General features: G+C 46.9%; 2 protein-coding genes across 2 annotated transcripts in view; both read right to left on the reverse strand.

Annotated features, from left to right (window-relative positions):
• Hhatl (hedgehog acyltransferase like) overlaps positions 1 to 918 on the reverse strand; it is a 7,102-nt gene extending 6,184 nt beyond the window's left edge. Inside the window, exons 1-2 of the mRNA XM_027932529.2 lie at positions 813 to 918; positions 380 to 447 (exon numbers count right to left, since the gene is read on the reverse strand). Coding sequence (XP_027788330.1) covers positions 380 to 447; positions 813 to 918 — 174 coding nt within the window. The remainder of the gene's footprint in view (positions 1 to 379; positions 448 to 812) is intronic.
• An 8,229-nt stretch (positions 919 to 9,147) lies between these two features.
• On the reverse strand, positions 9,148 to 60,713 carry Ccdc13 (coiled-coil domain containing 13). Its single transcript, XM_027932036.2, has 16 exons — positions 60,637 to 60,713; positions 46,355 to 46,580; positions 44,390 to 44,538; positions 39,814 to 39,956; positions 38,075 to 38,164; positions 33,997 to 34,113; positions 32,643 to 32,747; positions 30,299 to 30,460; positions 27,398 to 27,574; positions 25,729 to 25,935; positions 23,386 to 23,525; positions 22,779 to 22,862; positions 20,527 to 20,649; positions 10,778 to 10,932; positions 9,865 to 9,979; positions 9,148 to 9,307 (listed from the first exon to the last, which is right to left on the reverse strand). The coding sequence occupies exons 2-16, from the start codon at positions 46,573 to 46,575 to the stop codon at positions 9,148 to 9,150; spliced, it is 2,148 nt and encodes a 715-aa protein (XP_027787837.2). The 5' UTR covers positions 46,576 to 46,580; positions 60,637 to 60,713.
• Between the last annotated feature and the right edge of the window lie 235 nt (positions 60,714 to 60,948).

Genomic DNA, 60,948 nt, shown 5'->3' on the forward strand with positions numbered 1-60,948 from the left:
CTGAAGTCCCCTCTGAAGGAAGTACCCAGATAGAAATGAAGGGAGGAATGAGGGCACCACGTGGACAGCACTGTCCCTCAAATCCCTCTCCCCCTCTGCTCAGCACAGTGCCTGACACTCTACCACTGCTGCCCTGTTCCTGGGAAGGGTGGTGCTGGAGGCCCCGCTGAAGCTCATCCTGCTTATGGACCTGTTTTCTAAGTGAGTCGGGCTGGGGAGGGGCCATGGAGAAGCTGAGGTGCTGAGGCTCAAGCTAGAGACCCCCTTTGTGAGACGCCAGAAAATCTGGGATAGCGGAGAGTGGGGAAGAGTTAGGGATGGAGACATGTGCCAGGGGTCGGGGACCCTTAGCAGGGACCCTGGGATGTGGGAGACCTACCATCTTCCGGCCAATGTACTCCCAGCCGGGTCGCACAGACTCCCGGAAGGCCTTCCTGTGGGCCCCATCTGAGAACAGAGCGTGGCCTCAGTGGAAGGGGTCTTTCACATGCCCTCCCAGGCCTACCCCCAAGGACGAGGCTGCCCCCACCTGGGGAGAGGGGAACAGGTCTGCCAGGTGTATAGCTCTGGGAACAGGGCAGAAGTTAGGGGAATGTGGGTCTCTTGTTCTGCCCCTGCCTCACCCTGGGTCTTGGTGTGTATCTATCTGGGTCCAGGTCCCTGTGTCTCTGAGTGTCTATGTATGTGGGGGGACAGGCTCTGTGTCCATGTCTCTAGGTCTGGGACCTATATATTTCTTGCCTTACTGATTAGAACCCTGAGGCCCCCAGGGGAAGATAGATCCCACCCCTGCCCCAGGGCCCAGCTGTTACCTTGGGATGCTTCAAGGAGGCCCCGGCCAGCATAGGCCAGGGACCCACTCAGCACCAGGAAGTAGAGACCCAGCTCAGCTGCAGGCAGTGCTGTCTTGATGCCCATAGCCTGGACAGGGCTGGGGAGATAGGCAGGTGAGGGCCCAGCCTCCAGCCCCACCTCATGGACCCCTACGGGGGTGCTAGGCCTCCATTCTGAACAGAGACCACTCCATCCACCCCTTGGGGTCTGGGGAAGTATAGCATCACTCTCCCCACCCCTGTGTGCCCTTCACTCCTCCCCTCCCGACTACTGCTCCAGTTCCAACCCCTCTCACTGAAGGTTCTTGAAAGTCTAGTCTCCACTCAGTCTACCTTTGTCACCTTCCTTTACTCCTTCACACCTTTCGGATGGATTGGTCTCCACCCTCTGCCAAGACTCCTGCCAAGGCCCTCTTGAACTTTCAGGAGAGGAAACCCTATCTCTAGCACCTCAATCAGGTTTCTGGCCTCCAGGGTCCCCCTACCTCAGTGAGACTCCTTCAGCTCCTTAGAAAGCCAAACTCTCTCCAAGACCCCTTCTCTGACTCCTACTCACACCCTGAGTGGCCTTTCCTTCTCTGAGACCCTGTAACCTCCCAGATCCTGTCCCCAGCACCAAGCGTCATTCAGCCTTTTATCTTTTGCAGACCCCACACCCAGCAAGCCCCCCGCGCTCTAGCCTGCCTCGTCCCTGGTCCCTGCCTGTGTCTGCATACTGTCCCACCCGCAGTGCTCTGTGTACTCTGGTCCTGGCCACTGTCTGGAGGCTGTGCTATTTGAGAAGGTGCCCTGGAGAAGTGGGTGTGGGGCCAGGCAGGGCCAGGAGGGCACAGGGAGCATGCTGGCTGCTGTCCAAGGTGCTGACCAGTTTAAGGGCCAGGGTGAGTCTAGCCACTCCCTCCTGCCAGCACCCAGCTTGTTCCCAGGAGTCCTGCTGGGCCAACCCTGGGAACTCAGCTAGCACCTATGCTCTTTCCATCTTCAGCCTGGCCCAGTGTCTTCCTAAGGGACCCATAGGTACGGACTCAGGGCCTAAATGAATGAGAGGAACATGTGTAGGTGCCCCTTGGGCTGAGTTGGGCCCTGTTTCCCACCTCAGATCCTCCCCTAAATCACAGGCCAGCCTTCCCCACCCTGTGGCCAGCTCCTCTGGACCCCCACAGCTGACATTCTCCCCATTTTACAGATGGAGGGGGTCACAGGCCAAAATGGGGAAGGGACCCATTAAAGCCACAGGACGATCCTGGGACAGGGTTTCGTCTCCCCTCAAGACCAGATATTCTCCGTGAGCCCCTCTGGAATCTCAGATGAGGCCATTGCTGCCCTGCCCGTGTCAGGGGGCTGCCAGGGGGCTGTCATCGGAGGCCGAGGGCCAGTATGCCTCCTCATCAGCAGGGTGGGGGGGAGGGAGGCCTCGGGGATCAGGTTAATGGAGCAGAAGCTTGAAACCGGAGCGCGGCGAAGAGCCCGCGGAATAGCTTTGTCAGCTGCCTCCCACTCGCCACTTTCCAATTTTAGCTCCCCATGGCCGGTGCAGAAGTGTCCCCAGTGAGGCCTCAGTGAGGAGCTGGACCCCAGCCCGGGGCCTTTCCTGTTAGACCCCCCCAACGTGGACCAGCCTGTGGAAGCAGGAGTGGTCCCTTCCCCCGGTCCTGTCTCAGGTGCACCTGGAGCAAAGCCCACCTTGGGGCCTGTGATCTGCAATCAGGAGCCTGGGGTGGGCCCCACAGGTCTCCAGGGCCCCAGAATGGCTGCATCCCCAGCTGGCACTGACCTTGAGGAGGCTGCGAGGGACCCTGGCACACTGCCCACCTCGTGGCTCCGGGGTCCTTGTATCCGACTGTGCGTCTGTCCGACCAGCTGAGCTCTGGGGCCACGGTGGGGTGTGTCCAGCCCTGGGGTCCCCACCCCCTCGAGGCTATGAGCGGTGAGTGGTGACAGCAGGCAGAGGAGGGGGAGGAGGAGGGTAGGGAGGAGGTGGCCTTCCTGGAGCGGAGCTGAGCAGAGTGCTGCAGAGCTGCTGGCCGCAGGGAGCCGCAAGGAGGCTGGGGGCGGGGAGGGGGTGGCCAGAGGCACAGACTCAGACAGGGACACCTGGGTCTCACTTTAGTCTGTGCCCTTGCCCCTAGAGATCCTGTGTCTCTCTCTCTTGCTACTAGCCAGGACACCCTTCTTTCAGGAAGCCTTCCAGGTGGCCCCACGAGCCTCTACAGACTTGTGAGCCCTGCCCCCGATGTAGTGTCACATTCACACACACGAAAATGCTTTCCCATCTCTGCTCTGTGGACTGTAGTTCCCACTTTACATGCCACCTCCCGAGGGCTGTCCAGGGAAAACCTCTCGTTCCTTTTTATCAAGCAAACTCCTGCCTGGACAGGCATTAGTACCTGGGGGAGGACCGACTTGCCTAGTGGGATTGGAACTGGCACGGGGTGTGTTTGAAAGTGGCTCCCACCCCCAAGCCCTGTCCTATAGGGAGTGGCCTGGATGGAGGGGTGCTAGAAGGGTCACTTGGCAAGCCTTGAAAGGGTACTTGCAATGGCTGGCATCAGCATTTTTTTTTTTTTGTACCAGAGTTTGAACTCAGGGGCACTCGGCCACTGAGCCACATCCTCAGCCTTATTTTGTATTTTTTTAGAGACAGGGTCTCACTGAGTTGCTTAACACCTAGCTTTCGCTGAGGCTGGCTTTGAACTCACAATCCTCTTGCCTCAGCTTCCTGAGCCATTGGGATTACAGGTGTGCGCCACTGCGCCTGGTAGCTGGCATCATCTTGATGGCAGAGTAGAGCAGATAGGAAGAAATGTCCCTAACCAACTGTGGCTCCTGGAGAGACACAGCCAATACCCCAACCCTGGCAACCTGATGGGAAGGGGTAAACTGATGGCCCCATTGAGAGGTCAGGATCTTCCAATAGTTCCCCTTTGGGATGAGGCCCCCATAGTCTGGGGAAACTGTATTTGTGTCATGTCTGTGCGGGCCTGTTCATGCGTATGCTCCAGAGCATGCTCCAGGGCCTGTTTGGGCCTGTGCAGGCCTGTTCATGCGTATGCTTCAGGGGTTAGGGAGGCCCCACTGGACCTGGTTCAGCTGATCTCCTGAACACCCCCCCTCCGATAAGGTTCAGGTGAAGATGGGCAGTAGAGCCCTGCAGGGGCCCGTGCAAGTCCTAGAAGGGAGAGAGAGGCTGCACTAGGCAATGGATCCTCCCAACCTGCAGACATGCTGGTCCAAAGGAAGCCACCATGAGAACCAACACACACTCTACAGAGAATGACACAGAGGTGCATGCCACTGATCCCTGACCCTGAGAATCATGAGTGACAGCCTTGACACAGTGTGGGGTCTGGGTTAGGGCTACAGCTGGGATCATGAGCACTAGAGGAGGCCAGTGTCAGGGAAGGAAGACTTCCAGTCTGGAGGAGGAGTCAACGGTGAGGTAATCGTAACAGCCAGGATTAACATACATGGATCAACTTTTTAATGTCACTGCAATCTGTAAGGAAAGAGTTACCATTATCTCCAGCTGGTAGAAGAGGAAACTGAGGCACAAGGTGGTTAAGTGGCTGGATCAACCCCATAAGCTTCTGGAACTGACTGTCCTTCAGGCTGAGAGCCAAGCTCACCCTCACCCGCTGTTGGGCAGGACCAGCCTGGGCCAGGTATCCACCTGGTGCCCTCCGGAGGCTCCAAGAGAATGGCTCAGGGAGGCAGACAGGGTGGTTTGTGCTGGGATGGAGAACACGGGTGCAGCCCACTGACAGGAGCCAGAGCTTCGGCCTGCTGCTGTGTGCTCTGGGCCTCGTGTCCTCATTTGTAAAATGGGCACACTGCTGGCCTGGCCTCCTGGGTTCTTGGGGGGATCCAGTGACTCACCCCATGACAGAGGCTTGATTCACTGCTTATGAAGAGAGGCTGTGAGGGAGCCACACCCACTAACTCCAGAGCCCCAGAGAGGCAGGGCCCACTCAGCAGAGATGTTCCCCAGTGACCCTGCACTGCAGGACCTGCAAGGAATTTGGCACATGCAGATGGCAAGAAGGGTGGAGGCTTAGGGAGGCCAGCTCCACCCTAAGTGTGGGATATAGGATGGGGGGCCCCTGGCTTGGTCAGCCCACAAAACAAGGGACAGGAAGCTGACTGGGCTGAGATCAGCACAAGGACCAGGATCAACTTCCCAAATGCTGATTCTTCCCAAGGTCCACTGGAAAAGATGTGGGGAGGGAGGCCAATTCTCTCAGATCAGAGTCCCTTTTCACCTCTCAATGTTTTTGTTCTTGCTCAAAATGAAAATGTGGGCAAGTTTCCTGTGTGTGTGTGCATGTGTGCACGTATGCACGTGTATGCAGTTGTCTTGTATTGGTTCTGCATAGGGTCTGGGGGTATACACTTTGTGGTATGTTGTTTATGACAGGTGCTTAGTGCTTAGTGTGTGTGTGTGTGTGTGTGTTGTGTGTAGTACATGCACTGTGTGGTGTCTGAGTGTGATGTGTGCTGTATGGGTGTATATGTGTGAGTATGCAAGGCTTGAGAACTGTAGGTGACACTACGTTTGAAGGTACACTTGAGGAGGGGGGGTGGGCAGGTGGAGACTTCCTTGTGCTAAGGGCTGCCTGAGGGTTCATTTGGGGCAGGGGAAAGAGGATAGTTCTGGCCACTGGATGTGGGGGTGCCCAGAGGAGCAGGGAAGGAGCCCAGTGGCAATGGAATGTGTTTGAGTCAGCCAGAGCCAGCCTGCAATGTTGCTCAGCTGAGCTGTGGTGCCCCAGAGGCCCCTGGCGGACAGTGGCCAAATCATATCCACATATCAACCAGGTCTCCCCGGTCAGCGCCGGAACCTGAGCACCCAGAATCACAGCACCTTCCTATGCCTAAGGTGTGGCCGGGGGATCATCATGTGAGGTCACTCCACCACCTGCCTTTAACTTGCCCTGTCCCTTGGCCCTCTAGGGCACCTGCCCTCTCCATGCCTGAGGCCCTGGGCAGGGGCCTCAGGAGTTCTCATTCAGCCCACCTGCTGCCCACCTACCTGAGAGATGGGGAAGCCTTCCTCAGAGTCTGAGGATAGTTGGTGCTGCCAGGAGGGGCTGTGGGCACCAACTTGTGCAGACCAAGCTCTACTACTCCCCACCACCAGCTGGGTTAGATCTCTCAGGATCCAGTCCTTGGCCCCCTGACAACTCCTCATTCCCTTAAAAATCCTTCCAGACTATCCCGTGACTCCCCTCTCCATCCCTGCACCCCTACATGGGAGCTGGGATTAGGGGTGTAGGGTAGGGGGCTCTGTGGTGCCACAGCCTGTCTCTGCATCCTTCCCCTTCCCCAGCCCCCATCATGGCCCCATTTCCCGCACCTCTCTAATGGGACAGGGAGCTCCCAGAAAGAAGGAAGTAAGTCACTTTTATCCCCACCCCCATCCCTACCCAGGCCTGGTGAGGATGGCATGCAGTTGGCACTCACTGTCTGGTGACTGGCCAGCAGAATGGATGGTGACCTGAAAGGAGTCTGTCTCCCCAGGGGCCTGAGAGTTCCTGGAGTTTGGGGGCCATGTCTCAGCACCTTCATACCTGGGCAAAGGAGCTGCTCAATAAATATTTGCTGACCTAACACAGGGTTATTAAGAGCTAACATTTATGGTATGCTTACTGTATGTCAGCAGCTGCTCTAAGCATTTATCATTTTTTAACTCCATGAATCCTAAAGAGGGTTGCGATGATAGAATGGAGTGGATCTGGTCTAACTAAGCTGAAGGTGCCTGGTGCAGGTGCCAGTGGGTGTGATGAAGCCCTGGCATACAGCCCCATGGTAAAACTCTCAAGGTTGAGCCAGAAGCAGTGGCGCACACCTGTAATCTCAGTGATTCAGGAAGTTGAGGCAGGAGGATCACAAGTTCAAGTCTAGCCTCAGCAACTTAGCAAGACTCTCAAAATAAAAAAAAATAAAAGGGCTGGGGATGTAGCTCAGTGGTAGAGCACTCCTGGGGTCAATCCTCGTCCAAAAACAACAACAAAATGCTCAAGGTTGCTTGAAGATTGTATAAACTAGATTTTATATCCATAGGTGACCTAAGTAAGGACTGAACTATGTGCAGACTGACACGGAAGGATGCCAACTCATCAGTTTATCTACAAATGTGTAAACAAGATCACTGTGTCTGGCTAGTAGTAGCTTTTCTCCCCACTCTTTTATTATAAATCCTATTTTTATTGCAGTGGAATGAAATCAATCTATAGATACATGTATGTTCCTTGTATCACAGTAAACAGCAAGGCAATAATTAGCCTTTTGGGGTATTCTTTGACACCTATTAACAGCCCTTAAGGGAGGTTTTTAATTATTGTCCCCATTTTATAGATGACATGGAGTCTCAGGGAGGTTGCATGATTTGCCCAAGGCCACACAGCTGGCAAGTGGAGAGAGAGATTCACACCCTTTGATGGGATGCTCCTTTCTCTCTCAGCCCAGCCCCAATCCAAGAAGGACAGCAGAGGTGGGTGTGGATCACAACTTGCCTGCTCTTCTCCAATGAGATCCTAAGGGAGGATGGTTGGTTCTATGCCTCCTTCTGTCCCAGGGACTCGCTGAGGACTGGAGCCTGGGTCCCCACATGCTCAGATCACCCTCAGGAGGCTCCCCACGGCCTGAAGAAAGTGCCAGTTACTTGACCTGGTGTCCACACTCTGCATTTGGCCCACTCCTCACTGTCCTTCACTGTCCCCTCCCAGCACAGGCCCTCTTGCTCTTCTCTGGCTCTCCGCTTGGCCATTGCCCTTCACAAGGAACCAGGAAGAAAGTCTGCCTTCCCAGAAGCCCTTAGAGCCCATCAGAATTGCCACTTCATTCCAATGGGCTCTGTGCCACCTTACTGTGGGAGCTCTAGACTGTGCTGCCCTTGGAAGGCAAAGGCTCCCTCAGGGGGGTGAGGGCAGTGGGGCCAGCTCTGATCCCCTCCATTCCCATCTCTGAGGGATGGCCTGAGCAGATGTAGTCTCAGGACCTCCAGGTGGAGGAAGGAGACGAATTGTCATAGTATGTGCTCCTGCATTTGTGTCACTGTACAAGCTACACACATAACTGTGTCTCACGTGGGGACTGTCTGCATCCACATACACATGTGCTCACTTGTGCTTGCATGCGTGTCTACCTGTGTGTACACAGCTACATGCTCCTGCACCTAGGTGTCTCTGTGTGTGTCTGCCTCTGTGTGTGTGCCTGTGCACCTGTGTGGCCAGTGGTGTGTGTAGCTATAGGCTATTCACCCTCCCTGGAGCCAGCCTTCCCTGTGGCTATAATTACAGCCAAGAGGATGATGCTGTGACAGTCACACAGAAGATGGGGGCTCCCAGGGTCACCTCCCCAGCAACCTTCCCAGCTCACCATGGGGAGGGAGGTGCACCACACCCATGTCTTCACACACTTCCTCAAAACCCTCTGCCCAAAGCTCCAGCCCAGCCCCACTTCTGCTCTCTGCCACCAGCGCCCACCCGCGCAGCTTTTGGGAGCAGCAGGAGGTGCCCTCTGGAGCAACCAGTGAGATGCAGAGCTGTTCAGAAGTGAGAGGGGCATCCCTGCCCTGGGGAGCTGCTCAACTGGGGACTCTTCAGTCCTGAGAGCCCCATTTTCCCCATCTGTGAAATAGGGCGGCAATCCCCTGTATTATTAGAGGACGGGTGGGGTCAGGTTTCTATGGGAGATGACTACTCACTGGGAGATGCAGCAATTATGAAAATAACAATTATTATTACAAGTCCAAGCTTGGCATTTGAGCAGCAGCCTGACAAAGAGGCCGGGAGCGTGCTGCCCTACTCTGTGGATGGGGAGGGCCACAGATGGAGCCAGGGCAGGGCAGTGAGGAGGGCCAGGTAGTGAGGAGGGCCTAGTGAGGAGGGCCAGGTAGGTGGGGGAGGCTGGGCAATGTGCCCAACCCAGGGCACCAGGGGTTCTGCTGTGCGTATGGAGCCTGTGGGCATGCAGGGGTTCCCCAGGCAGGTTCTAAGACAGGGGCCATGAGCACCTGCTCGGGGGACTGCATCTGTCCATTCACAGCTGGCTGGTCCCAGAGCTCTGGCTGAGGCTGGTGGGCTGCTGGGCCTCCTCCCGTCACAGCCACATCTGCCCAGTGTTCCTGCATGGTTCTGCCATGGCTTCTCCTCTGGCTTGAAGTGTGGGCTGTGGTTACTCTGAAGGAGCTGCTTTCGAGGGCAGAGCTGAGCTGGGGCCCGGATGGCTTCCTGAGTCGGACGCAGTCCTCAGAGAGCCTCATCCTCTCAAGGCCTGAGCTGCCCCACTGGCCTGGCTGACACAGGGCTGCATCCTAGTGCCTGTCCGCTTTCTGCTGCCGCAGGGCCTGCAGGAAGACCCCTTTCACCTGGCTAAGGGTCTCATGGTACAGGCGGAAGTCCTCCTCCTTTCCCCGCAGGGCATTGCCCAGGGCGGCTTTCAGCATTTCGTTCTCCTCCACCTGGATGGCCAGCCTGGACCACAGGGAGACAGGGTTGAGTGTGGCCTGAGTAGCACATGGGTGGTGGTGTCCAGGGGGCCCTGGATTGTAGCTCCAGCATGACTGCTGTTCAGCTCAGGGCTTTCTCTGACCCACCCCCTCCCCTGCCCTACCCCTCCCCAGGAGGAATACCATGCTGGAGTCCTCTCTGGGCCCGCCCACAGCTTTGGGTCTGGTGCCCAGTAGCCCCAGCATTATCAGCCATCCCAAGCAGGAGCCTCATTTGTAGAGGTGCTTTCTCCCCTTTCCCTTTGCATTGTCTTATAAGGCCCAACTGAGAGAGAAAGTGGGTCCAGCAAACCCCGCTTAATGAAACTTCTCTTGGGACTCTAGGGTCATCAGGGAGTGCCTGGGCCCCTTGGCCACTGCAGGGAGATCTCTGAATTGGAAGCCTAGAATCTAGGACCCAGCAGAACCAGCCCTCTGGGCAAACAGAAGTCAAAAGTGCGAACAGGGAGGGACAGTCCCTCTGCCCTTCGTAGCACCTCTACCTAGACTACTACCCTTTTAGGAAGATGGGGCAGGAAGCACCTGGTGGTCAGCTCCTCCATCTGCAATTCCACAGGTACACTGGAGAGTTGGGCAGAGGATGGGTCCTTTTTCTCACTTCCTGTTGGGTTGGGCCTGGTGTTAGAGGCTGGCAGACCTGCAGGGCAGTCTTCTGGCTCTGCCATGCTGACCCCTAGCTCACCCCAGCCCACACCATGCTGACATGGCTGGTCTGGGACTACCCTTGAGAAGCAGCGTTACAGCGATTGGCCTTTCACTTAAAGACAACTTCCCCCACTTCAGCACAAGCCTGGAGTGTGTTCTTCTGTCTAGGGTCTGGGTGTGACCACAGCACAAGTGACGCAGGCCACCTTACAAGGTGAGAGGCAGGTTGTCCCCTTCCTTCCTCCCCTTCCTGCTGCTGGCAGGGAAGCTCCAGTGGCCACCTTGGACCAGGAGTTGGAGCTGTGCGTTGAGGATGGTGGAGCCACAAGACAGAAGAGCTTGGGTCTCCCAGCCTGTGGAGAGGCCACGAGAGCCCTCATACACCTATGTGGAGGCAAAAAGGGTCTCCTCTGCTGTTTCAGCATGACTACTTTTGGCTGGCCCAGCAGAGCAACTGTGAACAAGGTTCACTGGGGACAGAAGGTAGAGGGCTGCTGGGGAGGCAGGAGGTAGTGGCTGAGGACATTCAGCAGAGGTACTGCCCCCTCATGCTAAAGGCTAACACGAGGCTAGGCCAGGTCCAAGTGGGCCCGTGGGTCACTGGGGCTCCTGCTTCTGGCTGGGAGCTGGGAGAGGCTGCACAGTAACAGAGGCAGGCAGAGCTCTGCCCTCATACAAACTCCACTTCCCACACTCCCTGATGAAGGCCAAAGAGCAGAGTTAACTGCCTCCTCCCTCAGCAGCGAGGCTGCCCCTACTCCCCACATCAGGACCCTTCCTTGGTCCCTACCTGGTTTATTTTTGGGGGCTGCTTTCTGTGAGGCGGATGCCTTGCCAGGCTCCAAGCGCATCTTCTCCAGATGTTGCTCCAGCACCACAGTGTGGTGCCGCTCCCCCTGCAGCCTCCTTTCCGCCTCCAGGAGCTTGCTGTTGCTCTCCTCCAACCTGGTCATTATAGAGGGGCTGCACACACCCTGGCAGGCAGGGGCAGCCCCTGGCCCACCTACTGAGGCTCCGAGAGAGGTGGGCATATCTTACACTGGGTGGTGGAAATTGTTCTGGATTTTCATTGCAGTAACACAGAAATGTGCACTGAAAAACCACATAGTTCTCTTCAAGGCTTAAAATGAAAAAAATTGGCAGCCCATCCCTACGCCCTTCACTCTGGATTCTTGTTTCCCAGAAGCAACCACTTTTAGCATTTTAAGCTGCTTCTTTGAGTGTTTACTGCCACATTTCTACAGATGCTTGTGCTGCTTTTTTTTTTAAAGGTTTAAATATAATCTTTTGACTTCCTGTCATGCGGAATCAGAATTTGGTTTTATTTTAGCACTCTCCCCCTACCCAACAGAACCTACTTTCCTCTTTTTGACTGAATTGATATTAGGTGGTGTGTTAGTTTTCTGTTGCTACTATAACAAATTACCACAAAATAGGCAGCTTGAAATCACACAAACGCATTGTCTCACAGTTCTGTATATCAGAGAAAGGGAGCCGGTTCTTTTGGGTTCTCTGCTCCAGGTATCACAAGCCAAAAACAAGGTGTCAGCTAACCTGGGCTGTTATCTGGAGGTTCTAGGGGAGAATCTGTTTCTAAATCCATTCAGGGTGTTGGAAGAATCCAGTTGTAGGTAGCTGAAGGACTGTTATGGATTTCAGTAACAGTTTCCTTTTGTTTAACTTTGTATCCCATCTGCGGTTGGCTAGGGGTCATTTTTAGCTTCTAAAGGGCACTTTGCCCCCTCTGCTTCATAATCAGCTCTGAATCTTTCATGTGTGATGCCTTCTGCAGCATAACTCTTGAATGACCCTAGATGGAAAAATGTCTCTGCTTTTATGGGCTCAAGTGATTAGATTTGGCCCACCTGATAATCCAGGATAATCTTCCTATCGTAGAGGCCATCATGATCATTACATCCACAAAACCCTTCGCAGGCATAACAGCAAAGGACACAGGCATCAAAATCCTGTCTACCACAGGGGATATATTGGACAATTATTCAGAGCTGACATGTAGTTCACTAAAGATTACATTTCCTGGAGTTAATGTTTGTCTTATGTTTATTATTTTGTTTTCTATATGCCTGTCATAAATCCATGGGCCTTGAAGACCTTGTTGTGTGGTTATTTCACCTGTGAAAATTTTGTTTAATCTTTTTTTAATATTGTTTTTAGTTGTAGTTGGACACAATACCTTCATTTTATTTATTTTTATGTGGCGCTGAGGATCGAACCCAGCACCTCGCACATGCTAGGCGAGTGCTCCATCACCAAGCTTCAGCCCCAGCCCCAAGATTTGTTTAATCTTTAAGTCCCACTAACAGGGAAAAGATAAATGGTGACATATTCATACTATGAAACATGATAGAATATGACAGAACCATTATACTATTCAACACAGTGGCCTTTCATCCACATGAAGCTGTTAAAATTAAAGTTATGATAATTAAATAAAATTTAAAATTCAGTTCTTCAGTCATACTAGGCACATTTCAAGTTCTTAAAAACCACGTGTGGCTAATGGCTACTGCATTGGTCAGTGCAGATCTAGAACAAATCCATCATCTCAGAAACTTCTATTGGACAGCACTGGTCTAGCAACGACAAAGAACAAGGTAGAGCTATACATACAAACGTGGCTAATCTCCAAGTCATAGAAAAAGAGCAATTGCCACAAGAATACATATTATACCATTTATATAAAAAAGCTCACTAAATAATGACATGTGCAAGCCTACATATTCAGGTCTGTAACTTCAAGAACAAGGGTCAGGAGATAACAGGGTGGAGTGGGATGACATAAGGAGCAAGACTTGGAAGTGACATACACATGAACCTGACCTGTTGTCTACAGTGGTAACAAGGAGACTCTGGGACTGAGGTGCTTTCCCCTGTGAGTGGTCAACTGGAGACCCACCAGTGGCAAGAGGTGGGTCTGCTTCTCCCACCTGCCTGGGCTTCTTGAAGAAAAATGCTGCAGTCATTGAAGGTGACTGAGCAGTGATGGCCCTTGGGTCTGATATCCTGGGCTGCAGAGGTCAGCCTGAAATCAAGGTGTCAGAAGGGCTGCTACGCTAGCTCATCTTGGGGTCTTCTTCCAAGCTCATTCCATTTGTTAGCATAATTGAGTTCTCTTGTGGCTGTAGAACCTCATTTTCTTGCTGGATATCGACTAGGGGTGGTTGCTAGCTCCTAGAGTGCACCCACCATTCCTGCCACGTGATCTCCACAGCAGGGCAGTCTGCAGGAGAATGTCTTCAAGGTCAGCAGGAGACTAACTCTGCTGCTTCAACTCTCTGGCTTCCTCTGTCTCTGACCTCTAGACTCCTGCAATGAAGTCTGCCCTCTCTCTCACTTTGATCAACTCAGTCACCTGACTAGTAAACTTAATTATGTCTGCAAACTCCCCTTTGCCATGTAAGTTAACATAATCATGGCAACAATATCCCACCATATTCATGGGTTCTGACCACACTGATGGGGATGGAAGTATAAAAGGCCTGTATACAAGGGGGCAGGAATTTGGGGGATAATATTAGATAATGTTCTGCCTTCCACAGTGAAAACACAAATTTTCTTTTTTAAGAAAGAAACTAAAGCCCAGTGGTATTGTTAGAGAATAATACAACATTGTTCCAGGCACACTAGAGTCAACATCAGAATTAGGGTTAAAGGAGAAAAATCACATGGTCCTTCAACAGATGCTGAAGAAACATTGGTAAATCATTCCTTATTTCTGATTTTAAAAACTCAAAGTGACTGGAAATATAGCCAAGTGGTAGCCTGCTTGTCTAGCATGTATAAGGCCATGGGTTTGATTCCCACCACTCCAAAAACAAACCAAATCAAACAAAATGCTTCAAGTAAAAAGGAGAACAGAAGGAAACATCTTAACACAATAAAATATTTTAAATTTAGAAACCAATAACTCGTGAATAGAGGAATGGTAAATCAATCAGTGGATTTACATGATAAAATACTCTGTAACCATAAAAAGAATATGTACTGACATGAAGAGAAGTTCTGCAATATGTTACTAAATGAAATAAGTAGCTGAAGATTATGCATAATATATGATCCAATTTAAACATTTATAACAAATTAAAAATTTAAAAACAAATAAATATAAGGCTAATATAATTCAGTGGATGAACTGAAAACAAAGAGGAACAAGAAGAAGCTACTGAAGACTGTCTGTGGGGTGGGGCTTTCATTTTTCTGTTATGGATTTCAGTAACAGTTTCCTTTTGTTTAACTTTGTATTCCATTCATACTAGGCAAAACAAACAGCAGCAAACGCCATATTAAAATGGTAAAAGCATGTTATCAGGTTCCTCAAAAACTCAGGAGCAATCAAACTCTGGATTTCTTCCCCAAATTGTGCCTTCACCATCTTGATACACATCACCATCACTCATGTAATTGCTCAGCCCCCAAAGCTGAGAGTCATGCTTGCTTTCTTCCTCACCTTCGGCTTCCACTCTTTCAATAAGTGCTACAGCTTTCACACAAAGACACACCAGAGCCAGCTCCCTCGCACTCCTCCACCTGTGGCCTGGTCTGAGGCTGCTCCTCAGGCCTGGATCCATAGTCTTTGCTCTCAAGACTCTCAGATCCTTCGGATCTCCTATTATTCTCTTGGGCCAGTCTTTGTCCTCACCACTGTTCTCTTCCTCACTTGTTAACTGGTCTAAGTCAGTCAGATCCTCATTTGTCAATGGCTTGGAGTATGATTCTAACAGTCCTCTGACATCAGGTGTGTCAACCTCATGAGATTCCAAATATTTTGAAAGACTTGTCTTGTTATTTCAAAATCGATTGTCATTGTATTTCAAGAGTCTGACCAGATTGGCCCAATGCCAGTGTAAAATGAAGAATATTAAGTGGTCAAATTATTAGTAAATATTTTGACATTAAAATTTTTGCTTTCGGGGCTAAGGTTGTGGCTCAGTGGTAGAGCATTTGCCTAGCATGTGTGAGGCGCTGGATTTGATTCTCAGCAATATATATATATATATATATATATATATATGAATAATAAAGTCTATTAACAACTAAAAAATATTTTAAAAATTTTACTTTCATGTATGCTGTAATTGTGAGGATTTGATAAACAATATTCAGGAGATTTCCCAACCCAACAATTAATTTAACATAAATAATACAAGATCTTTATGAAGGTAAACATGCATAACATTATATACATAATATTTATATGTGTAATATGTAAATTGATCTTCTATAAATTAAGAAAAAATATAAACAATTTCAAAAAATGTGCAATGGCACAAATAGGTAGTTAACAGAAAAGAACACATACTGGGTTGTGTGAAAAACATGCTCATCTTCAATGTTTTTGTTTTTTTAAGTTTTTTTTTTTGTGGTACTGAGGATTGAACCCAGAGATGCTTAATCACTGAGCCATGTCCTCAGCCCTTTCTGTTTGAGAAAGAATCCCACTAACTTGCTTAGGGACTCACTAAGTTGCTAAGGGTGGCTTTGAACTTGCAATCCTACTGCCTCAGCCTCCTGAGCTACTGGGATTACAGGCGTGCACCACTGTACCCAGCTCCTCGTTTTTGGTCACAGCAAAACAGATGAAGATAATAATGAGATAATAGTGTTCCTTTATGAGTTTGAAAAAAATGTTAATGACTGATAAAACTTACTATAGGAGAGGCTATGGGGAAAGGATCAAGAGTTCACATGATTGGTAGGAATGCAAATTTGACTCATTTTAGAAGGGCAATTTGCCATTATTTGTAGATATGTTTAGTGTGAAGCTACTTTTTGATAATATACGTAATACATGTGTTGTCCATATGGCTAAATACACACATATACATATACACATGTATGTACATATGCATGTATATATTATTGGGTGTGGAAAGAAAAAATTTAGTAGTTTTAATTGTTCTTATTTATGAAGAATGTGGAATTGGGTGTTGGAGAAACAGAGACTTTTTGCAATAAGTAAATATACATTTCTAGTAGAAAACCTAGCAAAACTTCCAATAGTGTAAGGCAGGGGTTTTAATGCCAACATGAGGGCAGCTGATATAAACTTGTACATCTATAAGGCAGCAAGTTACTTACAAGTGAGTTAATATAATTCTAGACACTTCAACAGAATACCTTGGTTGTGATAATCAGAGTTAAGATAATCTCCATCAACAAGTGCAGGGAAGTGGTGAGGAAGCTGTAGTCCACTGGGGCCTGGGGCAGGGCAGGGTGGAGGCTCATCAGTCATGAGAAACTGAACACAGGCAGCACTCCTGTGTTCCGGAAACCCTAAGCCAATAAATTAGCATAAAGTACTGATCAGAAACCACTGAAACCCCAAGGGCTCCATAGAAACAACCGTAGACCCACGCTCTAGGAGCACTTTCATAGCCTAAGAACTGCCACAAGAAAATCCCCACTGAAGAGGAGCTCACACCACCAGAAATACAAGCCACATGGGGAGAACATTCATCCCAAGTGAAGAGTCAATCAACAGACGCTATTTACATCCCTAGGTAATAAAGGTGATATAACTATTTGAAAGGACTAAGTTAAGTTTAAAATTATTGAAAAGAGAAAGAAAATAAATCTTTGTTTGTTTGGTTGGTTATCATGCTGGGGATCAAACACAGGGCCTTGCACATGATAGTCAAGCTTTCTGCCACTAAGCTACACCCCCACTCTGGAAAGAGGCAAGAAATCTTAATGAAAGGACAAATGCTATAAGCAAGAGAACAGGAGGTTTTACACACAACAGTTATTAAAATAGGTTTCAGGGTAGACGAAGTGCAACTCAGGAGATTTAGTGAACTGGAAGATAGATTTGGAGAAATCACTTGGAATTCAGCCTAAAATATTAAGTAGAGTTAAAAATTATGTAAGAAAGCAAGGAATTCTAATGTATGTGGCTGAACATTTTAGTAAAAAGAACAGGGAGAATCAAGAAGCAACAAATAAAGAAAAGTCCTTGGCAAAACATAGATTGAAGTCCTTGAATTAAAAAAGTACACTAATTCCTGAACATAAAAATAGAATAATAATAATAATAATAATAATAATAATAATAATATAGGAAAATAATATATATAGGAAAAATGTATAGAAAATACATACAGGAAAATATCATAGAAAATATATATATAGGAAAATATATATGTATCTATAATTGGGAAAATAAATTTGTCGGAAAATATATATAGGAATATATGTGTATATATATGTGTGTGTATGTGTGTGTATGTATCATATATTTAGACACATCACAGTGAAACCTTACAATATCAAAGACAAAGAGAATAAATGAAAAAGTATCCAGAGAGAAAGGATATCTACACAGAGATGACAAACTGCTAGCAGATTCCTTTTTAGTAACAGTGGATGCTAAAAGATGAAATAATGGCCACAAAGTACTGAGAAAAAATACCCATCTACTCAGAATTCTATGCCAAAGTTTCTCCTAAATTCTCATTTAAGAGAATGGCACAATAGAAACACTTAAAAATAAATTATTCATGGAGTTGACCATTTTTATGGCCCCAATGAACTAACACATGTACCTCAGTAGGGAAACTGAACCCAGAAGGAAGACTGAGGTACAAGAAGCACCAAGAGGAAAGACATCTGTAAGCATGCTGCCAAAGAGAAAGGAATACCAATCAGCCGCAGTGGTGCACCCTCTTATCCCAGCAATCTGGGAGGCTGAGGTAGGAGGACCTCAGGTTTGAGACTAGCCTGGGCAACATAGTGAAACTCTGTCTCAAAAATTTAAAAACATGAAAAAAGGTCTGGGGATATTGGTGAGTGGTAGAAAGCTGTCGGGTTTAACCCCAAGTATCACAACAAAGGAAAGAAATACAATTTACTTAATATTTTCATGGTGTTTAAAGAAAGAATGTGGACAAGACTGTTAAAAAACAGTCACATGGGGGCTGGGGTTGTGGCTCAGTGGTACAGCGCTCGCCTAGCATGCTCGAGGCCCTGGTTCAATCCGCAGCACCACATAAAAATAAATAAATAAAATAAAGGTATTGTGTGTAACCAAAAAAAAGAAAAAGAAAAAGAAAACAGTTACATGAAAGACACAAGTGGAAAAATTAAAGCATTCACACACACACACACACACTTGGGATTGAACTGAGGGGTGCTTAACCACTGAGCCACATCCCCAGCCCTTTTTAATTTTTTATTTTGAGGCAGGTCTTGCTAAATTGCTGAGGCAGGCTTTGAACTTGCAATTCTCCTGCCTCAACCTCCTGAGTTCCTGGGATTTATAGGCATGTGCCACTGCACCTAGCTAAAACATTCTTAATTTATTCTATTGCTCACAGTGATGTAAAGAAACCTATTGATTTTTAAATCTCCTGAGCTGTGTTTTATGTTAAAAGTTAAGGATCACACTCAAAGAATACAGATAAAATGTATAACTTCCAAACTTGTATAGAAGAAAGGGAAATAAAACCTGGGCAGTCTAGTATCAGGGAAAAGAAAGGAGAAAAAGGAACAAAAATCATTGCAAGTAGAAAATCTTACTTAAGATGATTAAATACTATAAAAATGAAAATAGGTTAGACTCTTCTATTTAAAACACAGAAATTTTCACGTTGAATTTAAAAACAAAGCCAACTGCATGCTTTTTTTTTTTTAAAGAGACGTATTTAGTAACTTTTGCTGTGGTAAACTAACCATACCAGCCCTCCTATTGTAGACAATTAGAGAAATGAACGCAATCTAAGAAATAACTTGTTTTCAGACAATAGGTAACAGGACAACAGGCACGGAACTCAATACTTAAAGAGAAAGGAAACAATGACTTGAGTTCTACTGTCCTGGATTTTGCCTGAGGTCGTTTCTCAGCATGAGGGAGAGGGAATCCCAGCAGAGCCCAGTAGTCTTACTGGGATAAGGACGGAGACTGGTCAACAGGACAGAGGAGGGAGACTAAGGCCCCTGGAATTTGTAGGGCAGAGTACAGGAGGGGGAAGCTACATAAAGACCACTCCTGTGTAAGCTTGTGACACACTCTAAGGATCAAGAAAGGAATGAACATTGAGGATCTCTGAGAAAGGAAGTCCAGTGCTTTGGGATCAGAAGTCCAAACAGATTAGGAAGTTTGGAGTGTGGAATGAGCTCCATTTTCTTGCTAAAAGCCCAGGGAGAGGGCAAGGCTCTAGAGTAAGGAAAGTGATGTGTCTTGGTTGATGGGCCTGGGCCAGCCTCACAGAGTTTCCTGGCACCTTCCAATGACACAGGGGAGCAGAATGACTCTGAGGACTCCAGAAGGTGTGAGCTGACAGTGTTGTATGTGCATGACTCTTAGAGTGACAGCCTCCTTAGATCTGTGTCATGGGTGCCTTGGTTGTGGATTCTCTAATCCCAGCACTGCATGGAGAGGCCCCAGAAGATGAGCTCTCTTAGGGAGAGATTGCATGTAGAAGAACCAAGGTGGCCCTGCTGGGCTTCCAGCTGAACGAGGCCATCTAAGTGACCCAGCAAATTCCCAGTGAACCCACAGAATCAAGAAAAAGAACCACTAAATTGTTTTATGCCACTAAATTGTGGGCAGCTTGTTAAGCAGCAACAGATGACTGAGTCACCTCCCAATTGCAGGTGTAACTTAAGGGAAGTGGGAAAGAAAGCTGGTGTTGAGTATGTGTCTGCACCCGGAGGTGCTTTAGTCATCATGCCCCCTCATGAGGGGCAGACATGGGGGCTGTTCAGGCCAGCTAGACCTTGTTCCCCAGAAACCACTGGCACAAAAATTAAAAGTCATTCCCATGCCCCAGAAAAGACTGCCCAAAGATTCTTGCTACCAAGATCCCTGTATCTTCTTGGGCTCCCTGCTCTTCATCTTGGAGTTTTCCAGTACCTTCCAAAAATTTAATTCAGCCAGAATTGGTTTCTATTATCTGTCATCAAAGAAACTTGACTGATACATGATACAGCCTGTTAGGACAGAAACTCAATGGTGTCTTTTGTATTTTTCAGTGTGGAGGTCACATGGCTGGCCATGTGTTGGCCTGGGCATCTGCAGTTCTTGCCAAAATGGTCACTTGAGCAAGAAGCACTGATTTATTTGAGTGGAAATCTGTCAACAACCCTTTGGAGGCCACTGTACCTCCTGGTCCACTGCCTCCCCAGAGAAGTCTCAGCCCCTCATCTCTCTTGCTCTTGGTAATTCTAGACATCAGCCCAGCCTGCGTCTTCTCCCCTCCAACCTCCAACACGACCAGGTACAATGCTGGTCCTGCCACAGATTTTAATTTATTGCTGGATTGATTTGACCCTGAGTGTCCCTCTCCTGAGAATCCCACCTCGAGTCCACATGCCATGATGCGGTCCTACTGGGTGCACATAGGATAGGGTTGTGGGAAAACCACAGCGTGATGGCAGGGCCCCAAAGTCATGGGGCATTTGGGTGGGCACATGAGTGGCATAGCCTGGACAGACACCACAGGAGCCAAGCTCTCACATGAGGTAGATCCAGTTCCTACCACATGTGGGTCTAAGGGAGAATCCCTGGGTGACAAGTATTACCGTTTCTGCAGGACAGTAACAAACTCAGTGAGCCGGTCTCGCTCCACCTCGGTGGCCTGCCAGAGGGCCTTGATCTCTGTCACTTGTGCTTGCCAGCCTTTTTGTTCTGGGGAGTCCAAGCACCTGGGACTAGGGAGGAGGGCAGAGGGCAGAGGTCATCTGAAGCCTGAAGACACACACTTACCCCTGTGATGGTGGGAGGGAGTGGAAGGACAGTCAGAGGTTCTCAGAGACAGCCAGAGAAGGAACCCAACCCAACCCCTCCTGGTCCATCATTTCTAGCCTTATTTAGCTGCTAGAGTTATACTGGTACCTCTGTCCATCCCATTACTGTGGGGGGCTGAGATTAGTTGGGCTGCTATGAAAGCTGCCCAGGGTACCCATACCTGTGTGGTCTCTGGGGTTTGGCTGCTGTGCCCAATGTCAGGAGGCCCTAATCTGTGGTCCTGCCAGCTTGTCCCAGACCTTCTGCATCTCCTGGTTTGGCCCTGAATCCAGTCCACTCTCCTGGAGCCTGGACACTGGGCTTTGTGTCTTGGCCAATGTTCTCCAGTCCATCACTGCTTTGCTCCTTACCATTGGTCCTGCCTACTGGTTCCTTACCTGTTGGTTGGGGCCAGGTCAGAAGGTGGACTCTATGCTCCAAACCCCCAGAGCCCACGAGTAAGTTCCCTGTTGTTCTCTTGTGCCCTCACACTTCCTAGTGTGACATTGGATGACCCTGGACTCGCCCTTCAGCAATGTTGGATATAGGGAGGTTACAGAAATGGGCAGCATCTTGAAGCTGGTCTGGCATGTGAGCCTGAGGGCCAACTCTCTCTGGGGTGTTGGGAAGGTCTCTTACCCTCTCTTGGCCCCAGTTTTCCTCTGAATATTGAGGGGGTTGGTTGAGATGGGTTCTGAGGACTGCAGACCCCTCTGTGTTCTGAGTCCTAAAATGCTTTAGGGCATTGCTACTCAAATCAATGGCTAAAACTACTCTGGATCAGTGACTTTAGCATGGCCTAGAAGCTTGTTAGAAATGCAGAACCCTAGTCTCCATCCCAGACCTGCAGCCTCAGAACCTATATTCAACCTAGTAGATCCCTAGTGACCTATGTGCATGGCACAGCTTGGAAGGCCCTATCTGGTCATCTCCATGATTCTCGAATGGAGCAGAGGAGATGCAAGAAGATGTGGCTGACCCCCAGCTCTGTCCTATTCCCAGGCATCCCATTAGATTCACCTGAAGAGAGTGGGTCAAACCATGGCAGCTCTTTCAGATATACTCTCTGCCCCCATGAACTCCTATCCCATCACTGATGGGAAGGAACTGTAAGCTCCATGAAGGCAAAGCCTATCTGTGTATTATAGAAGAAACAGGCTTGAGAACCAGCAGTTTGGGCAGCCAATCCTGTGTCCCTGTGGAGTTCAGAGGTCATAGCCACATAAGTTTGGAATGGTCATTTTGCTCATATCCCTGCTTTCAGAACTGTGATTGAAACCTCACAGAAAGAGTCTGCCCATCCTCCTTTTGCTGTGATGAGGCCTCCCCACCCTCAGTAGTGGCATGTGCCCTGTGGCTCTGTGTCAGTCTACTTGCCTCTAGAGCCACTTGCCTCTAAGTGCTCTTGTGACCACAACCTGATGGGTGGGACAACTGCAGGTCTGACCTTGGTCCAGACATCAGGCCAGAAGTGTCTCAGGTACTTTAGGGGAGATGATAGACCAGAGAGAGGTCCAACTCGCCGAGAGCCACACAGTGAGTCAGAAGTAGGACGGAGCCCACTTGGGGACCTCGCCTGGAACCTGAGCTGACCTGCCTGAGGGGCGGGGGTGTACTGACAAGCAGGATCATGGCTCCAGTGGACAGTGGGCAGGGCTCGGGACAGGACTTAGAGGTAGGACAAAACCATCCTTTGTCTATGAGCTGGCAGTAAGAACAAAAGGCCCATTTAAGCCCTTAGGCTTGATTCTATCAACAAAGAGAGGCCAGAGAGCTGAGGGGATATCAGTGACTTAAAGTGGGAACCCATATGAGGTGAAATTCTCCCTCTAGAGACTGATTTTCCATGAGGAAGAGAAGGCCAGTGAAGGGACTGGGAGCCAGGCCCAGGAAGATAAGGAACACAGTCTGGCATCAAGAGGCCAAGGTTCCAGTTTCTACCAACTGGGACCTCAAATTCCTTGACCCTCCACATCCTTACTTAATTGAGGAAGAGTGCCTAGCTTTCGCCTGGCCTCAGTTTCCCCTCCTTTGAATGGGCTCATACCTGGGTGAGGTCCTGTGGGGGCTGGACAGGGAAGGCCTGGTGAGAGCAGATTCCACCAGCGTGTGACCCAGGCTGCTCACAGAGCTGTGCAAAGGCAGAAGGGACCCATCAGCAGGGAAAGGCAGACTGGGCATGGCTGGGCCTCACCTCTGTGTGTGAGGTAGAATGGGAGCCAGCAGGGCTCCAGGAAGCCTGTGGAGGTGACCATGTGGGCCTTACAGCAGCCCGGGCTGGGTGGCCCTGTAGATTTGCTGCTCTTCTTTGCAGAATTCTTGTTTGCTCAAAATGAAACAGAACCTGGTGATATCAGAACTTTGAGCAACCATCCCAAGTTTGTTTGGGGGTCCTAGAAGCAGATGCATTCTGAGGCCAGCTCAGAGAGGCCATTATAGGGAGCTGCAACCAGTAATAAACCTGGACTTAATTGGTTCGTTCCTGCAGATGCAGAGCAAAAATACTGGGAGAGGCCCACGTATTGGAAGAACAACAGCCCGGTCATATTAAACTTGTTCCTATGGTTTCCCATCAGGGGCAGCAGGAAGCAACTTTTCTTCTGAATAATTAATAATTCGCTCTCCAACCCCTCTCTTACATTTTTTTTTCTTACCGAGAAGATCCCAGCCTGCCGATGTGGTTGCTTGCTGAGGCTGGAGGCTTGGCCAGACCCTGGTCCTCCAGGAGTCTGGTGTGGGCTGGGTGGACCTCAGGCCCGCTGGACTCCTCACCCACTACTTTATTCTGAAGATACTGTAGGGGACAGATGTGGGTTCAATTCTCAGAGCTTTGGCACAGTGGCCTGGAAAAGGCAGGAGGGGGCCTTGGCTCCCTTTCGGGGCTTTCAGGGGAAGTGAAAGAGTCTTCTTTTCAGAAGTGAAAAGCCAGGCCTGTGTGGTGAAGGCACTACTTGCATGATAATGACATCTAATAATGCCTCTCTTCAGAAAGGGAGCTACATGGTATGAGCTTGGTAGCTGGGCCAGGAAGTTGTCCCAAAGGGAGGTGTGCAGCCTTATAATTGGGGCAGATTGGAGATTGATAGCTGTAAGCAGGCCCCCTTCTCAGGGCAGCTGCACATAAATGCCAGGTATGACTGGGGCCAGCCCCCTTTGGCAGTTGGAATACCTAGACCTTTCATATACACCTGGAGCCAGAGAGTTTGGCAGGGTCTCGGCAAGGACTAGAAGCCTTGGGTGAAGGCTGGGCTTCCAGGTCCCCTCCCCTCCCACCACCCCTTCCTCTCCTGGATACTTGGAGGGGCCAAGCTGAAGAAAGAACATTAGAGGACTCTCCACAGAAGGTCAGGCTGTCATTAAGGAGTGGACAGTTGGTGTGAGTTCCTAACAACTGGCAAGACCCCACTCCCAGCCATTCTGAGAAATCTTGCAATAGGTGCCATCTTGTCTATGGGTAATGCTTGGCCCCCTACTGGCTGGTGACATCTGATATAGGATCTGTCCTCTCTTGTATGCCTGGAGCAAGGACAGTGATGTGAAGATTCTGGAATGTTCCTACGTGCCCTTTCAGAAGTCCCTCCCTAGTGAGCTGGGGATGGAAAGCGGGGTGAGGGCTACAAAGCAATGTCACACTGATTCTGTTCCAGCTTTCCTCCTGCTCCAGGCTTTCCCTCAGCCCTAAGGGCTTCAGCATTCTTTACCACAGCCAGTCCTATGGTCCCAGGCTATTGTGGCCCTGGAGATGGACTGCTATGTAGGACAAATCAGGCTGGTCAGCTGGCAGCAGCCTAAGGCTGGACCAAGCTCTCACACCTCTGACTGGACCATGAATCCCTAGAAATAAAGGCAGGGCTGCTCTGTGACACACCTGTGGCTTTGCCAGTCAACCTCTCAGTGGACCAGAAGCTATAAGTCTTCTTTGTCATTGGGGGACCTTCATGCCTGTCACAGAATCTTTGTCCCCAGAAGCCAGTGATTCCTCTCCCCACACCTCAAGCTGGAGGTGCCTGACTCCTAGCAGCCTCAGCTGTGCCCTCAGGCACCTGCCATGGAGCATCCATGGTGTGCTCAATTCAGGGGCAGGCACCAAGGCATGATGGGCTATGCCCCCTTGTAAAGGTTTAGCTTGGGGCTGCAGAGGGAGTTGGAGAGTGCCTGGGAGGGCCACACAACACATTCTGGGGGTCTGGCACTTCCTGGAGGTGTTCAGGACTAAGTAAGACCTAACAGCTGGGGGGTAGCTGGCCAGACAGAGGCAGCTAGGGAGGAAGTAGAGGTGCGCTTCAGGCTTGGAACTGCCCTGGAGTGAGGAGAAAGCAGAGTCATGTGAGGAGCGAAGTGGCATCTGTGTGGCATAATGTAGGAGGAAGGGGAAAGGTGATGAGAGGATGCAGGAGGAATGGCAGCAAGAACAGGTCACTCAGCATCCTGGAATCTGGATGAAGTGGTGTGGTCTTCTGGGGTTGGGGTTGTAGCTCAGTGGTGGAGCACTTGCCTAGCTTGTGTGGGGTACTAGGTTTAATCCTCAGCACCATGTAATAATAAATAAATAAAATAAAAGTATCATATCCATCTACAACTAAAAAAAAATATTAAAAAAAAGAAGTGTGCTTTCTTTCTGCTGTCCTGCTGACTGCAACATGAACATAATGGCTGGAGCTAGAGTCGCCATATTGGATTAGGAGAATGAGAGCCAGAGCTGGGAATGGGCGACCTGGATCCTTGAGGACTGAATAAAGCTGAGGTGAAGGGAAGCCATGGGCAGATTTTAAATAGAGCGGGTACACAACCAGATTTCTTTAGAAAGGAAAGGTGTGTGTGGAATGAGACAGGGAGCCAGATGGAAGCAGGAGGCTGAAGTGGAGCCAGGAAGGATGTGGTGTGGCTTGGCTAAGGCAAGTGGAAAGAAATGGAAGGAGCTGAGATTTCTCTGGATGTGGGATGGATTTACCAGGGCTTGGAAATGGATGTTGGGGCAGTGCCAGCACGCTACTCACCTGCACACCAAGTTGCCCAATCTCTAATTCCAGCTGCCGCACCTTGGCCTCACGCTCGGCCACCATGGCCTGCAGCTGGGCCACAAGGCTGCTGCTCTGTTGGGCCTGGCTGTTGAGATTCTGGTCCATTTGATGCTGGGATGTGCGCCTCTTTTCCTCCTGCAGATTCAAGCTGCCCAGAATGTCCTGTAGCTGCTTCAGCTGGTCCTGGTGGGTGGGCAAGCAGGAGGACAGATGGGGTCAGTGGAGGGCTGCTCTGGGCAGGGAAGGATAAGAGGAGACTGCTTCCCCACCTGGAGCAACCCACCCCTCCCCCTAGCCACTGGGAACCTAGTGGTGGGATACTAACTGTTTTACTGAGAAGGAAGAACATATTCTTTGCCTGCCCTGGGTGGGGCTAAAAACAGACAAGTGGGAAATGTACCCTTCTTCTGTCCTTAAATTCCTTCTTCCTAAGATGAGGACTGAGAAATATATCAAAAGAGCTCTTGAGGACAAGAGATAGTTGCTCAGAAGGTGGCTCCTCAGCTGGTAGGACAAATATTTGGGTAAAAGAAAGCCTGATCCCACTGGGTTGGGAAAGTACCTTTGGAGGCAAGACCTAGACTCTCCCAGGGATTCTTTAGCATCTGGCTGAGGGCCCCATACCTGAAAAGGGAGACTGGGGTGGGAGCAGGAGCCTCCTGCCTGGGGGCCAACAGGAAGGACAATGTCAGTGATTAGGAACAGGTTGGGGGCTGTCGTCCTCACCTCCTAGTAAAGGAAACTGAGGCTCAGAGAACCCAAGGACACATTTCTGGTGAGTGGATGCAACTGATTTATAGCTCTTATTATGCCATCTTCAGTGACAAAGGATGGTGGCATGCATGGACTTCAGGGGACATCCGCTCTGTATCTTATTTTAAAAACGGGTTGCTGAGACTCAGAAAGGAGAGCACTGGGCCCCAGGATATCCAGCAAGGTACTAACGGAGGCAGGCCTATCTTACTGTTCTACAGCAAGCCAGGCATAACATGCCTGGGGTGTGTGGGCACAACTTAGAATTGAGACATCAAACTCTGGGGATACTTCAGGTCCCACAGAGAAAAGCCCAGGCTGTAGGAAAGCAGTATGGCCTTGCTCATCGAGGACAGTTTTGTAGTCAGGAAAACCTGGTTTGAGCTGAGCTGTGTATTTTGGATGAGTTATATGACCTTTTGGAATTTTGGTTTCCCCGTCTGTGGAAAGGGATTACACTACGTGGCTCTAGGATCAACCATTATCAAGTGCTCATGACATCACACAGGCAAGGGTCTGCACCGGCCCCTCAGTTGTCCCTTCATTCCTTGTTAAAAAATAACCCATGGTGTGATCTGTCTCTTCCTTCTTCCCCCCATCCTTTTCTTTATCCTTTGAGGTCCATACAGCCAAGGCCTGAGCTGGGTACTGCTGTCCCAGCCCTCTTCATGCCTCAGGCAACCCCTCTAAGCTGCTTCCTGTCCCAGGGGTAAGGCCCTGGTGGTGCGGCCCATCTGAAGTCAACGCCATCTGGGTTAAGCAGGTGGCCTTTTGTGGGAGTGAGGGCTCACTCAGGCTGCTGGGGCTGGGTCTCAGGGGTCTGGGAGGCTGGTGGCCCATCCTTTGGGAATCAGGCCCTGGCTCTTGCCCTGCCCGAGTGGCTGGGCCATACCATGAGGGCATCAATGAGCTCGTCATCATGTCTGCCCTTCTCCACCAGGGTCCCCATCTGGCTCCTGAGGGTCTTCACTTCGTTCGATAGCACCTTGTTTCGAGACTTCACTCCCTCAGACTTCTTTCTCAGCTCTTCTAGCTCTTTTTGGAGGGTATCCCGCTCCCCAGCAAGTTTCTGCAATTAGAAATTGAGAACAGGGCAGTAGGGCTGGGTGGGGCCTTGGCACATCTGGTCCCTGGCTCCCACTCACTGGGAAGGCAGGGGCTGAGGCTAGGGGCACTGTTGAAGGCTGTAGAGCAAATCAGTGGAGCCGGCTCTGACTCCCACCCTCACTCCTCAGGAGTGTCAGGCGGGACTGTGCCTCCCAGCTTGCCCTAGCACTTGACAGACAGCACTCATGGATGACAGTGCTCCTGCCCTCAGCCTGAGAACTCCACCTTCCAGGCACATGGGAGAAAACCCACAGGCAAATCTTGGTGTGACCTCCAGAAAGCTGTCCCACCTCTCAACCCCCTTTCCAGCTAGAGAAAAGAGAAAAACCACACTTTAGGGAAGAGCACTAAGTCTAGGGTTCAAATGGAAGTTCTTAGCCCCTCAGAGCTTGAATGAGAAGTTGCCCTGCCTCCCCATCCTCTCACTTCCTCCACCAGCACCCAGCACAGCACCCCAGACTGTGCCTTGCTTGGTCAGTGATAAACTGGAGACTCGCATGCTACACACATCTCTGAGGCTCTCATTCCTTCATTCTCAAGTGTTTTCTGAGGACCCACTATATGCTTGGCATTGCAATAGGTGCTGACAAATGCCAACTGAAGAGTGAGGGAAAGGGGTGGGAAGATGGAATATGGTTAAGCAAGGGCTTCCTCGAAAGGTTATAGCTGCGGAGAGACTGAAGACCAAAGCAAAGATCTGGGGTGGAGCATGTGTGGGTGGAGCACCATGAGTGAGGGGGCAGCTCAGGGGCAAGGGCAGAGGGGCAGAGGCCAGAGGAGGTATTACCTCCCAGCCTTTTGAAGTTAGCTCTGAGACACTGAGGGAGAGTTTGGGATAGTGGGTGACATAATCTGACCTGGTGCTGAGGCTCACTTAATGCTGGAAACATGTCTTCAGATCCTCAATGGGGTAAATTATGGAAACGCAAAACGAGTAAAACAATATAAACCCACAGGACCATGAGCCCTGTGTGGGGAGGCAGTCATTGTTTACTTGTGCTCTGATGTCACGCTCTGGGCTCTAAGGGACAGCTGGCCATTTCCTCCCACTAGTATTGTAGCTTATTGCTGGTCAGCCATTCAAGATGCTCTCTGGATTGTGAATGTGCAAGCCCAAGCTGTGTGCATTTCAAATCTAACATTTCCAATCCTCACCTCCCCTTTGTCCCTTGAACCTACTTCTATTTCCCCTAACCACATGTGACACTCTCTGAAAGTCCTTTATGATTCTACCTACTCCTTTTCCTTCCATGTTCAGTCACTCACAGAGTCCTGGAGTCCACTGTTAATGTCCAGATATCCAGCCCTTCCACTACAGTCCTATTATCTTGTTGTAGGTCCTTGGTCATGTCTTGAGCAGATTATGCTCTGCTTCCAATATCTCCTCCACCTCCCAACTATGTGGCATTTTCAAAAAGCACAGTTAGCCATGTTCATTCACAGCTTGAAACCCTTTGGAGATGCTCCACCGTCTTCAGGATAAAAGCCCGCCCTCCTGGCTGCCATTCAAGGTCCAGCAGGTCCTGGCCCTACCTACATCTCCAATCTCACTGTTCCCCTCATCAAAACTGATGGTCTAGAATGCTGGGAGGAACATGTGATGATGGTCACCAGGTTCCCAGCACAGGGTCCAGCCTGGAGTTGACACAAATGGAAGCCTCCCAGTGAAAAGTTTAAGGCTTCACTATTAGGAAGGACATTGTCTCAGGGTCACTGAAGTGGGCCAATTGTTTGGCCTTCTAGCACCTCCTCCTGCTTCCTCAGCTACTTTCTTTGAAGTAGACCCTACTTGCTACTCTCAGTCCAAATCTGGGGAAACTGACTCAATACCCAAACTTGGTGAGAGAGAGAGAGAGAGAGAGAGAGAGAGAGAGAGAGAGAGAGAGAGAGAGAGAGAGAGAATTTTATTATTTATTTCTTAGTTTTCGGTGGACACAACATCTTTATTTGTATGTGGTGCTGAGGATCGAACCCGGGCCGCACGCATGCCAGGCGAGCACCCTACCACTTGAGCCACATCTCCAGCCCCCAACCCCTTGCATTCTTGGCCACAAGGATTGGCTCAGGGATGGGCACCTGACCCAAGCTAGGCCAAACTTTGTTGGAACTACTGGGATAGGCCCTTTGTCTGTGGGGGCTGGGTTAGAATAGAGAACTCAGGACTACCAGGGATTCCCACGGGAGCAAGTGAAGTCAATCCAGGAGAGAGTGTACTAAGACAAGATCTAAAAGTCCCTGGATCCATCCATACCTGAAGCTAGGGCACTTCTAGACTAGTCATTTACACGGGCTAACAATTTCTCTTTGTTGTTTAAACCTGGTAGAGTTAAGATTTTCAACACCCTCAAGCTGCAGACTCTGCTGCTGATTCCAACTTGCCCATCTCTTTTATTAGCCTGGAACTCTCTATCCTCCTTTAAGATCCATCTAATCTTATTCCACTTTTGGAGCTATGACTCTCCTCCTTGCTCCCTTTCACAATCAGGGTTACTCAAAATTCATTGAATGGTCCCAGAGTGAAGCCCCATCAGGCAGCTAGAGCTGGGTTGATACAAAGCAAGGAACATGCACAGAGGTGACCCAAGGCCCCAGGCATCTCCTGCCTGTGGGGAAAGCCTCAGACCCTCATGGGAACTCTGATGATCTTCCCCTTGTCCACCTCACCTCCTTACTGGGCATGCATTACCTCCCAGCCTTCCTGTTTTTCCCTTTCCAGGCTGCGGATCCTCAGTAGGTTTTTCTCCTGTGCCGACAGCTTCTTTGGGTCTGGGTAGATAGGGAGCTCATCATTGGCTGTTCCTGCAGACCTACTCCAGGTCTGTCCCAGCTGCTTCTCAAGCTCTCGAACCTGAGGGTGGGAAAACTTGTTCTACCATGTGTCTGCAGTCAGACCAGCACTCTGAGGTGCCATGGATCCTGAAGACGGAACCACTGTTCCAGATGGCTGTGGGAGCCCCAGACAAGGGGGCCTGGAGTGGAAAGATCTGAGTTGGTATTTTGAGCAAAGCAGGAAGACACTCAAGAGGTTTAGCTTAGAAAAGACACACTTCAAGGTGAGAAAATCACCCCACTTCTGAGGGGCTGTTTGAGGGCAAGAAGCAGATGTATGGCCCCAGCAACCTGGAGGGATAGGAAGGCAAGCCTCAGTACCAGGAAGAACTCTAACAGACAGTGTGGAGGGGGAACGTTCTTGGGAGATGGTGGGCCATAGGCAGGAGAAACAGCAGAAGGAGGGCGGGGTTTGGAAGTGAAGAACCTGGCTCAAATCCTCACTGGCTGTGTGATTTATGCACACCTTAACTTCTCTACATCAGATTTCCAGGGCAAGGGTATGGGAATCTGCATCTTAAACCAAGGCTATGGGTGACTTTTAAGATTAGGCAATGTAGAGAAACCCCAAGATGGCCCCGGTGAAGCACTCAGCACAGAGCTCAGCACACATGGGCTCTCACAGGTTGCAGGTAGATGTCATCCCACAGAACAACACCTTTATCACACTGGAATTTAATCAGAGAATTCCCAGGGTCCTTCTTATACTGGTTTCCATGTCAACGCAACCAAATGATGGAAGGAAGTTGGTGAACTCGAGCCAGGAGAGGAGGCAAGATTCAATAGGATCACTGGTAAAGGGCAGGAGCATTGCTTTGAAAGCACAAATTAGTGCCCTCCTGTGGCACTGTATGGTAGCTCCAGTTAAACCTTAAAGAGCACAGTGTTAGCTGAAATTATTTAATATACTACTTGAGTGCTGACTGTGGCAGGCACTACACCCAATGCTTTACAAATATTATTTTTATTATCATTATTGGTACTGAGAATTGAACCCAGGGGTGCTTAACCACTGAGCCACATTCCCAGCCCTTTTAAAATATTTTATTTAGAGACAGGGTCTGGCTGAGTTGCTAAGTGCCTTGATAAATTACTGAGACTGGCTTTGAACTCATGATCCTCCTGCCTCAGCCTCCTGAGCCGCTGGGATTATAGGCATGCAATACCACGCCCAGCCAAATATTATTTCATTTAACCGTATGACACCCTACAAGGGCAGTATTATGATCTCTACTTTGCAGATGGGAAAATAAGACCCAGAAAAGAAGAGATTTGCCTGAGGTTACAGACTAATAGAACAGTGAGAGGCTAGATTCAAACTCAGATCTCTTGGATCCCAAGGCCTTGCACTGATCAGCAACTAGAGGTTTTGTTTTTTTCTTTTCTTTCTTTCTTTTCTTTTCTTTCTTTTTTTTTCTTCACCTTCATGTTGGCTTCAAGTAGACCCTGAGAATAAAAGCCACTAGTCACGACCCTGATGTTGCTGGGAATGAAAGTGATGTGCTCATGTGTTTTTCAGTTTAAGGGTAAAAAGAAAAAAATCAGTGCTGCTAATCTTTGTCCAGGCCTTTCTCTGGGCCAGGGACTATGCCTAGCACTCTGTACACAATGACTCATTCATTCCTCCTGGCAACCCTGGGGGTAGGTGCAGTTATCCCCATTACACAGATGAGGAACTGAGGCACACAAAGGAAGGAATTTGCTTGAGGTCACCCAGCCAGTGAGTGGAGAATCAGGGCTGGAATCCAAGCAGCTGGACTCCGGAGCCCCTGTTTTCAGCCTCCTTTGGTCTGCTCCAAAATATTTAGAAAACAAAGAGGGAGACAAGGCAAAGTTTTTATTGGGTAATGAAAACTTTCAAAAGACAACAAGCATCTGGATGAAACTGGAAAAAGCCTACAATTACAACAGTCACGCAATCTTATGTGAACCAGGAAAAAATATGCCTGGAGAAAAAGAAGTCAAACCAAAGGCATTGGCATTCATTAAGTGCCAGTGCCTGGCATGTGGTGTTATGTAAGTGCTTGTTCATTAAATAACAAATTAAAATCAGGCTGGGTGGAGAACATAAACACCGGCCTGAGAGTACGCTCTGTAGGACGTAGGCCTTTGGAGCTCTGAGTGCTCATGTCTCTAGCACAGGTCTCTGGGCCTTTTAAACCCTCTGTTCTGGGCCAGGAGCAGAGTGATGACACACTCACCTTGCTCTGAAGAACGAGAATTTGTTGAGCCCTTCCCCTCCAGGTCCCTGGAGAGGACAGGAGCTGCTGAATGTTCACGTCTTCCCCAACCTCACTGGACAAAACCTGCAATGAGGTAGCGTGTTCAGAGCGGCAGGAGACAGGGCTCCAGCAGGCCCTGACACAACTGTGTCTTCGGAAGCGGTGCTGGTGTGTGGGACTCCTGGGGGCAGCCTGCACGACACGCCCCCCTCCCACCTCAGGGCGTAGCCCTAAAGGCTGGTTTGCCACTTTCCTGGCTCAGCTCTCCAGGGAAAGTAGCAGATCCATCATTGCCAGAGTTTCTTCATGATGCTTAGAGGAGCCATTGCCAGGAACTGCTAGCAATGGCCAGGTAGGTCCCCTTGCTCATGGCACATTGTGTAATGAGTGGACCACAGAGCTGACCAACACCTGCTTCCTTAACCCATTCACTTATCAACTAGACCTGAGAGAAGTCTGGATGGATACGGGAAGTACACGGCCTCAGGGTCTTGACCTTTGCGAAAAGCCACAGACCAGTGGCCATCTGAGTGTAGCAAGGAGGAGTGCTGGAGTGGCGCTTGAGGATGCTGTGCTTCAAGAAGGGCACAACTCTGTGGCTACTGAAGTGCCGTGGTTCAGCTCCACCTCAGGGTCTGAGGCGGAAGCAGGACACTCCAGCTTGTGACCTGAGCTCTCTGAAGCCCAACAGGAAATCCCTTTCGGTGCACCAAGTTACCAAGTCCTTGGTGCTTGTTTCCACAATAGAATGTTGTTTTGGAAATCTTGGCTGGTCTGAGAGGTTCCAGCAGGGAAGACAAATGCCAGAGAATTCACTACATAAATAAAAATAAACAACGAACCAGCTGGGCCTCCAGGGCCTGTGCCCCATGTCTGAGTGCTTTCCTTTGAAAGGGCCCTTTAATGCACAAACCTCCTGTTCATTTTCTGATACTACAGATAGCAGGGGGCAGGGGGAAGATCTTGGCAGAATTTTGAGTCAATGGTGGCTTATTAAGTGGAGACCCAGGATCTATTAGGGCACAGGGAATGTAGGGAAGGCTTAAAGGAATCCCCCTGGGTGGAAGGGGTATCCTCCCTTAGTCCAGAGCTAGGCAGGCACCACAAAGGAATAACCCTAAGGCAGCTGGTGACCTTGCCCATCAGATGGGACTATACCAAGGAGCCCTGAAAGGAAGTTACTGGATGTGGAACCTGACCCAGAGCAAGCAGGATGCTCACTGGCAGGGCACTCCCTGCTCCTGGACGATGGAAGCTGTGTGCCAGCTGTGCTCTTCCCAAGGCCAGCCCCAGCCCTCAACAAGTCCCAAGCTGAACCCAAGTTCTGAAAGACCTTCTGGGTCATCCGGAGCTCCTGCTTCATGGACTGAACCTGGTTGCGCAGATCACTCATCTTCAGGTTCATGGTTGTCAGCCTGTCCTTCAGGGCCTTCACCTCTGGGGTCTCCGGCTGGTTGGCAAGAACAGGGAGAAAGCAGTCACTTGTTGCCTGAATTGTAATAGCAATCAGCCCCTATTTATCCAAGTCTGCACCGGGCACTGTGCTGGGTGCTAGGTGCTTGGTGCTTCCTAGCATGGACTCTCTCTACTGTGCTCAGAGATGGCATCACAGCTAGTTTATCTGCCCTTAGAAGAGGGAGGGAACTTGTTCATTCACAGAAGGCCACTCCAACTTTGCAGGAGGGCCATGACCTTCCTAATTCAGGGTCTCCCTCTCCCAGAATCACACTGATCAATCTGGGCCTTGTCTCTGACAGATGAGGGGCTTTGGGCTCCCTTGAGGGCAGTGTGCTCACTGAACAGAGAAAAGGACCAGTTTCCCCCCTAAACACTCCATCTCTGAGACTTAAAAAGCTGCAGCAACCATGGAAACTAAACTGACTGTTGGACCTCTTAATGATGTCTTTTTCCTTTTTTAAAAAAATAATGCTTGGGGCTGGGGTTATTGCTCAGTGGTAGAGCACTCGCCTAGCACATGCAAGGCCCTGGGTTCGATTCTCAGCACCACATAAAAATAAATAAATAAAATAAAGGTATTTTGTCCAACTATAACTAAAAAATCAAATATTAAAAAAATAATGCTTGATGCAATGTTTGGCTACAGCTTTTTCTCCAATGAGCTGACTACCTCTCTGTCTTCTATATACACTAAGGAAGCCTCCAAGATCAGCCCATTCAAACTCCTTCCATCAATGATGAAAATAAAATCCAGAGAAGGGAAGTAACTTGCCCTCGGGCACACAGCTGGTTGGGGGTGACATAAGTAGGAATAGAACCCTGGAATGGACCCTGTCCTGGTTGATCTTCCCAATTTACGCAGTTGCTGCTGTCGCTGTTGCTGGCAGCAGTAATGTTTGTTAGTGGACTGAGCATCACCAAGCAATGATGCTGGGTCCCTCTGCTCCTGCTCCAACAGACTCAGAGTGCTGGACTTCTGGGAAGCAGGGTGAGGGTACAGCGACATTCTAAATCTTCTTCAGTAGGCACAAACAAAATCTCCTGTGGGTGCCATTATGAAAGACAGTATGGGAAGTTCCATGGACCCCAGAGGCTCTGAATAGTTCAACTGAAAACCAGCAGTCAAAGAAATTATTTGGACACATGGTCTAGAAACCCTGATGGTATTTTTTCCTCATCTATGGAATGGGTGTCCTGCTTCCTCCCAGCACCATCATGGGGCTAAAACGAATAACCAGTGTGGACAAAATTTATGAACTGGAAACTTATGTGAAATACAAGTATATCCTTTTGTAAAAAAAGACATTTTTTTCATATCCTCCTGCATGTCTGGCTGCCTGCCATCCCCTCATTGCTATTGGGTGCCTATCTTCTTGCCTGTTAAATGTGTGGCTTTGAATCTGTCCTGAGCTGGAAAGCAACACCTACTTCTCCCTGTCAGATCTTCATGCCATGAGTCCCAGTGGTCCTGGCAGCCCTGATGCTGAGAGCTGAGGGAGTACATGGGCTTCTCCTGGGGCTGTTATGACCCTGCAGCATCTCTCTGGTCAGAGCATGAAACTAGCATCCAGGTTGAATCTGGCTCTAGATCCTGGTTAATGGTGCCCTCTCAGCCTCCTGTCCTCACCTGTAAAGTACCTGCAACAGTTGATGGGATAACTCTAGTAAAGGGCACTATCTAGGCCAGGTTCTGACAGAGGGCAATGCCAGGGGCCCTTTATCAGCTCTGGCAGCCAGTTGGCAAAGTGGACTGAGGCCAAATGATACTCTGGAAAGGGCTGGGCCAGGGCCTAGTCCTTTTGGGCAGCTGGGTCCGGCCTACCTTGCAGCCATTTTGGACCTCTTTCTACCCAGAGTGAAATTCTACAGGCTTTAGGGGGGACCTGGTATAGGCACATCTGCAGCCATCCTGGGCTGTTTCCTTTGAGGGAATAACTGGAATGCAGTCCAGGAGAGCAATGCCAACAGTGCTCATGCCTCAGCCTCACGCAGCCCCATGCAGAGCACCGGGCCTCAGCTCCACTCTGGAATGTACTTTAGAGGCGAGGCCAGAATGTGGCAGCCTGGGCCACCCCACAGAGTGATGAGGGGGAGCATTGCTCTTATTCTCACTCCGATCATAAGATGCCAGGGAAAACATGTGGTATGGATGAACTGAAGCTTGCAGCCCCGCACATGCTCTTCTGTCAGAAGCTCCCCAGGCTGCCCAAGGCCACAGAACTGAGTAGAAACTCCTGCTCCACTACTTTCTGAGGACCCCCTCCATGGGTGATCCCACCCCAGCTCTTTTTGGCTCACATTCCTTTTCCCTGCTGTGGGCTCTGGGCTGTAGCCCAAATGCTATCCAGCTGGCATCCAGGTAAGCAAATTGAATGGGAAGGCTGAGTGCTTCCTAGCCTTGGCCCTGGCTTGCACTGTGCTCCTGGAAGGCCCTTCCTGTTCACCAGAAAAGCCAAGTTCAAGGATGCCCCCATCTCTCTTCTAGCTGATTTTCCTGAAGGGTATACTCCCTTTGTGAACATAGTGACCTGGGGCTTTCTCTGAAGGCCCTGTCTGCGTCCTTCTTTCACATGGCTATTTCTGTCCCTCTTGGATGCCTCTGGGGACAGAGGTCCTGTTTTGATTCCTATGTTACAGGGCTCAGAAAATCCCAACAGGCTCAACAGGTGACTGAACAAACAGTTTCTCTTTTAGGGCTGCTCTCCGGGGAACATGGAGGTGCTTGATGTTCTGGATAAACCAGGGGCAAATTAGCAGCATCCCTCAGAGCCAGGAAAGGCCTAGAAGAACACTCAGTCCAGTCCCTGCCAAGGGCAGAGTCTCACTTCCGCCTCCCCAGCAATGAGACAAGTTTACACAAGGCTAGACTTAAGGGGACACACACACTCCACACTGGGAGACTGAGTCCTCAAGACAGGACTGAGGTGGACTAATCCTGCAACACGGCACACGGGGCAGGAAAGGGAGCACCAAACTAGGAGTTCTGGGCTCAGCTCCCTGTCACCAATTGACCTGGTTTCCCAAGAAAACCCTGGTGAGTCCTCCCAGGATATTATGTTTTTGTTTTTGGCACAGAGGATTGAACCCATGGGTGTTTTACCACTGAGCTACATCCCCAGTTCTTTATATTTTATATTTGAGGTAGGGTCTTGCTAAGTGGCTGAGGGTCTCACTAAGTTGCAGAGGCTAGCCTTGAACTTACGTTCTTTTCTGCCTCAGCCTTCCAAGTAGCAGGGATTACAGGCATGCACCACAAATCCAGCTCCTCCTGGGATGTTCTTGAGACTGATGCTGTTTCTAGTCTGGCTTGGGCTACCTGCCTCTGGCAACCCACTGGATTGCCTTCCTTTCATAAAGTTACAATTCCTACACCTCCTGGCTTTCATGGACTGTGTGCTGGTTTAGTAAAAATAGGATCTGGGGAACAAGCCCCTATTCCCCAAATTTACTCTTATTCTGTAGATTTGGAGCTCTGCAAAAAGCAAGACTCTTCATAGTATGATTGCCCATAAAGAACAGGAACCCATTGGGCAGGGGTGAATTCCCTGTCCCTGGGGCAAGGTAGAGTTGGATCTCCCTAGTGAGGAGCTATAAAGGTGATGATTGGACTGTAGCAGAGGCCAGTTGGTCCAGGCCTACCCTTCTGGTGCTGAGGTTCTAGGATTCCAGGGGCCTGAGGTCCCTCCCACCTGCCCTCTCTGGAGAATGAATCAGAGCTAGATCCACCCTGGGGTGTAGCCAGGGCATCCTGGCCTCAGGCCATAGGCTGCCTAACCTTCCTGATAGCAGCTCTGAGGAGGCTGCAGTGGTAGACAATGAGCCCCTGTCTCAGCAACAGGTGTGTGTGGGTGGGCCCTGGCAGAGGCACCTAGGCCCTGGCTCTGGTGGAGGAGGGGAGGCCCTGGCTGATAGCACTACCTCATGCACTCCCCTGTACAGAAGAGAATCCATACCAAGGCTTTGTCTCCCAGCTGGGCCCTCTGTGGCTTGGCTCCTGCATCGGTGGACCCCTTGGCTGGCAGCCTGGACAGGGCTGTCTGCAGCTGAAAAAGCAAAGCATGCACTTAATGTTTAATTCTGCTCCACAATTGCACAGCTCAGCTGAAGTGCTCTGAGTGTGTGGTTACCTGTCTTAGAGGTTTGTCCTTTTAGTTCACTTTAGGATCATTAATGGAAGAATTCTCCTTTACTAACTGCTCTGTGATGGGAGAGGGTTTAATTGATTGCCTCCCCCACTCCTCAATTGAATGGTAAGAAAAGTTTAAGGCTAATAACTTAATAAATAATAATGCTATAGTCATAATCTGTCTCCAGGAATTCTATCCAGAGCCAAGGAGTGGAGAATAAAGGAATTATGGACTTCAGGTTACAGATGAGACAACAGAAGTAGAGACACAGAGATGCTGCCACATTGGCTCATGGCCTCATGGCAAGACTGCTGCAGACATCCAGACAACTGAACCTTTAATTATTTCTTTATTGTTCTTTGCACAAAGACCATACCCTATCTGACACTGTGAGGCATGACCCACTCTCCAACCTCTCTGACCTCATCTTGTGTCTGCTCTTGACCATATTCAGGCCTTCATTTTGCTCCGGGCCTTTGTGCCTACTGAGCCCTCTGCCTGGAGGCCATTCCCCACCTACCTCTCTGAGTCTTGTATGTATGTACCTACTCCCTCCATGATCTCTTTAAGCAGCTCCCGTCCAGGTCCTCATCATCTCCTTGCCATGGCCATTACTCAACATGTTGCTCTCCTTTACCTCTCTGCCTTGGTTTATTCATAGTCATGCCCAAATCTGTATTGGTCTGTCTTCCAGGAGGCCAGGAATCATCCTTCCCTACAGTCTCCCCCAGGGCCCAACAGAGACCTTACATGGTTCTCAAAAAATACATCATAGAAAAAAGGAGCTCTTATTCAAGGCCAAGTGTGATGACTGACATGGATTCTGGAAGGGTCTGGAATGGAATATAGCCTAATACTACCACATCTGGTGTGGCCTGAGAAGGCCTCTCAACCTCTGGCAGCTTCAGCTTCCCATGTTACACTGGGAGAAGCTGTGAGGTGTCCCTCTAGCCTCTGGATCCATTCTAAATCATAAGGGACCCTGAGCCATTTGGGCTGTGCCTTTGATTGACCATCTGTGGGATCATCTGTGGGAGGGCAGGAGGCTGCAAAAAGGAAGAGGGACATCAGCGAGATCTACTGATGGAAGGTCTCTGGCTCTGGCTTCTGATGAGCAAGGATCTCTGTGAATTTATTTAGCAAATGTTTATCTAGTGCTTACTAGGTGCCAGGCAGTGTTCTAAGCACTTTATAATGTTAAATCATTTAATCCTCATAAAGCCTTAGAGTGGGTACAATTATTGCTACCATGTGACAGATGGAGGATGCTGAGACACTGAGAGCTTATGACTTGCTCACAGTCACAGATCTATCAGTGCTGGAGTTGAGAGCCACACCCTGGTAGTCCGGCTCCAGTTGTGTACCCTTAGCCACTCTGCCAGGCTGCTTCTCAATGGCCTGTGTCCCCTTGCTTTCCCTCTCTGGATGTGACAAAGACTGAGGAACTCACTGCAATTTCAAGCCCTTCAGAAGAACCCAAAGCATCTAATGGCTCTCTCTCTGGACCAGGGCGCTAGGAGTGTTACCCCCCCCACCCCCAAGGAAAAATGACTTAGGCCCCTCACTTCCCGCTCCAGCTCCTGGATCCGATTGGTCAGCTGCTTCATTTTCATTTTCCCACCCTCTGACTCTGCCATCAATGCCCGATTCTTTTTGGAGAGTTCCACAATTTTGGTTGCGACTACATCTCCAGCCATACCGGCACTCCCTAAAATGAAAGAAATGGTGAGGTCAATTAAAAACACAGGTCTGCACATCAGACTCATGCCACACCTCCAACAGCACCAGGGTTTAAAAGCCAAAGTACTGGGAATGAATGGTCACAAAGGGTAGAGGTCCCGGAGAGTCACCACATGCCAAGGAACCCTAGGAAATGCAGCCACTTAGATTCAGTCTTTCCTCAGCTGTTCTAGGAAAATTGTAAGATCAGAAAGCAGACTTTTACTACACTGAGATTCCATCTCACTCCAGTCAGAATGGCAATCATCAAGAATACAAGCAACAATAAATTTTGGCAAGGATGTGGGGAAAAAGGCACACTCATACATTGCTGGTGGGACTACAAATTGGTGGGACCACTCTAGAAAGCAGTATGGAGATTCCTCCAAAAACTTGGAATGGAAACACCATTTGACCTAGTTATACCACTCCTAGGTTTATACCCAAAGGATTTAAAATCAGCATTCTACAATGACATAGCCACATCAATGTTTACAGCAGCTCAATTCACAATAGCTAACCTATGAAACCAACCTAGGTGCCCTTCAACAGATGAATGGTCAAAGATTTTGTGAGATATATATATATACATACATACACACATACACACACACACACACACACACACAGACCAATGGAATATTACTCAGTCTTAAATAAGAATGAAATTATGGCATTTGCCAGTAAATAAATGGAACTGAAGAATATTATTCTAAGTGAAATTAACCAATCTTAAAGAACCAAAGGCCAAATGTTTTCTCTGATATGTGGATGCTAATTCACAATAAGACGGGGGGAATAGTGGTACTTTGGATTAGACAGAGGGGAGTGAAGGGAAGGGAGGGGTATAGGAGTCGAAATAATAGTAGAATGAACAGACATTATTACCCCATGTGCATATATGATTACAAGACTTGTGTAACTCTACTTCATGTACAACCAGAAGAATGAGAAGTTACACTCCATTTATGTATGATGTGTCAAATGCATTCTACTGTCATGTATAACTAATCAGAACAAACTTTTAAAAACATTTTAAAAAGCAGAGTTTTAGTTCTGTGGGAGACAGGCTTATTGCTCTTCACATAATCTCAGTGATGGGATTGTAATTCACACCCTATGATCTGTGATTTTTCTGTGTCCTCAAACGATCAGGGTGCGTGTCCTCAACCCTCCTGTATCTGCCTGGCTCTGGGCTTTGGCTGATGAGATGCCAACAGCTGAGGTGTGGGCAGAGGCTTGGAGAGCATGCGTGTAGTTAAGCTTGCTCTGCTCACATATGCCATCTCCACAAGAACAAATCCATGCCAGCTAGTTGATCCCAGGAGGAAGAGGGGCACATGAAACAAAGCTGAACCATTACAGCCAAGCCTGGCCTAGCTCAACCAATCTCCAATTAACCCCTAGATGTTTGAGCTAAATAAATTATTATTACCAAATGCTGCTGAGATTATGCAGTTGTTTCTTACACAGAATTTTGTGGTAACATCTAACCAATATACATTCATACATTCACTCAGCAAATGTTTTACTAGTTTCTACCAAGTACTTGACCCTTTTAGAGATTCAGGGGTAAATAAAAAAGATGGATGGGATTTACATTGTAATTAATTATCTGTAGGGAAGACAGATAATAAAACATCAAACAAATAAGTATTAGAAGATCTGGAAGGAATAAGTGATATGAAATAAAAAGAGAGGCTGAGCAAAGTATGTTAATGATGGGGTGATGCTACTTTACCTGGAGCAGCCAGGATAAGGTAATATGTGAAAAGACCTGAATGGATAAAGTAAGGAATCAAGTAAAGTAAGGAATCAAGCCAAGAGAAAGCAAGTTCTCAACTAGGAAGAGTGTTCTAAGTAGAGGATACAGCAAGTGCACAGGCTTGGAGATGGGGGCATGCACGGGGAATCTGAGGAACATAAAGTAGGCCGCAGTAGCTGGAGGGCTACTTGCAGTGGGCAAGGGAAGTGGTTGGTGAGATGTGAATGGGGGGAGTTGCATGTTGTGAGGGCTGTGCAGAAGGCAAGCAGTGAGAGCTAGCCCAGATTGGCCACTGACTGCCTGGGTAGCCTTGGTAGTCACTTGTCTTCTTTGGAGTACAGTTCCTCTACCTGTACAATAACAGCTCCCTGAATGCTTTTGACACTCCAGAAGTGTGTGACTGGCAGGTGTTTTCTCAGTTCTACTTTTTAAAAAGACCATGATATGCTGCAGAACAAGATAGAAGGTGACAACCAATGGAAAGCAAATGGTAGCCCTTGGTGGTTTTTGAATTACTGCAGTCCAGGCCTGCTATGGGTAGTTAGGAACAGCAGCCCTCAGAACCTCACATCTACTGGAAAGGCCAAGCACACATCAGGAGAAAGAGCTCAGAACAGACCTGGAGCCCTGGAGTATCTGGAGGGAGACAGGAACTGCTGAGCATCAAGAGAGCACACTGGCTCCCTAGCTCCTTTAACAAGTTATGGGCAGGGAGGGGATATCAAGGGTCACTGGGAAAATCATCAACACTAGCAGTTTAAGAAACACCGTTGTAACACCAATTCTGGTTCTGGTTGAGACAGAGTCAGCACACTCTTTCTTTCTCATTGAATACAACTAAAACCCTGGGACAGTATGTGTGAAGCAGCTACCTGAGGGCTCTGGAAGTAAAAGGCAGCAAAGCATACGGGGGTAGGATACCAGACCTAGAAGCACAAATGATCCAGAGGGGAGTTTCTTTCCCAGGACTCAGGCAGCACAAATCCTAGAACTAGCTATCAGAAAGAGGTCAAGGGAAGCCCTCTTTAGTACAAAGTGAAGGAAGAAGAGCCTGAAGTGAAAGAAGAAAATCATCTTTTTTTCCTTTTGTCTCCCAATCCTGTCTCCAGGCCAGTCCCACTTCTGGGGCTGTCCCCTTGTTGATAAATGGGGGCAGTAGGGGTATGGGAAAGCACAGAAATGCTAGTAGCTAGGTAAATAAAATAGACTAATTTCATCTCTGTAAGTTTTTAAGACTTATAATGTTCGTAAGCCAAAGCTTTAACAGTGATGGAATTACCAGTTTTGTAGGTGTAATTCATAAAGGCTGCAATTTATAAGTGGGGAGGGTGAGGGACCTATGTGGTGACAATACTTCTACGTTCCACTTGACGTGGTAAAACACTAATCCTAAATAGACTCTAAAAAGGTGAGTATGTATTTTGTAATCACTAAAGCAATCACTGAAAATCCAAAGAAAAATAGTCCATCAGCTGTCAGTAGCCTGTCACTTGTGGCTTGGTTTAAAAACATGAACTGAACCAGTCAGACCTCTCTCTGGATTTAAGCAGTCCCTGTTATCCTGATGAGGCCATCAAGGAGTCTGAAAGTTGGCCAAAGCAGCTTGTGGCAAAGAACAATGGACAAACCCAGGAGGAGGGAGCAGCCCAGGTTCTCCCTCCAGGCTCTGCTGGGATAAAGATGGGTCTCCTGCTCCCCCTGGTGCCCATCAGCTTCTCGACAGCCTTGCAAAAGTATAAGCAAGCTGCCCCTGGAGCGGCTGAGTCTGAAGCCAGGTTGTGTCTATCCTCACAACACAAAACTTATCTACAGGGTTTTTGTTTTAGATAGAAAAGGCCAAAGAATGGGATATGCACCAGGGATTTTAGGACACCAAATTCTTCTTGTTTTTTAATTCAGCATTGACTGATCAGATCTTAGTTCTGAGCATTTATTTTCAAAAGCAGGGAGTGATGTTGGCAGGCGCTGGGTCAGCTCTGTTGCTCTCTATGATTGGTAATACCTACTTTCTGGTATTTTGGCCTCTTGGGAAATTTTCAGTGGGTGTACACATGACAGAGCAAATCGGGGCCAGAACTCCACCAAATCTGCAGGGCTAAGGTCAAATTTATAACCACAGGGCCAATGTCCTGCTCACACCCACAGGGTCAAGTTCATCCCCAGCCCAACAAAACCAAGGACCACAGGGCCAAGGTCTCCACCAACTGAGCCAAGGTCCAGCATAGACTCTGCTGAGAGAAGCTGGGTCCCAGGAACTTCTCCCAGATGACCAATGTCCTTCCTGGAAGCAAGGCAGATGCTGTAGAGTTAAAGTCTGCTTCTATTGGGCCTTCTTAAACATCCTTGATGTGACGTTTGAGCCAGAGCACCAAGGAGAAATAGATCCTAAACAGGTTTGTGAACATGATGGAGACCCTGGCTGGGTCATCCACATTGCCTTGATGATTGCCTACTGCTTTTGCTGCCCCTACTGTTCCTTGGCATGCAGGCCTCCCTGGCTGCTCTCTTCTTCTACCCTCTGCCTCACTTCCAGAATTCATCTGGACAAACGTCACCACAACTGACCCTTGGCCCTATCTCTTGGGCACCTGCCTTCTGGAACCATGCTAACTCCCCTGGACTTCAGGGCAGGACTGTTGCAACAGTGGTGGAGCTACCTGTGAAGGCAAGTCTGTCCTCTTCTATTTTCTTTTTGAGGTGCTTGATTTCAAAGTCCCTTTCCTTCAGCAACTTATACAATCGCCCGTTCTCATCCACAGTTTCTCTGAGCTCCTCCCGAAGTTGTTGGATCTCATCTTCAAGCACCCTGTGAGGCAAAAGAGGAATTACTGCTCCTCCCTAGGGGCAGGTGGGCAGGGGTAGGGCCTCTCCTGCCCAGGCTTGTGGTACTTGGGTACTAGGTGGTGATAAGAATTTGTTTGTACAAAATAGGAAAGAGAAACTAATGAAAGTCTTGAGCAGATTTTAACACACTGTTCTCGGATCTGAGTGATTAAGCAGGTATTCCCCACATGAGTGAAAGGAGAATGAAGATTTGAAAAACATTGTTTATTAGTTGGCTTCAAGACACTGATATAAAACCTGACTCAGGAAATTGACACAACTTTCAAGCATCCAAGGGACATGCATAAAAATGAATTGTAGGCTGTAAGGCAATCTGAGCAAATTCCAAATAAAGATATCAGAGAGTTAATTTCCCCTAATGGCAATTGACTAAATTAGAAATCAATATTTAAAAAATTAGCAAACACCATCATATATTTGGGACTTAAAAAACCTGATTTATATATTGTATTATGAAGCATTTAGAATTAATAGACCACACAAGCTATATCAAAACTTGTCAAAGGCAGCTATAATTAAGGCTATGATTTTCTTTCCATTTCTTTAGCTGCCTTGCAAAAGTCTGGATATTGTTTTAAACACACACACACACACACACACACACACACACCAAATAGGAATTTTCTAAGTCTTAGGTTGAGGCTAGTTTTCCAGGTTTTAGGTAAATTTGACAGAAAATTAGAACAGGAGGTTAATTCTGTATATTCCAGATTGTACTGGAAGGGTCCTTCAGAACTCTAAACCACTAAGAAACCTGTGATCATGTCTGTTAGGCAGAGAACAGACTCCCTAGAGACAGTTGCTAGCAAAGTAAATATTTTGTAGGTTACAGTAATTATTAGGTAACAGTTCTTGTTATTATTGCTGCTATTATTATTATTATTATTTTATAAATGGTTCTAGTCTCCACTAATTTAAGTTTCTCTGGTTTGGGATAGATCATTTGGAAATAGGTCTGAGGTTAATTTGAGCTTATATATAGGAGTTTTATGTTTTTTTCCCAATTGTTGACAATTATTTTTTTCCAACTGACATTTTTAAGTAGGTCATTTAAAAAATGAGAAATCATAAAAAAGTAAAATTTGAAGATGGAGAAAAGAGACTCTGGGAAAAATCAGAAGCAGAGACAGCTCAACAATGCTTGCACTTTTTATGGCAAAATGATTAGCAGAAGATTTTGTATCAATGCAGTCTCCTGCTTCCAATAGCCTTATAGATCCATGTGCATCTGTGTAATACTGTTGAATATAAAACACACTAAGAAGATTCTGGATACCTTTCAACTTTTCCACCAGCTGTAAAAAAGCCAGGAATCTACCAAGAGCTTCTTTAGGACAGGGTGTGTTTATGCGTTGCTACATGTGAGGAAAGGAAAACTGGAAGAGCAGAATAAACTGGAAGAGCAGAATGGTCCTAGATGGGATTTGGAGCAACGATCATATAAAACCATCAGTCAGCCAACCGGTTCTTAGAGACGCACACAGTTTACACCAAGGACTGTGAAGGAAAATCCAACGTATAAACCACACCTTTAATGAGTTTAAACATGTTCCCTTTGACTGTAAACTGATTTTTAAATACATTTCATATCTATTTACGTTCGCAGGAGCACAGCTTTATCAGATGCAACAGTCTTTAATAAAAACCTCTGTATCAAAACCACTTTCAATTTAAGAGGCTACATTGGGTCAAGCTGAGCTGCTGGATGCCTGCACCTGTTTCTCCCCCACCACCCCTACCTTATGTAATGTTCCTGGAGAGGTCAAACTTGCATTTACCTCTGCTCAAAGATGTTTTTCAAGTTTTGCTCCTCTGTGTGGAGAAGGTTGAGGCCATCAGAGATCTCCATGGATTCTTTTTGGTCATCATCTCTGCTTTCCTGTTCCTTTTCCTTTTCCCTCTTTTTCTCCATCTGCTGCTGTAACCTTCTGTGCTGCAGTTCCTGCATCGCCTTGAACTGGAGCCTCAAAGTGTCCTGTGAGCCTTCGTCGGCTGCCATCTTGCCTAGGAGTCAGCAAAGAAGCCTAAATCAAACTCCACACTGAGTACTCAGGTACACGGTCAGCCTTGTCTGCAGCCTGGAGTTTGTTGTTGAGCTTTGCCTGTGTGTCCATGTGTGTCCATGCAAATACTCAGGAGCCCCATTGCCACTTTGGATCATCTGAAACCCAAAGCTGAGCTGAGCCTCCTCCCCCAGCCCTGGACTTGCCACCAGACTGCACATGGCATCAGGATGCTCCCCATTATGCAGATATGATATTTGCCTGTCTCTTAAGTCACTGGCTCTCAACTCTAGCTGAACATCAGAATCTCCTGAGAGGTCCTAAAATAGAAGAATGCTTGGACCCTTCCCCAGATCAATTAGATCCCAATGTCTAGGAATGGGGCTATGCATCATGACTTCCTTTTCTCTTAAAATTGAGGTATAATTCACATACAGTAAAGTGCATAAAGCCTGAGTACACAGCCCAGTGAATCCCCCAGGTGTGTACTTCTGTGGTGACCCACTGCTGGGGCTTAGAAAATGAAACCTCCAACTCTGGTGTTTTGGACCTGCTGAGTTGAAAATATTTAAGAATCAAGATCTTTCAGGCCTATTCCATCCCCCACTCCCATCTCTTGGTCTTATTTCTACTCCATAGGCACAGGAAAGGGCTTTTGCTGAATATAGTATGTCACCCTGAAACTCATGTTGAAATTTAATCTTTGTTGTGAGGTACTAGGAGGGTAGAAACTTAGAATCTGACTGTGGTGGTGTTTAAAGGTAATACCTTTGAGAGTTGATTTGGATTAGATGAGGTAATTAGGGTAGAGTTCCCATGACTGAATTCTAGTAGCTGTATAAGAGGAGGGAGAGAGACCAAAGAGACGCATGTATACACATGCTCCCTATTTTTTGCCATGTGATGCCCACACCCCCTCAGACTCTGACAGCGAGAAGGTCATTACCACAGCCAAGCACAGTGGTGCATACCTGTAATCCCAACCACTCCAACTACTCAGGAGGCTGAGGTGGGAAGATTGTTGAGTTTGAGACAGCTTAGGCAACAGAGCAAGAGGCCATTACCAAATATAGCCTCTCAACCTTAGATTTCCAGCATTGTGAGTCAAAGTCAACTTCTTTTCTTTATAATTCACCCAGTCTGCAATATGGTGTTACTGGCAACAGAAAATGGACAAAAATACATGCATCATCCAATAGTCATACATCCTAATTCTCCATAAAAGTCATCCAATCTGTCCCCATATCTCCCCACAACACACACACCCAGTTCTCATTAGCATGCTTATAACCACCTCAGCCACTCCCTCTCCCTGGAACGATCCTCTCTCAGACATCCACCTCACTACTTCCTCTCAGATGTCATCTTGTCAGAGGCCCATCTCACATTCTATTGGAGAAAGCATCCCTGTCCTCACTCTGCATACCCCTTACTGTTTTTATCTTTCTCCATAGCACTCAGCTTCACTTGACTAATTTTGTATTTATCTGTTTATTTGTTGACTACCTGTCTCCCTCCCCACCATCTTCATCATGGTGGGCCCTGTGCATTGCTCACTGCCCTATCCTCAGTGCCTCTATCAGGGCCTAGGATATGGCAGACTAAATTGGTTCCTACGTCCTCGCTGCCCACTCCTCCTGGCCCCACTTGTAGTCCATCATGCACTGGTTGAGGGACTGGTTTCTCTAAAGTACAGCTTTGAACTTGACATGCCTCTTTGCAAAAAACAAAAAAATAAAACAAACAAAAAACTGAGATGCTCATTAGCCACAGAACTAAGTCCAAAAGCATTAAAAAAAAAACTTTGGGGTATTTGGCCTCAGTCTCTCCTTCTAGCTTGTTTTCCTTCCATAATGCTAAGTTCTAATTAGTTGTGTCCACTTGCTCCTTTGTCCTATATAAGCCCCCTGCCATAGGATTAAATCTTGCTGGTCCTCCTGGCCCAGCACTAATACCACGTCCTTTCCTGATCCTCCAGGAACAGTACTTTCTGCTTTAGCCATACCTTCCTGATACACCTATCTCTATTTTATGGTCCCACAACCTCTACCCAGTGGTTCTTAAACTTACTTCCATTATGAATCTGCAAGGATACAATCTAAAAATACTGATTCCCAGGTCATATCCCTAGAGAATCCGACTTTGTTATAACAGTCTGGATTTGGAGACCAGGCATGGAGCTTTGTAAGAGCTGCCCAGGAAGCTCTAACATGCTGTCTGTGGACTGAGCCCAGGGTTGGAGAAAGGTCTGGCTAAAGCAGGAGCTGGGACTATGTTGAAATTCCTCAGCAGATAGATTTGCCCAGTAAGAGAAATTGCACAGGAAACAATTAACTTGCAGGTCTGGTTTGTCTACACTTTGCGTGTTCCAAAGAAAGGTTTTGCCCTTGACTTGCTGCTAGGAAATAACCTCTAAACCCTTGGAATATCCTGCCTGGTTAAGAGTATCTTTCTTCAATTGAGGTCCTTGGAACACTCCAGATAGTCTGTGCTAAAAATGTGGGTGAGCACATGGTATCTGCTTGACCTCTGGAGGGGCTGGAGATTGAGTGACTAAAGTCAGCTATGCCAGTGGTCAGCCATTCCTTGGTGACCAGCTCCCAATAAAAACCCTGACCACCAACGTTCAGGTGAGCATCCCTAGCTGGCCATACTTGATGCATGTTGTCACACGTTGGTTTTAGGAGGAATAAACATTGTCTGCATGACTCTGCTAGAAGAGGGCAACTGGAAGGTTGTGCCTGGTGTCTCCTGGACTCTGGCTTTCTTCCCTTGCTCATTTTTATCTGTAATCTTTCACTATAGTAAAGCATAACAGAGTATAATATGATGGCTTTTCTAAGTTCTATGAGTTCTAGAAAAAACACTGAAACCCGTGAACTTCAGGAATCCTGGAATATTTCTATTAAAAGTGTTATAGTCACAGCCACCTCAGTGGGTTCAAAAAGATGGGGATACCCAAGGATATAATGTAAACATAACAACTAAACTCAATGTTTTACATTTCAGGCAAATTGTACTCCATGTTTTAAATTTAGGCAGGGATCAGCAAACTTTTTCTGTTAAGGGCCAAACTTAAAAATAGTTTAAGCTTTGTAGGCTATATGTTTTTTGTCACAATTACTAACACTCTGCCATTGTAACAGAAAGGAGCCAGAGACAATGGGTAAACAATGGTTATGGATGTATTTCAAAAAAACTTTACTACAAAAAGAGGCACTGAGCTGGATTTGAACCATAAGCCCTTAGTTTACCAACTTGATGTAGAGGAATTCACCTGAAAAAAATTTCCAGGGATTGAAGCAAACCCTATTTCAGTCTTTTATTTGAAAATTTAACTAAAACAGTTTAAAAATAAATTTATCTTTTGATTCCCCTTCTTTTTGTAGATTACAAGGGAGAGACAATCATATCCTTCAGTTTCCAAACTGCGTTACCTTGGAAAGAGAAGGGATGCGCTATTATTAATAATCACTCTTCATCAAAGCAGGCCAGGAAAACAAATTAGAGTATAAAATAGTGGTTCTCATTCCTGCTGCATACTGGGATAACTAGGGATTCTGAAGGTGCTGAGGTCTGGGTGCCATGCCAGGGATTCTGAAGTCATTGATAAGGGTAGGGCCTGGGCATTTGGATGCTGCTGGTTTGGGAGGCCATATTAGTAGGCTGGACTGAGCTGACAGCACCTGGAGTTCAAGGTAGACTTGGCTCTCAACCAGATATGTGCAAGTTTTCTAGAACCCTCCAGGACTTAATCCCTTCTTCAGTTAAGCAGGAGATGATGGTACTGAGGTTACAGATGTGCAGTGAAGGGCAAATGCAAAGGACAGTGTGAAAACATTTTGTCAACTATGGACTGATAGAAACAGTATCTCTCCCTTCCTGTTGGTTTCTTTGGAGGACTCCCTTCCTCCTCTACTTTATCCAACATCCAGATTCTTATGGTGACACTAGTGACCCACTAGCAGAAAGTCTTCCCTGGCTGCTTGGCCAGTAGTGACTAAATCCTAAAACACCACTGCTTCCAGCCTCTGTCCACATACCCTCACATCACAGGGTCACCTCCCTTGACCTCATTGTCCCAGGACTTTCCTCTCTAGATACCTGATCCCTCCTCCCTAGCAACTTGGGTCTTGCACATTTATCCCATTAATCCATTCTGTACATGACCATCTGGGACCTTTCTAAAACAAGATCTAAGTGGCTCCTGCCTCTGCAAGACCCTGCCAGGATTCACGGGAGGAAACTCTGGCTAGCCTGAAGGCTGTACGTATCCCACAGGCATTTTTGTTCAACTCTTACAGAGCACTGTGTTATGATTTGATTTTTTTGCCCACATTTAAAGATCTATAGATTTTAATTAAATCCATATTTGCAGATTCTTTTATAAGTTAATAGGTATGGCAGTACTGGGCCTATAGTCCACATGGTCAGCAGGCACTAGGCAGAAGGAATTCCCTCTGGACAGGGGGAATTCTTCCCACTCAATCACTGTCCTGGCCACTTTTGGAAGCAGCAGCTGGCACATCAGCTGCCCACTATCATTGCACATAAAGGTTCTTTATCTTACACCTTCTGGATTCACCCACTTTCATTTCCTACTGGTGCCTGAAGATGCCTGGGTTAGTGGCTCTTGCTAAGGATCAGGCTCAGGGGCATCTCAGGCTTTCTTCAGCAACTTCCCTGCCTAGGATGCCTCTCTCCTATTACCTGAGTTGGCTCTTTACCTTTCCACTAACTCCCACTTAGTCTTTAGGGTTCCCCTAGGGGCATTCTGTGGACTCTCAGAATCTTTTGGACATCCCCTGGTCACTATACCTCCAATATTATAACTACCTATAATTTTATTTATATTCCCTTTACAAAGAGGTCTCTTAAAGGCAGGGCCTTATGTCTTATTCATTTATTAATTCTCAGCATCTTGCCCACAATAGGCCCTTAATTAGTGTTCACAGAGCTATCACTGAATGAATGTAGCCAGTGCTCAAGAATGAGAGAAAATAAAGTTTGAAGAAGTAAATGAGTGAATGAACAACACAGTAAATTGTAAAGTTTTTTTTTCCTTTTCCACTCCCAATTTGCTCTTGAAGACACTGGAGAACCAATACTTCTTTGATGTTCACTGTGCTATGGGAAAATTACTTAATCTCTTTGCCTCAGTTTCCTCATCTGTAAAATGGTATGATAATCACTGTGAACTTTCTGAAGAGGTTTATAAGGATTGAGAGAGCACATGGAAACTACTATCTTTATCACCTTATGAAATGGTGCCCTTGGCCCAATCCAATCTCTGGAAGATGGACAGTCATGCTTGCACTCACAGGACACCTGTGGATCAGACCAGCCCTCAGGGCACTGGCATCTGCTCTGTGCTACATAGGAAGTCATTAGAGATTTGGATTTATGTGGTGTTGGCTGTGGCCAGGGCATCTGTCTGTTTTTAAAGCTCCCCAGGTGAGTCTAATATTCAGGAGAGTGAGAATGACGGTGGAAAGTGCACTGAGAGGCTGGTTGGGCAGGGATGCTACAGGAGAGGCAGGCACCTGTCAGCTAGTCCAGCCTGGCAGGGAGGGAGGAGGAAGAGTGCCTGAGTGGGAGCAGGGGGGTTTTCTGCTGGGAAAAGAGCACTGGCAGGCAGAATGTGGTGTGTGGGGAACTGAGAGAGATTCAGGATGGCAGGAGGTAGGGTGGAGATTTGAGGAGCTCTGGACTTCCTCCTGAGGTGCTGGGGATATTCAGAGGGTGCATACAAGATCACACTTGCCTTTCATGAAGCTGGAGGTCTAGCTGGGAGGGGGTTTCTGGAAAGGACTGTGGGCCGAAATCAGAGCTGTGGCAGTGCAGATGAAGAAAAGGGAGCAGGAACTGCCACCAAAGGACCAGAGGTGGTATGCAAAGGGGAAGGGGAAGTCTAGAGGGCTGAGGCCTGGGTTTGAATGCCTGGGGAGATGGTGGGCTCTGGCAGAGAAGCAATTTCCAGGCCGCAGGCAAGGTAGGTGGTAGACTGTTGGGCTTGAGACCGTGGGCCTTCCACATGGAGAGGGCGTGTATGCAGCTGCTTGGGTGGGTTTGAGCTCAGGAGAGAGCCTCAGGTAGCTGAGACCAAGGGTTTGGAGAGAGTGTAGAGTGAGAAGGGTGTGGCAAAGAAGGAAGGGGAAAATAGAGGAAGAAGAGACATCTGGGAGCAGACATCTGGGAGAGGTGAGTAGATGTCACTGGGTAGAGATGGGGACAGATGTGTGAGCCTGATTAGGGCAGACACCATGGAGACAGGAAGCTGTGGTTAGGAGCAGTGGGAGGGTGGAGGCCAAGGTCTCCTCAGAGATGGACCCCAAACCATATTCTTCCCTTTCTTCCTAAGCATCTTAATTGTAAGTCAAGGACAAAAGGATCTCAGTGGGGGCTGCAGACTTCCAGGTCAGAAAGGAAAATGTCTGCTTTTTCAAAGCACATAATAACACTGAAGGTAAATTTTTCAAAGTGCACCTTGACCCTATGTGATTCCTGATAAATCCATGACAATGTAGTACACATCAAAAACAGGTTCAAAGATGTGCCTGTCATTTGGGGGAATTCAGATAAGTGAATGGAAGGCTTTTGGTCACGTTCTACCTGCCCTGAAGGTAGACAGTGTTGTGTTCATCTTTGAATCTCATCTCCACAGTACAAGCCAGCACATGCACACGTTGGGTACTAAATTAGCATTTATGCCATGATGAATAAACAATCCACAGCAGCAATTTTGACACTAAAGCACTAAAAGCACTCAACTTGAATCCATTAGCTCATGTAGAATGTGGGTCAAAGAATCAATGTGCAAATATTTATTGGTGCAACAGAGTTATAGACAGAGCTCTGTTCTTATGGAGCTTATGGTTTGGCAGGGGAGCAGACACTGATCAATTGACTATGCAGGTAAGTATACAGAGCTGTGATGCTCTGAAGGAAAGGTATGTGGTGCTGAGACTCTTTATCAGGGGTCTGGGGACCAGGAGGACCTCCCGAAATGAGAAGAGACCTGATGCACATGCAGGAGCTAACTAGAAGAACATTTGGGGACAGAGAGGCAGCAAGTGAAAAGTCCTGTGGCAAAACTGAACAATGGCACTGACCAATTTTTTGCACATCCAAACCATCAGCAAATTCTCTTGGTTCTTTCTTCAAAACATATCTAGATGCTGAACACTTCTCCACCTCAACCACCCTAGACCAAGAAGCATTGTCTACTTGGACCATTACCATAGCTTCCTAAAGCAGACTCTGTATTTACTCTTGCCCCCACCCCATACTCCAGTCTCAGCACCTTAGCCAGGGTGACCCTGCTACCCCTGGCTGAGACCATGCTTACCTCAGTACAAAACTAGAGCCTAGTGTAACCTGGCTCCCCTTCCAGCGCCCACTGCATTATCAGGGATGCTTGAAGCTCACAGCCTTCTGCACGGACTGCTCCCTCTACACTCTTCTCCAGTCATTCACATGGTTCCTTCCTTGACCTTGGATAGGTCTCCACTCATGGGGTATCTTCTCAGGATCACCTTCCCTGATCATCCTAGTTAATGCTGCATCCCCTCCCCTCCAGTCTTTCTCCCATGGGTTTAGTTCCCTTCATTGTATTTTTCACCATTTGACCTACAGCACAGCTGACCCATTCACTGTTTTTTTCCCACAAGTATGTAAGCTACCTGAGGACACATATTTTTATCTATTTTATTCATGGCTGTATTCAGCACCTGTGACAGTAACTGGCACATAATAGGTGTTCAATAAATATTTTCAGAACAAATTAATGAATTTGGTTTTCTTTAGATCACCATCCTTAGTAGTCAACTAAGGCTATCAGTAAGTAATTGTGACTATAAAGAGGCTATCTTTAAGTAATTGTCATAAATGCTTACATAAGTATAATACCTTAAAACCACTCTTAATAATATTTGTGCCTTCCACTTGTGGTACTCTGGGGCAGGGCCAGATCTTGTTACTTGCTCTAGACTTAAGTAGTAGAAGCTGAGATGCAGAGAAGTTCAAAACTTAAGGCTAACTAGAATTTCTGGTCTCTGATGTGACATGTAAAAAGCTTAGAAGCTGCGGCTCCCGTCCTCAAAACAAGAAGAAAACTGAAAAAATGGAAAATTGATAGTACTTGGATCTATCAGAGAACTGTGATATATGGCAAACTGAGCTGACAACTGGAAAGACAGGTGCATGCAGAGAATCACAGCCTACAGGGAATAGAAGCTCACAGCTAGAGTCAGTATCAATAGGGACACTTTAAACTGTACCTGATGACTTGCTGGAGGCTCAGTGTAGATAGCTTAGGAGTTTAAAACTTGAAGGGGTCCAGCTTAGGAGGCCTTCATACTTTCATAAGTTTTACCTCTAAGGACCCTACCAGGTTCTCACTATGAGGTCACAGGGAAGCCCTGACATACTCTTGGCAGGGAGAAGGGTAAAGTAACCATTCTGAAATATGCCTAGAGCTCTCTACTAGGCTCCTTAATGTGGACTGCCTTCAAGGGACACTATTTTATCAGAGTTTAGTTGACTGGAGTTTACTAAAACCTAATAATAGATTCAGGAAGGGGAAACACCCAACTCAGGCTCACTAGGATAGAGCTCTCTTTGTACGACTATAGAATGCTCCCCCTTCCTCCATACTTAGCACCACATCAATAGGATTCCTGTGTAACAGAGGGTTCCAGTTAAAGAACCATAAGCCTTGGACCCTATTTACAGAGTTTTTAGGAAAACCCATACAGGAGGGGAGACAGAAACAAGGACAGCAGAGGAAATTTTAGTCTCTTGACACCACAGCTACAGCAAATAACAAATATAGCCTAACTCCTAGCCAGATAAACATAAAACCTCACACTAAAGCCCTGTCTACCTCAGTTTAATTTACCTAATAGATCATGTCTGTATCTCAGTAAAAAATTTATCATGCATGGTAAAAGGCAAAACAAACAAATACAACAGTCTGAAGAGACAAAGAGAGCATCAGAACCAGAATCAAATATGAAGGCAATTATGGGAATTATCAGACCAAAAATTTGAAATAACTATGATCAATAGGCTAAAGGCTCTGATGGAAGAGGTGAACAACATGCAAAAACAGATGGTTAATATAAAAAGAGCGATAAAAACTAAGAGAGATTACATGGGAAATTCTAGAAATCAAATATACATTAATGGAAATGAAAAGTGTCTTTGATGAACTTATCACTAGATCGGCCACAGTGAAGAAGAATCAGTGAGCTTGAAGATGGGTCAAAAGAAACTCCCTGAACTAAAATGCAATGAGAAAAAGAATGAAAAATAAAGATAAACAAAACCCAGAAGAGAATATCCAAGAATGGTGGAACAATATCAAAAGTGTAACATGCAGCTGGCAGAAAGAAGTAAAGATACACTTGAATAAAAGAACACCATCAAACAACTGAAAGCAATGGACATTTATAAAATACTTCATTCAATGACAGCAGAACACACATTCTTCTCAAGCTCACATGGAACATTCACCAAGACAGACCATATTCTGTGACATAAAACGAATCTTAACAAATAAAGATATCATATGAAGTAAGCTCATAGGCTAGAATGAAATTAATTAGAAATTAATAACAGAAAAAAGTCTGGAAGTTCCAAAATATGTGGAGATTAAATAACATACTTCTAAATAACACATAAGTCAAAGAAGATGTGTCAAGAGTAGTTTTAAAAAATTCTGAACTAAATGAAAATAATGACCTTATTAAAATTTGTGTAATGCCACAAAAACAGTGCTTAGAAAGAAATTTATAGCATTGAATGCATATATTAGAAAGGGTGAAAGGTCTAAATTGGTCATTTAAGATTCTACCATAGAAAACCAGAAAAAGAAGAGCAAATGAAATCCAAAGTAAGTAGAAGAAAAGAAACCATAAAAGTCAGAGCCAAAAATCAATGAAATAGGAAACAGGAAAACAATAAAGTAAAAAACCCCAAAATTGGTTCTTTCAAAGCATCAGTAAAGTTGATAAACCCTTAGCCAAGCTACTCTCTCCAAACCTTTCAAAAACAAAACAAAACCCAACCCAGAAAAACAGCGTAAATTACTATCAGAAATGGAAGATGGAACATCACTACTGATTCCATGAACATTAAAATAATAGTGGAAGAACAACTTGATGCCTACAAATCTGATAACCTAGATGAAATGGATACAATCTACCAAAACTTACATGAGAAAAAAGATTATCTAAATAGATTTATATCAATGAAGCAAATAGAATTAATAAAAACCTTCCAAAACAGAAAATATCAGGCCTGGATGTTTCACAAGTGAATTCTACCACGATTTCAGGAAAATGATACCAATTTTCTACAATCTGTTCCAGAAATAGAAACAGAATATTTTCTAACTCACTCTAACTTAATATCAAAATAAAGATATAAGAAAATAATTACAGACCAATAGCTCTCATGAACATAGATGCAAAAGTCCTTGAAAATTTTTAACAAATTGAATCCAGGAAGATAAAAAAAGAACTATACACCACAACCAATTAGGGGTTATTCTAGGTGTTCAGAGGTGGTATAAATTGGAAAATCACTTTATGTAATCCATCGCTTCAACAGGCTAAGAAGAAAAAATCACATGATCATATTAATAGATGCAGAAATGCATTTGACAAAATCCAGTACCATTCATGACAAAAACTCTAAGCAAAATATGAATAAAGGGGAGTTTTCTCAACTTGATAACGAACATTTGCAGCTGGGTCCAGTGGCATACACCTGTATTCCCAGTAACTTGGGAGACTGAGGCAGGAGGGTCACAAGCTCAGCACCTTAGCAAGATTCTGTCTCAAAATTAAAAGAAAAAATTTAAAAAGGGCTGGGGATGGAGTTCAGTAGTAAACTGCACCAGAGTTCAATCCTCAGTACAAAACAAACAAACAAACAAAAAAACAAAGACAAACAAACAAACAAAAAAAACAACCCAAACAAAACCCTATAGCTACTATTATACTATTGTACTCAATGATGAGAAACTAGATACCTCCTCTTAGACTGAAAACAGGCAAAGATGTTCCTTCTCTTCACTCTTATTCAACATAATATTGGAAGTTCTAGCTAATGGAATAAGACAAGAAAAGGAAATAAAAGATATATAAGTTGAGAAAGAAGAAATAATACTTATCCACAAATGATATGATTATCTACGTAGAAAATTCTAAAGAATCAATAAGCGCAAATTCATAAATTTCAGTGAATATAGCAAGGTTTCAGATATACAAAAGTCAAATGCCTTTCTATGTACCAGCAATAAGCAATTAGAAATTGAAATGAAAAACAACTATTTACATTAGCACAAAAAAGATTTAAATATGTATAAATCAAACAAAATACCTACAAGATCTATACGAAGAAAACTATGAAAATCTAGAAAAGAAATCAAAGAACTAAATATATATGTATCTCATATTCATAGGAAGAATCAATATTGTTCAGATGTCATTTCTTCCCAACTTGATATACAGATTCAATGTAATTATAATCAAAATCCCAGACAGTTACTTTCTGGATGGCAAAAAGTTGATATTAAAGTATATATGGAAAAGCAAAAGACCCAGAATAGCGAAAATAATATTGAAGAAGAGCATTAATCAAGACAGTGTACTATCAGTGAGAGAACAGACAAATAAATCTATGGAACCAAATAGAGCCCAGAAGTAGACCCACATAAATAGTCAACAGCTCTTTGACAAAGAAGTAAAGGCAGTCCAACTGATAAAAGACAGACTTTTCAACAAATGGTACTGGAACAAATGGACATCCACATGCAAAAAAGAAAATGCATCTAGACACAGACATGTCTCAAAAATTAACTCAAGCTAGGAACACAACTGAAATCCTAGTGTCTTAGAAGGGTGAGGCAGGAGGATCTCAAATTTGAGGCCAGCTTCAGCAACTAAGAGAGGCCCTAAGCAACCTAGTGAGACCCCCATCTCAAAATAAAAAATAAAAAGGGCTGAGGATGTAGCTCAGTGTGAAGTATCCCTGGGTTCAACAGCCATTACCAACCACCCCTTCCAAAATGAACTCAAAATAGATCATATATCTAAATGTAAAGTGCAAAACTATAAAACTTCTAGAAGATAATATAGAAGCAAATCTAGGTGACCTTGTGTTTGGCAATGCATACAGAAAATCAAAAGCATGATCTATGAAAAAATTTGATAAGTTGGACTTCATTAATGTTAAAAAACTTATCTGCAAAAGACACTGTTAAGAAAATGAAACAGAAAAGCCACAGAGTGTAAGAAAATCTGCAAAACACATATCTAATAAAGGAATGTATCCAAAATATACAAAAAGTTTAATAAGAAAATATCTTGTTAAAAAGTTGGCAAAAGTTCTGCACAAACACCTCAAAGAAGATATGTTAATGACAAATGAGCACATGAAAAGATGCAAAAGATCATAGTTTATTAGGAAATGCAAATTAAAACAACAAGATACTGCTATGTATCTTTTGGACTCATCAAAATCTAGAACATTCATTTATTGCTGGTGGGAAGGCCAAATGGTAATGCCATTTTGGAAGATAGTTTTGACAGTTGTTTTCACATAGCTAGAGATTTACCATATGACCATATTTACCCAAATGAATTGAATACTACTCCATACAAAAACCTTCACATGAGGTGTTTATAGTAGTTTTATTTTTCATCATTAACCCAAATCAGAAACTACCAAGAAGTACTCTCATAGGTGAATGGATAAACTGGTACATTCACACAAACCATTGTTCAATGGTGAAAACTGAGCTATCAGGTCATGAAAAGACACAAAGGGAACTTAATTAGAATATACTGTATGATTGCAGCTATATGACACTTGGAAAAGGCAAAATTATATAAAAATAAAAGATCAGTGGTTGCCAGTGGTTGGAATTGGGGTAAAGGAATGAAAGTGGAGCCAAGGAGGATTTTAGGGCAGTGAAACTCTTCTGTGTGATACTGTAATGATAGATACATGGCATTAGACATTGATCATAACCCAGAGAACTGTACAACATAAAAAAGAATGCTAATATAAATTATAGATTTTAGTTAATGTTTTTCAATATAAGTTTATCAATGGTCAACAAATGTACCACACCCATGGAAGAGGTTGTTTAGAAGCAAGGAAATGGGGGTGGAGAATATATATGCAAACTATTTTCTATTCAATGATTTTGTAAATCTAAAATTGCTTTAAGAAATGGTTAATTTCGTTCTTTCTTTTCTTTTTTTTTTTTTTTTTAAGTTAAAGCTGCATGGAAAGAACTCTCGGCTCAGGAAGGACTTAGAGCCATGGGGTAGGGAGAGTGATATTTACTTAGGAGTCCTGTGGAGAAGCAAGGTCTTGAGACTGTTGAGTGCATAGGGAACAGGGACCAGTGAAAGACTGAGTCCCTTGTAGTCACCCGCTTCCCTTGCCCCACCAGCCTGCCACTTTCTTTCCTCTTTCTCCCTCCCTCTCCTGCTTTTAAAAACTATGTTCTCTTTGATATTCCCAGGGGTGACAGGGTGATGCCTCGAGACGCCTCATTTAGGCACTGCTGGACAATGCCTAGAGGAGTTGGGTGGAGAAGTCTAGTTCGCCGGGTTGGAGTCCCGCTGAGTCCCTCTTCCGGTCCTGACAGGGTTAGGGAGGGAGGACTGGGATAAGGGGCTTGGATGCCACCTGGTCGCGCAGTTCCCGCTGCACCCTTGGAGCGATGGAGACTGCTCCTGGCAGTGCGCGGAAGACAGCGCGGGTCAGGCGGACCAGAGTTCGAGTACCACCCACTATGTGTCTCTGGGCAGGCGACCCCCCGGCGCCGCACTAACCCTTGTACCGAGCGGAAAATCAGTGTCTGTCGCGGGTGGGGACTGGGCGGAGGTGAAGATTCACGGGAGGAAGGGAAGAGACTCCGCTCGGCGCGGGCGGGTCTGGCCAGCGTGTGCGCTCGGGCTCGGGTCCTGCCCCGGCGGCTGCGAGCTCTACCGGCTCCGCCCGGCCCGGGCCCTGCCGCCCTCCCAGGCACTCACAGCGGTCTCTCTCCTTCTCCCTTCTAGGGTCGCCGGGCTTCGTCACCTCTTCCGGACGCGTGCAAGCGCTGCCCTGGCAACCGTCACCAGGGAAACCAGCAACGTCGCACTTATGACGTTATCACTGCTCTACGGGGGCTCGAGAGAGCCCTTAAGCTCTGAAAGTGACAGAGGCGCTGCGCCGCGTGTTGAGGTGGTAGCAAGTAGACATGGACATTGGCGCGGTGAACTGGGTGGAAGAGGTCGTGGAGTCCCTGCGACTTTAAATTGTCTGAAGTGTATTTAATTTTTTTTTTTCTGAACTTGTGGTTG

This window comes from Marmota flaviventris, chromosome 1 (genome assembly GCF_047511675.1).
Source record: "Marmota flaviventris isolate mMarFla1 chromosome 1, mMarFla1.hap1, whole genome shotgun sequence".
Classification (NCBI taxonomy): Eukaryota; Metazoa; Chordata; class Mammalia; order Rodentia; family Sciuridae; genus Marmota; species Marmota flaviventris.

Coding starts and splice junctions, on each gene's coding strand:
- Ccdc13 (XM_027932036.2), bottom strand. CDS start 46,575: ATGGCAGCCGACGAAGGCTCACAGGACACTTTGAGGCTCCAGTTCAAG. Junction 30,461..32,642: donor TTCTCGTTCTTCAGAGCAAG/GTGAGTGTGTCA, acceptor TCCCACCCTCAG/GTTCGAGAGCTTGAGAAGCA. Junction 25,936..27,397: donor AGCTCATTGATGCCCTCATG/GTATGGCCCAGC, acceptor CCCACCCACCAG/GACCAGCTGAAGCAGCTACA.